Source organism: Lissotriton vulgaris, chromosome 6, assembly GCF_964263255.1.
Source record: "Lissotriton vulgaris chromosome 6, aLisVul1.2, whole genome shotgun sequence".
In the NCBI taxonomy this organism is placed as follows: domain Eukaryota; kingdom Metazoa; phylum Chordata; class Amphibia; order Caudata; family Salamandridae; genus Lissotriton; species Lissotriton vulgaris.
The window spans coordinates 399,664,690-399,736,778 of NC_141694.1; positions in this window are offsets into that span (position 1 = coordinate 399,664,690).

A 72,089-nucleotide genomic window follows, 5' to 3' on the forward strand; every position below is an offset into this window, starting at 1 on the left:
TGTCCACCAAACCCTAAGTCACATTTGAAGTCAATACCTACAGCAAAACAGCCGGTCGGTGTACTTTTGTGATCCCAGAGGTGAAGCAACCTCATCGGCTATTGATTTTCAAATTAAATCTGATACAAAACCTCACATCAATAGTGCTATGAAGTAAGTACACCTGTCTCATGGAATCATCACCAGTCACAGCATCATGGCTTGCCCTGCTGGAGGATCTTGACTTTCACATGTGACACTAGAATTAAAGGTAAACATATTAACTATGCTAAACTGCTAGCTTTATCTTATCTGTACTACATCACCATCTGGCCTGGAAAGGCAGTTACACACCTCATAGACTAACATTACTGTTGGTTCATTCATTTTTCCAGCTTATGACATTTCCTTTGAAATTTCATAAGTCCTGATCCCTTTATCAGGAATTCTTTGTCTCATATTGTTGCTACTTCACTGATTATTGTTGTTGTCATTGTATTAAACTAGTTTTCGAATTGTGCTATTTACATTTGCACCTTCAATGTTGTTTTGATATTACTTAAAAGCTTTCATTTCATTTTACTTGAGCAAATGCTGGCGATTTGAGCCATTTTTAACAGGAACAAGCCTAAATATTGCTCACTGAAACCTGCTGTAGTAAGTTAGAAAATAGATGAGTAAGAATATAGATTAGGTGACTGGTGTTCCATTGTAAGCTATTCAGACTAACCTAGCATTGTATTCATTGCATGTTATTGGTCTCAGTGTTTATCCTGGATGTACATTCTGAATTCTGAGGAATGTTCTTGTGTCAGTTGCACTGCTCCTCTCCTGATGTATGGTTTCTCCAATAAAGCTCTTTCATAATACTACTTGTGAGTTATTTGGACTACCACACCTGCTTTACTCAACAAGGCACTCAACTCAATTTTTGATTGGTTAATATAGCTGCTGAGGGTGGCTGGCCTTAACATGTCATGGGAAAATTGTTTTATATTTGTACTGTATGCTTTTGACAAAGAAAGCTAAATTAAACTGATTTAACAAAATGAAAATTGAATAGCAAAGTACCAGACAAAGTTAGCGTTTAAGGGAAGATTTCTATCTTCAGTCTTAGTCCTCTTTTTGGAAGTCAAAAAGTTCCAGCAGGACGAAGCTGCAAGCTGTAGCTGGCAAGGGCCACACAAAGCCGGATACCTCTTTTGCGAAGAGCAGCTGAACAGGATTTGGCAATGCACCTTAGGTGGATCAGCAAGCTGGAATGTCTTGTTCTCCTCTTGGTCTCAGAGCACTTGTAATCCAAAAGTCCCGTGATTTAGATTTTTGCTGGCTGGTTGTAAAATTAAACAAGTTATTTACATTATAAATTCTATCAACCAAATGTGATTCGGTATGACACGTACCAACTAGAATTTTCCACTTACTACAATTTCACCTTTTTATATTAAAATAATGTTTTCCACATGGAACAAATGCTATCAGAAAATACTAACATAGCGTAACAACTGAAAGCATTAGCTACATGTTGTAATGAAATTAGAGCTGTAAATGTTTAGCCCAACACTTCTGTTGAGAAAATACAACTGTAATCTGTGTGTTAGGAATTATCGATATCTTTGCAAATTTTAGCGAGCATTGATTATTGAATACATATTGAAGCTATGAGGCTCTTCCTGTGACTTATTATGCCTCAGGCGGTGGCAGTATTTGACAAAACTTTAAAAGAGAATTTATAACTGAAGTTTGAAGTGAAAATTGTATTTTATGTAAATTGGTGTTATATTTCACAGTGACAATTTTGTGACGTGTATTTGTCTTGCAGGATTGTGAATCTAATGATCTATTATTATTTGTAGGAAAATCACATAGGTAGCATAACTTTCCCCTATGTCTATGTGTGAAGAATGTGGAGAGTGCTTTTTTCTTTTTGTGTTTTTCATGTATTAAATATTTAGCTTTGAAGAAAATATTAGCCATTCATAATGCATTTGTCTCTTCAAAATTCAAAATTAAAACAACACTCAACCTTCTCTTGTTTTCACAGTAAAACAAACTTTAAAACTACATTTTGAAAACAAATTCTCAATTCAGTAATTTATAAAAAATAAGCTCACCTGTAAATACTAAAAGATATCCTTGAAAACAAAAATACAATTTTCATGATATATGTACTTATGTGGTCATTTTAAATAACTTGGAAAAATCATCCAATTATAGCATTTAAATCATGGCGAAAAACAATGCTAAACTTAATTTACGGTGTTACAGTGAATATTGCAACAACAAATCTTAAAGTTTAAATTACAAGTTTCTCAATGTTTAATAGCACATTGGAACACCGTAAAAATAAAATAAAAATACATTTAACAACTAATCTTAAAATAACTTTGCACATATATATCCTTAAAAATAACCACAAACATGCATTGTTAATATGTGTGTACTGGAGGAACTGGAGTGGTTGGTGTAGCTTTTGCAAAAGTTGGCATATTTTTTAGACTGCAGGAGCTTTCAGGATTATGAGTAGCTGTGTTACTCACATTCTTATCCTTTAAAGTGTGGAGTTCCCCATGTCTAGTCTCTAAGCCCCCACTATTCAAACTGCATGTTCACACCCTTGGTGTAAATTGTACAATCACATGGCCTTTCAATAGTGTCATATGCCGATGACACCCATATCATCCTCTCACTCACCCATGACACAGGTTTAAGCTATATGCAGCTCAACTCCTGCTTGTAGGAAGTAGTAGAAGCTGTTTAAAGCTCAGTGGAGAAGGAACTGAGGTGTTAGAGGTCAGCAATGACTCCAAAAGTTTATCCACAACCTGTTAGACACAACCTTTAGGCAGTTACCCTATGCCTAAAACAACAGTAAAAATCCTGTCTGTATGGCTAGACAACAGGTCTACCTTGGAAGCACAAGCACCAAAATTAGCAGGCAGCTGTTTTAGCATTCTAAGCCTGCTCAGGAAAATCTTAGAACTCTTACCCTAAACTTTTTGCTGTCTTTAGGTTCAAACGTTATTCATGTATTGTTTGGACTATGGCAACTCTCTTCATCTTGAAAGCCCTCAATATGTAGTGTAAAGAATTCAAGTTGTTCGAAATTCAGCTGCATGCATTTTTTTTAAAGATCCACAACCATAGTTCAGTGACAGGTGCATTGGCCCCTTTACACTGGCTCCCTATCAAAGCAAGAATACAGTTTAAGGCCTTCTGTTTGGCCCACAGAGCTGTGTACAATAAGGGGCCTAGGTTCCTACAGCACTTGATGCTACTTTATACCCCTAAGAGGACCTGGCAATCTACTGCCTCCTGTCAACTCACAGTTCCTAAGATCCAGAGGTCAAGGTATGGTGGACAATCATTTACTTATCTGGCTTCCAAGCTATTAGAATCTTTGTCCATCGACAGAACAGATGATGAATTGAGCTTCCAAAAACAATCAAAAGCATTGCTGTTTATCTGGTCTCTGTATGAGATAAAGCCTGCGTTTTCTACTTAGTGCTGGGAAACCCATTCTGGGTAGCCAGACCAGCAACGCCAGCTAGTCTCTACAACTTAGACTAAATTCAAACAGTTATGAGCATCTGAGTCCAATTGAATTTGCGGGTATATAATTATGACCATCATCTAAATGTTTTAGGTTCATCACAGCACAATTTCCCTATGGGATACTGCCCTGTCAGATGTAAATATTGGTGCTATAGCCCACTTAATGTAATTCTGTGTCAGCGTTTCCAATACCTCAGAATATGAACTTTTCTAGTGGCACTAAATCGAAGAAGAACAAAATGACTTTCTTAACAAAAGAAGGCTTTATAATACAATTGAAAATAATTTTCATTCATGTCAATAAATCAAACAACAGGCATTCAAAGATTTTCACTTGATTAAATACCCTGAACGCGATAGAGCCTTGTAATTAGAGGCAATTTTCTGCACATTCACAGGTGTGATCTTATTGCCAAATTTCAGCAGTTGTGTGACACAATTGAGAGAAATTAGTGTTTATGCTAATATAGATATTTTGATACAAAGAAAAATGTACTTGTATCCCAAGCCTTAGTCAAATCAAAACAGACACATTTCAGCATAAAATATTTCAGCTCATCCGTGTGAGTGTGTTTGTGTGTCAGTCTCTGTGTTTGTATATGTGTTTCATCATGAGGGACCAACCAGAGCAAATAATAGTTATATACTCATGTTTATCCCAGATTTGTGAGTTTTGATCATCCAAGGACTTCCATTAATGTATACTTTGAAATATATAGCTGGTATCTTATGGCAGTAGCCATAAAAGTAAGTTTATTTGTGGGGATCTCTACACATGCAGCTTGGTTGGCATCTCCTCATTGATGGAGCGCACCCTTTCAGTGATGAGATATCTTGCCAGATTTAGACCTATGACTCTCCATCCCATGTATAAGAGGGTGAATACTCTTAAAATAAAATGTGCATTGGAAAATCTACTTTTATTAACTTTCACGCTGCGTGTGGAGATCTCCGACTTGGGGGCATAGTTCTCCAATATAAATTAAACAAAATGTTATAAAATCTATTTGAGGGTGAAACCGGGCTTGGGTTGCCGGTATTGCGGTTCAGGCAAAACCTGGTCCAGCAGTTCGGGCTGGACTATTTCTATTGGACCAGGGTTAAGGCTGATATGAATTTGGCCGGGTCCAAACTGAGATGGCATGATGGGCAAAATAATGATGGGTTGGGATGCTACCTTGAGCAATAGCTAGTCGTTAGACAAATTGCAAGCATTCCTCATGTTAACTTATGTAGGTTTAATGTAATTCCCCAATTGGTAAAGGTATGCCCAGATGTGGGTTCCTTTCTCACCGTGCCACTGGAACCAATCATTGCCAGACTTAATCATTGTGAAAACTGTCCTGGTTTCTCTAGAGTTTCAGTTCGAGAGGACCTTGCCTGGAAGTTCGGGCTAGACTATTCCCATTGGAGCAGGGTCAAAGTCTATTTTCATATAGATGGGTCCTAACTGAGGTGGCATGGTGAGCATAAGAACAATGAGTTGGAATGCTACCCCGAGCAATCGCCAGTGGTTAGACAAATTGGAAGCATGCCTCATATAATCTTTTGTGTGGTTATTGTTATTCTTCATATTATAATTATTATTTTTTTCACAACCAATTTTATTGAGCAAAAAGAGTATCAATAATGTGGCATCTTTACACACCAAGAACACCACAACAGTATCAATGCAGTGGTGATATACATAGTATTCACAAAGCAAGTGTCAATGAAGCTCAGCTTTAAAAATGCCCTAACAACCCATCCCAACCCCAACTACACCCCCCATAATTATTATTTTAATTACAAAATATTTTTTATTAAACTAAATATTATTTTTCCCTATCCTACTCCCCACTGTATAATTTTTTTTTAATGTGTGATCATATTGGATGAAACTGTTTTATTTAAGAATTTACTAATAAGACAGAATTTACAATGCATTTTATTGAAATTAAAAATTAACCTTTAAATTTTACTATACATATATTAATACAAGTAGAAATAATTTAAATAAGGTATATTTTTATTGTTATTTAATGTAATTTATTTTTATGATTTTCTAAGTGTAATTGTATTTTCTACCTCCACTGATGTTGAAGTACCAGTAGTTGGCCATGTGTGGTGCTTGTCTTATTCCAAGGCTGAGATGGAGTACATGTTTAACCTGTGTTGTCAGATTTAAGAAATAAATAAATGTAGGTGTGTATTTTATGAATGAGATTTTTCTAAATTATTTGTTGGTGTGTTTTTTGAACGGCATATCCCATCTTAAACCCTTCCTTTAACTTTTCTACACTTCACCTGCTTTACAGTTAATATTCCCCATGTATCCACCACTTTCCCTTGTCTCACCCACATTTACTAATACAACCTATACCTACAGGTGTGCAGATCTCTGACACCAGGTCTGAGGTCTCCATAGATCTCAGACCTGGTCTCCATAAATAAAAGACAAGGAAGGTGGACGTTAATATCGCTGGTCAGAGGTTTGATATTGGACTTATGCGAAAAGGGCCCAATGACTTATACCTTACTTTGTATAAAGAATGAAAACATCAGTTTGGAATCATGACTGAACCAGGTCAATTGCTTAGCTCCAGCTTATAATTCAAATGTCTTTCTGTGTTTGTAACTTATGTGAAATGAAAATGTCTGCTTTCTTTCTTTGGGAAGGACCACCATTTCATTGGAGTTGGAATTGCACTTTAGCAGAGGATGCATGCCATACCACATTAAGAAGTAATGACAGAAACATATGAAGACACACATAACTGCCATCAAAACAGCAAATGTGCTGAATGGAGGTGTAATGAACGTGTCAGAATCTGATGCTGCTCATCTGCTCTTTTTGTTTTCAGACATTGTGAGCTCTGCTACCTGTAACAAGGCAGGCAGGCAAAGTGAGTGATTGGTACTGCTAGCACAGACATAACATTTTAGGAAGCATGAATCTGTCAATTGTAGAGCAACAACTGAAAGTGTCAAAGAACTCTACCTGAACATAATAGATTTGGAAATGCTATCCATCAATTTACAGCCTAGTGAAAGAACACCTGGGGAGAAAATGCAGTTCCATGACAGTGTATTTCACCAGATGGAATCCACCGAACTTTCAGTATTTATAAAACCTGGCATTGAACTGCATACCTTGTAAAATAGAATTCTTGTGTTTATGTTGCCATTACATGGTAGTAAACTAAGGTGGTGTATTAAGGGCATTAAATATACCAACCTTGCAGTTAAACCAAAAGTGGAAGTTTCAAAGTGAAACTTTGCATTAACAGAACATTTACATGCACCTAGAATAGGAGTCTGTTTTAGGGTTTGGCAGAACTGTAGGCCTATCACAAATCAGAGAGGCAGCAGCCATAGTAAAGCTGTGGTTCTCCTACCTCATTTAGAACAAAAGTAACTACATATTGAGCTCTGGTCTATGTTGGTGTCCTGTCCGCTACAGGGCTGCTGCATTTATAGCTTCAGGAGTTCATCATGTGTGGGTCCACCATGCACATCATGTCAGGCCTGGACAGGGAAAATCAACAGAGTCCTATATACACTGGTACAATGATCACACTACTGGTGCAAAAGTTCAGAGCAACGCATAATCCTATCAATTGGCGATATATCTGTTGAATCTTGCTGAGGTATTATTTGACTCCTTGGAATTCTGTGGAGTAAAACTTTGTGAGTTCCGCAGACCCCTACTCAGGAGACCACGGCAGCTTGTACCAGTCATTGTGCCTGCCAGCGCTGCTAATGATAGTAGCAACACAATGAGTAACCATCACACTCCTATAAGTGTGTTAATTCAGACTATTCCAGACCACTTAATGCAATAGGAATGGTGTAGGCCATATTGATTTTGTATATTAAAATATTAAACACTGTATTTTGTGCATATATCAAAATTAGACAAACAGTGACACCATTGGTGGGCTGTCATAAGTACCAGTGCAGAGCACCAGAAACTACTGGCTCAAAGTAAACACTGTGGTCACCCACATTTTGTATTGAACTGGTGATGCTGTTTATTTAATTATTGACATTGGGGCACCACTGTCTATTTCCCAATATCCTGACCCCTAAAATATGGTAAACTTGACTTAGTCCTAATTGGCATATGCAACTTCCCAGTAAGGTCATAATATCTGGTGCAGGAAATATGCCAATGACATGCAAAAGTTAAATGTCACCTGTGGACTGAAGGATATATTTTGACAGCCTCTAGGCTACAAAGGAAGCCTAGCACTGGTCTACCTATGTAGGTTATCTCCTGCAACTTTTAAACCTAGAGAAGAATCTGTCAAAATAACCTTTTTGACTAAAAAATATTAAACAGGATACCCCTAAGTAGGTTATGTAGCCTGAAATGAAGGGTGAATACTATTCAAAGAGGTATGTACTATAATGTAATATTGGTATGTAGCTACAGTATTATCCCACAAAAGTTTTTTTCCACTGATAAATGCTGTATCTGTGCTATAGGATCGTAAACATGCTAATGTTTTTTTTAAGAAACTTTTTTATTTATTCAGGAAAGTAACACTAAACAGTGCTGGTTACACTTAGAAAAGTCCAATATCATGACACATGCAATATACGCTATTTACAAAGGTAATACCTTGTAAAGAGTCGCCTTAAATTACATCTCAGATCCCCTGATCTTGGGCGTGCATCTGTCCCTTTAATAGTACTTTTGGGCTAGTTGCTTAAGTCTGGGTCTAATTCTTCTGCCCGGGTGTCACAAATATTGCCCCGGAACGAATTCCACTTACCCCACACCTGCTACCACTTTTTGGGACACCCTCTGTATATGAAGACTGCTTTTTTGGCCACCATTTATCCATCCATATCTTGGCATCAGTGTCGGTATAAGGGGGCCGTGGGCGCGCCCCAATGTTGCGCGATATTTCGTTTAGCCAATGTGATCCCAAGGGTCGCCCATCCTGTGCCGCATGATTATGGTCGGTTGGTTCCCATATATTGAGGAAGCACCTTTTCAGCTCAGGGAGAACTTCAAAGCCACATACCCGTGTAATTATCTCCATGCCTGCCTGCCAGTAGAGTGTTATGTGAGGACAGTCCCAAAGTGTGTGGTAAATTGTGCCCTGTGACCCACATCCTCGCAGACAGAGAGGTGTCTCAGCTCGGCCTATTTTGTGGAGCATGGTTCTTGTGTATTATGTCCTATGTAGGATCTTCAGTTGCACCATCTGTAATTGAGATGGGATTGCCACCTATCGTGGGGATGCCAATGCTTCCTGCCAATCCTGGTCGTCCATGTCTCCAAGGTCAGCCCACTATTTGTCTTGTAAAGCTTGTGTAGGATCTTATAGATTATTAATTAGTTTGCGATAGGTGAGAGAAATGGCTTTCTTAGTTAAGTGGTCTGTAAGGAGACGGTCCTCGAGTGACAATGATTCAGGGAGATCAGAGCCTCTAGGTATGGCCCATGTATGTCAGTGCTTAATTTGTGTGTATCAAAACAATTCTGTGTCAGCCATTTGATATGTTGTTTGCAGGTGAGCGAACGCCACTACTTCTCCCTTTTTCTAGAGGTCCCCATTTCTCGAGATACCAATAAGGTCCCATTGTGCATAACCTTTACTGTGGCGGAGCGTACCTAGATTTGGCGTAGCCCACAGTAGTGTAAGCTGGGTGAGTACTCCTTCCCAACCTAGCGCTTGCTGCGCTATGAACCATATGTGTATTGTATGTGCAGTGGGACCTATTCATGTACCCTTATTGTTTTTGTGGTAAAGCGCCAATAGGGGTCCTTCGGCCCCGAGAGTGTGCGGGTCGAGCCGGAGAGCCGGTTCCTCCGGCGAGGCATGAAGCCATTGATTAACTCTGATAAGTTGCAAGGCCCAGTAATACAATTGTACACTGGGCAAGGCGATTCCACCATTATACCAGCTTCTAGTGAGCTTGGATAGGACAATGCGGGGGGGGGGGGGGTTCCATCCCAGAGGAGCAGTCCCACTTCAGCCTCAATAGCTTTGAAGTAGGAGTTATGCTAATGTGTTTTAATAACTATTTAGGTAAAGTATATTTAAAAAATGTAGACTTTGCCTGCCAGAGGCCACAAAAATCTAATTGGTATTAGCCTGCTGGCAAATGGCCCTGTCAGTGCTTCCTGCTAATGAGGTGTTATAACTGCTGCCAGAGCAGAAACAATGGCTTAGGCCTCTTCACAGGAAGACTTGTGTTTGAGCTAAGTGACACATAACAGCTCAGGAGGGGTAGCTGTAGAAGGTTCAGGAGTTTCATTAACTTGAGTGGAGCCAGTTTGAGGTCTGCCATTCATAGTTGACTATTAAGGGAGACCTGGGGAAGAGAAGCTTTTTGTTTAATAGGCCCTCTGTTTTCAGTTTGCCTCCAACCCAGTGAAAGGTAGAGCTGGTCCCAGGACATTTTGATATAGCAGAGGAGCAGAGGACTGCTCATTTAAGCCCGGTCTGGTGGCTTAGTAGGCTAATGTGGCCAATGTAGGGGCTGGTGTTTGACCTCATGGTCACAGGTCATGGGTCCACTCAACCTTTCATCCTTCTGAGACTGATACAATGAGTACCAATGCGTTGGGAAACATTAAACATCTGTTGCTCAGAGCCAAGATGCCTTCTGGTGAACATGAGCTTTACAAATACACATGTTATGTTATTTCCCTTTACACATACCTGATTAGCAAACAAGTACCCTTCAGGGACTGAAATATTTACCATAGTGGATTTGCCTAAGAGTAGTCCACTGAAGAATTGTTTGCAGTAACCCAAAAAACATTTACTGCTGCAGTGGGAAGGGTTGTGCTTGGCAAATGTTTTTCTCATTATCAGGAAATTTCAAGGAATCACCCCCACCCACTTGCTGTAACATTCACTGGACATATGTATGAACATAAGAAGACTGAACTTACTGATGGAGACCAGTGTGGAGACCTGAAGAGCTGGACTTGCTTTAACTTGTACCCAAGACAAAGAAGCATACTCCAAGTGTTAATTGACTAGCCTCTCGTGAGCTATTGTGACTCACAAGCTACAAAAGGCATTTTCCTGAACTGCTCCAAGTAAATGTCAAATAGATCCTGCTGGTGACCTTGGCTGGAGTGAGTCATGTCTCTTATGTGTTGTACCTGAGGTCCTGGGAGCCATAGAAGGAACTAAAAGGAGCTTCTCCAGAAACTCTGAAACATTGGGAAATTGTCAGGATAGTCTGAAGGACGTTGCAGCAAAGACTAAGTTACAAGGTAGAAATCTTGACCAAGAGAAGGTCAAAAATTATTGGAGCAACACAAGGACTTAGACACCTGCAAAATATGAATTTCTGCTATGCTGAGATTTTCTTGTCAAAGTCGATGACTTCAATGGGACTTGTGCAGCGGCTCTTCAGCTTCCAGAGGACTATGGGGAAATACCCTGAAGTCTTGCTACACTGGAAGTTTTTGACTTACATTTCATAGAATAAGTCAGAATGTAAAATATTGACAACCCAGCTTGGCGTGTCTGACCTCCGCTCCATCATGGTCAGCCTGAAATCGTGTCTAGGTCTTTTCAACCACGAATAGTGACCATTGATTCAGGGTTTATTTTTTCCTGATGCTTTTTGCAGTAAATATCTTACAAAATATATATCAAGGGTTTCTCTTCCTTTAGTTTGGGCTTTTTAATGTCATTTTTCTCATTAAATTCTTTGCTAATTTTATAATTATTTGCTGAATTTTATTGGTGTCTTTTTTAAGTGTTTTGCTACTGCTAAATACTTCAAAAATTGTTTTCATTTAAGCCTGTAAACTCTATGACACAGCTATTGGTGCGTTTAGCCCTGATTTAAATGATTGAAACTGTGTTTTATCTTAACAGATTTATGGCCATATTTCTTGTGGTGGGTTCTCATCCATTAAAATTATTAATCCACTTTCCTACCAAACCCCAAATGGCTTTTACTCCAAGGTGTTTCTAATGCTAGCCATGTTTGCAGGAACAGACATGTTAGTTGGGAATGATTTTAATGAAGGCTTGTATCCACCACTGTTGAACTCCAAACCCACTGCATAGTTCAAAGAATTCTCTCTCTCATTTACATGAGTTACAGTATGGAGGTTAAAATCCAAGGAGAGAGAGGTTTTTTTTCATGTACATAAAACCGCACTCTCATAGAGTACACATTGTGTTAGCAGATCATTGGCAGACTCTGTCCCTGCCATAATATAAATGTCAATCTGGGAGCATGAACTGACCATGCTTATTTTAACTATCTTCCCAGCATCCTTTTTAAGGCTATTTTAACGGTCGATAACTGATGTGTAATTTTGAGATCCTGTTTTTAGAAAAAATACTAGAGAGGCATTAACTAACTACTTTGTAAACAAGCGATAAAGGTGACGGCTTGGAGCATCATATGGGATGAAGCAAGTCAATACTGAAATGAAAGCTTTTATATGTAGAAACATTTCCCTGGCTAATAAACTAGAATTTGAGAAACAAACAACGTGCCTACTTTCTCTACAATCAAAAAAATATCCTGCGTATTATGGATCTGATTGGTCTGTATCCTCGTTGAGCACTGACATTAAAATCTTCAAACTTATCCTCCTGTCCTGTATAAAGTACACATGACCTAGTCTCAAAAACCCATGTCAACAGGTTTTGTTAAATAATCTACAGACTCAAGGTAATGTGACATTTTTCCACAATGTGATGACTAAAGGAGTACTTGTAGAATTCAAGTGGCCCTCTCCCGGAATGCAGAACAGGCAGAATAGCTTAAACAAAAAAAGGAAAGATGAGGCTGACTCCCATAACACCTATTTACATAAAAGCTGGATTTATATGGCCATCGGCCAGAATTCCAATTTACTAATGATTGAAGACTTGTATAATCTTTCCTATGGCGACTAAATAGGGTTTTTCTCCGCAACAAATGTAATTTCCCATTTCCATTGAAGTCTTTGCACAGGAACTGATGTTCAGAAGCAATATTAAGGGGCTAGGTCGTAGGAGTGACCCTTTCAAAGCAGCTATATTTGCAAATGGCACTGTATTTATCAATACAAATCCAGTTAATTATGTTTCAACTATTGCAGTGATTATTTTAAAGATGTTGCTGTGATCAAAAGTAATTTTCTGAAATTCAGCATATATAACCATTTGTTAACCAAACCGAAAACACATTTGGAATACTCAACAATAGATGAGTAAGTAAGGAAGTGCCTGGAAGTAATTGGAAATAGGGGAATACTCCTAAATGGTAGAGGTTTAGTGAGGGGTAAAAAAAAGTTACAAAGAGGTCCATGTAACACCAACCTACAAAAAAAGGAAGCCCATTGCTACTCACAAACCACACTTCTAAAGCCACTATAGCCTTATAGGTGTTTAAACAGGCATTACTGTTCTCTAGCCTAGGCTTCGAATAAATCTACCATCAAAGATAGATTACATTAAAACATAATTATGTCATCATTTTCAAAAATTTCATTAAAAATTAAAGTAATAATTTCAACAAATAAATTCAACATTTGAATTTATAAAATAAATTGAAATGCTAAAACACATCACTAATAATGGCATTTACTAAATATTGGTTAAATGTTCAAATGCTTGAGAGCGTGATATTTATTTCTTATTAAAATAATATTTATAAATGAAATCAATTTACTTTACATATGCATTTAAAAAGCACTTAGATTGATGAGTTAATAAGCTGTAAGATGTTATTTTATTAATTATAGCTTAAAAAGAATTATCAGAAATCAGTTTACATTTTTGCATTAAAATATGTATAATACTTTTAAAAGAATCAATTGAATGTATTATTTTTCTCTATGCATTGCCACAGAGAGATCTCTGCCCCGGTGGTGGAGATCTCCATCTCCATGTGAAAAGTTACTATAAGCAACTTTGCACTTCGTAAATTCTTTCTTAGATGTCTCTACCCCTTGAACTGAAGGGACAGAGACATGTAGGTCTGCACTTAGGTGTATTTCTACTCTTAGAAATAGTGAATGGCATAAAAGTGTTGTCCCTTTCTCATATACTCGTTAATCTATTCCTGGAACCACTAGCGAACCTTTAATCTTCTTTGAACATGCTCTTCCATATGTATGCAGAAGACAAACAAGTCTACCTGAAAATAAATTCATCTGAAGACCTCTTTTCACTCAACTCATCCTTGACAATTATCCAAAACTGGCTAACTGAAAATCATCTATTGCTGAACGGCTCTAAAACTTAATTCCTTCTCATCTCCCCACCTCAGCACACCCTCAAGATTGACACTAGGAAGAAACACCTCACCACCTTCAACTGCTCCCGCAGCAAAATTTCTTGGAATCACCCTGGACTCACACCTGAACATGAAGAAAAATATTAGTCTGATGTGTAAGGGTGGAATCACCAAATAAAGACTCTTAGGAACTTAAAACCATTCCTCCCTCAAGAAGACTTAAAGCAGGTGGTACGAGCACTTGTCCTACCTAAGCTAGACAATGGAAGTGCAATGCTCAGTGGCCTCACCAAATATTCCTTAGCCCCACTTAGGGCCTCCCTGAATGACGCAGCCAGACTGATTACCGACACTAAAAGAAATGAGCACTTCTCCCCAGCCTTAAGATCTCTAAAGTGGCTACCCTGAAGCTACAATACAATTTAAGATTTCTGTTCTAACACATAAAGCCCAAAAGTGCTACCTCATTGCTACTCAAACCACAGACATTTCATAAAAAGAAAACAAGGCTCAGAGGGTTCTCGGGCATAGCGCCCAAGATCTGGAACTCTCTCCCACCTGAAATTCGCAGAATCCCTACACGGTGGCATTCAAAAAGGAAGTAAAAAATCCTAATGAACAAGTTCCTGCCTTAACTTGGCCATGGCTCATCTGTTTTCGAATGTCTTTGATGTATTGCTTTACATATTATGTAACGTTGTGCCTTACAGTTTTGTATTTAATTTGTATTTATATTTTTGCTCACATTTATGTACAATCATACTAGCTTAACATGTTATGCTCCCTTACCTCAACGTTCCTCTCATTTGTTTCCCCTTCCTATTAATGTGAAGCACTATGATTCCCTTCAGGTCTTGTTTGGGCTATACAAAACTTTTTTACATAAAAAAGAAAAACATGCAAGAATAAATGTATATGTGAGTAAGTCTACATGTATGAGTTTAGCTTTGTGAATAGTGCCGCCCAAGTTATAAGAGCCAGTACACACTTTTACTGTATTGGTATATATTTTAATTGGCTATGATTTCTTGATATTCAATGCGCACTTTCCAACACTCTGAGAAAAAGGTTTATGTGAGTAAGACTTAGCACATGATGTTATAAACATGTATCCAATTCACATATATAAACAAAGATTCACGCTTTCCACTCTAATTTTTTCACTTGGGGTTAGATCCAGTGTCTATTTTAACTTCCAAAAACACTGAAATTAAAGAAATGGATGGAGTCAAATAAGACTAAAGCTAAAATTGTAGACCATACTCTTACAGCACTTAATCAATTCTTGCAACGTAACACTGAACTTGTAATTGCGGTTTATTCCCGGATGTAGAATTACCAGGAATGAAATAACACAAATGTTGTTAACTGTGATCATTTCAAAGGGGTCTCATGGCATAAGCAAATGGGAACCCTAGATGGGGTAATTTCACATATCAATGAGATAAAAATGACTACACAACCTAAATGTCAGTAATTCTTACAAATCCTGTCAAATAAATCTTTGAAAGAGATGGATGAGAATATTCTATTAACACATCACTGCCTTTTGATTGGCAAAGAGGAGCAGCATTTGCTGCCACTGAAAAGACGCATGGTAACACTCAATAGCAGTTGCTTTAGTTAGGTAAATAGCAAGAAGAATCATTAAGGTGACAAAAATCTATAATTGCAAAGAACATCTTTTTTCAAAAGTGCGACTAAACTCAACAGCATCCTTTACACATTTTTATCCCAAGTTGCCTAGCATGAGCTAAACCCACGTGAGCAACGCAGTTTATGTTACTATTTCATACTTCAGAAAGAGAAAAACATATATTTTGAAATCATATCAAAATCTCACTTCTCAGTTATAACAGATTGTGGAGCTCCATAGCCCCACTACTGCATGTCAAAATACGTTGACATTTAAATAAATTTCAACAAGTGATTTGAGCATGCAACTGTACCGTTGGTAGATGTAAGAAGCACAAGCAGAACTGGGATGAAAAGATCTTCATAACAGCATATGCATTTTCAAGCATGGGGATGCTCTCCTTCATTTATGCTGTCTATGTGCCACGTTTATCAATTGAAGTGAAGATTTTGAAGATTAACTTGGGTAGAGAATTTGCGAGCATCAGTTGTCTCATCTGGTGTAGCAAGTTTAAGCCTCTCTATCAGCTTTCCCAAATATAAACTATTTCTGGGCATGATGTGTGCATGTGTTGTCTTGGACATCTGAATCTGTTCAGTTATTGGAAGAGATATCTCAGAGGTTGTGGTGCACATGCGAAAAAAGATGGCTGCTACTCTGTAATCACTCCCACTCACCTGCAGAGCGCCGATTGCTTGACACATATATAGGGAAGTTTAGCATTTTTCATGCAAGTGGACCCTCAATACATTCTACAAGGTGCGTTTTGGTTTCCGTTTTATGATTTTGTGCAATGTAGCAATGATTTCCTAGATTCGCTTCTTGTCTACTCATGGGATGCTGCTCCTTAGACCCAAGTGCTTCACTTGCACCGCCTACAGTGACATTTCCTCATTCCATGCCCTCCTTCTTCAAGAGATTTGTACCTGCTTTGCTCTCTTTGCTTTCATGGCAGACTACACACTGTGATATTTCAACAGCTTTAGTGACTAGCAGTATATAGATACCAGACAGACACATCTTCTATTGCTCGATATTATTGGTTAAGTCATTCATGCCTAAATAATTTAAGCATTTGGTGCTCACTCATGCTGCAGATAGGAAGGGATTTCTGTTCCCCACTGTCTTCATGCAAATTGGGAAATCGTAGAACTTGGTCTTCTACGTTCTACTGAACTATATCAGTATTGAAGAGAAATATTAATCTGCATTCTCAAACAAATATAAACAAACAACTTCTCCACAAGTGGGAGACGCACAGGAACTCACCCTATCAAAGATTTTGGAGGAAAAACAAGCTATAAATACTAACACTGGTTATATTTGCTTGGATATCAAGCCTATTCAAAGGGATATTGCTTCCCTTTCAATTAAGACAATGAGATTAAAATGTATGACAATACTAGAGCTACTGCTGACATCACTCCATTGACCTACACATTTTGCCAATGCATAAAACTAGAGTGGACCTAGAAAACAGAAACCTACAATATAATGTATGCCTACTTAATGTTCCTGAAAGAGTTGAAGGCTCAAATGGTCAATTGTACTTGGAATCTATCCTTCCTAAACTCCTGAAGCTCAATTTTCTGGAACATTTTAAAATTGATACGCCTGATCGTATCCCTTCTCACGATCCCTTCTCATGGTCACCTCATCAGCTCAAAAACCGTCAGATCATTTTTTAAGTTCTTCAATATCTTCATCTCATCCCATTCGAAAAGCTGCTTGTGAAATTCCCTCCCTTTTAACAGAAGCCAACAAAGTAATTATTCACCAAGACTTTGCTAAAGAGACAGCGACAACTGGTTATCTTTTTTCAGAATTGTGACCAGGATTGACAGATGCTGGGTATTAATATGACCTATTTGACCCCTCCGCAACATCTCCAAATTGTTTCCATCCCCTTCTGACTCAATTATCCACCATGACCAAAATTATTCTGTTAAAATGGTCTTGAAAACTCACAGTTCCACTTGATTGTTTTTTTCAATTGCATTTTTTTCTCTTGATATTTTTAGAATGCAATTCTGCACACTATAGCTTCACATATCTTGTTTTGCACCTCTGTCTCCATCACATATTCGTGTGTGGTCCTGCAAATGAACCATTATGTGCTGGTTTTATTTTGTCATGTTTGTCAAATTGTCCTGGGCTACTATCTCCTTATCTGGTATACATTTAACCTTCCTTTTGTAATATTTTTCACTCTCCTTTGTCTATTCCACACAAGCAACTATTTCCTCTTTGAATGTTAAAGGTATACGTCATCCTGTTAACCGTTGAATAATTTGTGAATAACTAAAGAAAGTTCAAAACAGGTATGTTTCCTTCAAGAAACTCATGTTGATGAATGTACCTTATACATGTTTAGAGGTAGCATTAGAAATATTGTTGTGTCTCCTGCTTTGGGTTGCAAACTGGTTTTGCGATTCTTTGTTCCAAATGAGCAGAAGCACATCTTTTAAATCACCATCATGATGCCTATGGAAGATTTGTATATGCCCAAGTTTAGTTTGATAGGCACATTCTTCAATTTATAAATGTATACTCACCTACTTAAGATGAGAAACTTCCTTTAAGATGAATCCCAATCACGTTGTCCCTTGACAGCACAAGCAACAGAATGAATGCATCTTAAGCATGCATTTGTTCTGCATGCAAGTCATTAAAATGTCTTGCTTTAGGGGGACACATTTGCGGAATGGCGTTGGAAAACTCTACCCAAATGATTAAATTAGGTAATATCTCCCCTTATTGCAGGACGTGAGTTTAACCTTATTTTTGACACCCTACTTGCAAATTTCCACCCACTAAATCCACAAAATTGACTGATATTTAGAGGCTTGCTAATCCAATACCGAAAGATTGCACTTTTTTCTCTCATACTTTTTCCAGACTTCATTATCTACTTATTTCCCAACACCTTTCTCACATGATAGCTAATCCTACCACGCCACCCCAGCTCAGTCATAGCCATATGCAAATCAGTCTTGACCCTGTGCCTCATGGGAACAGTCCGGACTGAACTGTCAGGTCATGTCTTCCCTGGACCGGAATCAAGCATTCTAGGACCGGTTTCAGGCTTTCAGCCCTCATCAGCCAGGATAACTTGATTCCAGTGGTGTTGTGAGCACTGGATCCAAATCTGGGCATACCCTTCCCACTTAGGGTGAAAATGCAACACAAAAATCTGATGGACGGAATGTTGAACATTGTCAAACATTCATCCCTAGTCACAGATCTGAGTTTAATCCATCTTAATTCTGCTCACCACGCCACCCCAGTTCAGACATAGCCATATGCAAATCAGTCTTGACCCTGTGCCTCATGGGAACAGGCCAGACTGAACTGCAAGGCCATGTCTTCCCTGGACCAGAATCAAGCATCCTAGGACCGATTTCGGGCTTTCAGCCCTCCTCAGCTTGACTCCAGTGGCGTAGTTAGCACGGGACCCACATCTGGGCATACCCTTCCCAACTAGTTATGTTATGTTATGTTAAATTTGATTTATAAAGCGCGCGTACGCCCGTAGGCTTTATGGCGCTGTAGGAAGTTTTCTAGAAACCCAACACAACGACAGAAGGACAGACTGAAACAACTAAGGATAGGCTTCTCTAAAAAGCCAGGTCTTAAAGGCTTGTCTGAAGGCCAGAATATCCTCGTGTGACCTTAAGGAAGCTGGCAGGGAATTCCAGAGGGAGGCAGCAAGAAAGTGAAAGGAGCTGCCGCCCTGGCGTTGTTTCCTAACAACAGGCACCGTGAGCAGGCTTTTGTAACTGGACCGAAGGTTGCGAGAGGGGACATATTTAGCAAGCAAGTTGATGATAAATTTGGGGCCCTTTCCTTGTAGCGCCCTGAAGATGATGCAGCCGGTTTTAAAGGCAGCCCTCTGGGCTATCGGCAGCCAATGCAGATCTGCCAGGCCTGGTCTGATGGACTGCCATTTAGGAAGCCCACAGACCAGCCTGGCCGCCTGGTTTTGAACTAGCTGCAGCCTCTTGAGCTGCCCGGCTGGAAGACCCAAATATAAACTATTTGAGTAGTCCAGCCTAGACAGCACAAGGGCGATGGTCACCTGTATCAGGGCTGAGTGGGTTAGGAGATGGGCAATCTTTCTAATCTTGCGCAGCTGAAAGAAGCAGGCGGAGACAACTGTCCCTACCTGACTTTTCAAAGAGAGGTCTTCACTAAAGGTGACTCCAAGGCTCTTGACCGTGCGGGATTTGGAAGGGGGATTCCCCATCTCCGGAGGCCAAAATTGAGGTCCCCAGCTGAGTTCACTCTTCCCAGGCAAGATTAGTTCAGTCTTGCCTGGGTTGAGTTTTAGGTGGTTAAGGCCCATCCACCTCTGGATGTGAGCCATGACCTCCCTAAACTCAGTAACAGCGTCAGGCGAGCCTAAGGGGAAAATCAATTGCAGATCATCTGCATAGTTAAAGATCCACACTTTGAATTTCCTCAAGGAGTACAAGAGGGGACGCAGGTATATATTAAATAAGAGGGGGGACAGGGAAGAGCCCTGAGGGATACCGCAGTTGTTCTTAATTCTAGGGGCTGTGAAGGTGCCCAGTCTCACTGCTTGAGTCCGGTCAGACAAAAATGATTCCACCCAGCTCAGGGCAGCACCTCTGAGGCCTGCCTGCCCGACACGGCCGACCAAAATGGTGTGGTCGACCGTGTCGAATGCAGCAGACAGGTCAAGGAGTACCAGTGCCTGGTGGACGTTCCTGTCTGCATTGCACCGAAGTGTGTTCTGGACTGCCAGGGTTACCGTCTCGGTCGAGTGGCCTGGACGGAACCCAGCTTGGTTGGGCTCCAAAAACCCCGTGGTTTCCACAAAGTTGGAAAGACAGTTGGAGACATGAGCCTCCAATATCTTAGATAGGAACGGCAACAAGGAAATGGGACGGTAATTTGATGAGTCCCGTGGGTCCAGACCCGGTTTTTTTATCAGAGGGATTAACAGGGCGTGTTTGAAACCAGTAGGTACCCTGCCCTGGGCCAATGATTTGTTTAGTAGAGGCAGGATACCCTGAGGAATAGTCTGACCGATTTCAGAGAAAATGTGGGGGGGGCAGATGTCATTTGGGGATCCGGACTTAACCCTCGCCAACAATGAAGAAAAAGTTTTACCATCGATGGCCGGGAAGGCATCTAGTACAGAGGGATTATAAAAAACGTCATCCAAAGGAAGTAACGTTGGGGAGCTAGCAATGCTCGACTTAATAATGACAATTTTTTCTCTGAAAAAGTTATTCAGGGAATCACATAGCTTCTGCGTGGGAGCTATTGAGGGGGCTGTCCTGTCGTTGTCACAGAGTTCATTGACTATATTAAAAATGTCTTTGGACTTGTTAAGTGAAGATAACATTTTTGTAGAAAAGTAGTTAAGTTTGTGTTGGCTTAAAATTTTTTGATATTTTTTCCTAGTAGCGCAGAAAGTTTCCCTATCCTGTGGGGAATAAGTGGCTCTCCACTGTCTTTCTTTCTGTCGAACCCCTAGTTTAAGTGCTCTAAGTTCCTGGGTGAACCATTTGTGGGCATCATTACCTCTAATGTTAGACAGGTGTACGGAGGGGGCGAACAGATCTGCTGCATGGAGGAGCCAGGAGGACAATGCCCTTTCGTCAACCTCCAAGTCTTCGCCTGATAGGGGAAGGGTATTGTTCAACATATCCATGAACCCAGAACGGTCCATGGATTTCCATTTACGGAACTCTTTTCCCAAAGAAGGTTTGGCCTTAAACTGCCCTTGAATTACTAGCGGGAACTGGATGAAATAATGGTCTGACCAAATACAAGGACTGATAGTGGGAGAAAATGGTGGTAGATTATGTGTCCAAATTTGGTCCAGGCTATGGCCCTTCTGGTGAGTGGGTAAGTGGATGTGTTGGACCAAGTTTAGATCTGTAAGCAGGTCCTTCAGTTCTCCAGCTTGAGTGTCTGTGTCTAATCTGTCGAACCAATAATTTAAGTCCCCTACTAGGACAGTTTTGGAGTACTTTATTACGTGAGAGGCCAGTTGTTCTGCCAAGAGTACTGGATAATTGGCCATGTATTGAGGAGGGTACTAGGGTGAAAATACAACACAAAAAGATGTGTTGGAATGAGGCACTGGCCTGTAATGTTGTTAGGCGTATGGGCTGCCTATGACACTATGTCACATTCTATCCTTTTTGCAAAGACTAGAAAAAGCAGGAATTGTTGGCACCGTGTAGGAATGGATTAAGTCCTTCCTTTCCAACTGCAAGCAACCTGTATCTCTCCCTCCTTTCACATCTGGCTATCATAAGTTCATCTGTGGTGTTCCACATGGTTCAGCCTAATGCCCGTGCCTTTCTAATATCTATATGGCTCCTCTTGCTGCTATAGTTGTAGAACGGGGGTTTAACGAGGTGTCCTATGCCGATGATGCGCAGTTAAAGTTTGATTTTAAACACCTTGATGCTTCAGTTTCAGACAACTTCCAAGGTGGCCTATCAGCAGTAGCTGGCTGGATGTTTGTCAGCTGCCTTTGTATCCAATATATCCGAAGTCCTGATCTCCTCCTCTTCTATCCCGGATCTGACCCCCCCTTAGGCCTTCTCCAATGGGACTCTCCTGCCCCCATCCACCACAGCATAAATCTTAGGGGTCAAGTTCGACAATGCCCTCACCTTCAGGCCTTTCATTAATGCTGTCGCAGGAGTCTGTTTCTCTATTTTGAAAGCCTTAAGAAAGACTCTCAAATATTTGACATAGCACAGCAGCAAAGTTATAACTCATGCATTACTAACTTCAAGACTTGATATGCCAATGTGTTTTCCTACTGGGATCTCCACAAACATTGCTAAACAGACTTCAATTAGTGCAGGATGCAACAGCCAGACTTGTGCTGAAGATTCCCAAAAGGCAATCAGTTTGGAACGGCCTATAAAGCCTCTATTGGCTCCATGTCAAGCAAAGAATAGAACTCAAAGCCTTGACATTCACTTTCCGGGCCACCAAACTGAAAGGACCTGTGTACATCTGCAACAAAATCGAAAGATATCTTACTCTCAGAGCCTTATGTTATGCCAAACACAACCTGTTCTGCATTCCCAAGATTAAAAAGTCCAGAGCAGGTGGTGGTTCTTTCTCCTTCTTGGCCCTGAAACTCTGGAAACTCTTACCGGACCATGTTAGCGGTGCCACCTCAGAGAATCTATTTAAGAGCCGCCTAAAGTCTCACATCTTCGAAGAGACCTAATCTTGATTGGCCCTTCTTATCTCTGAGCTTCTATTGCATTTTACATTACAGCCAGCGCCGGGACGCTCCATCATGGAGCTGCTGTTTTGCACTTTACAAATCTATTTAATTAATTCATTCATGTGCGCCAACACTATCAGTATTACTGACATGGCCTCACAAATGTCTGTGACCTTGTCCTTAATACCAACATGCTACAGCGGCCTATTGCACCCCGATGCACATTCTGTAACATGGCCCCTGGAGTGCTCTACAAAAGCATAGAAAATCAATGGAAAAAAATAGCACACAGTTAATCATATTTCTAAATTGAATGATCTGCAGCACCAAGTGTCTTCTTTCCTTTTTTATCACATTCATTCACCCACCTATCTAATCATACGAGTTACCACAATGAAAGGAAATAAAAATGTTATTTATTTATTATAACATCAGAATTACTATAAAAAAGCATAGCCTTTTTGTAGTGTTAAAGCTCAATAAGCCAGCCACACCTCAATTTGTATAACTGGCTAACTAGACTTGATGTAATGCATGATTCACTTTATATATACAATGAGGGAGTCACTAGCCACACAACACTGGCATATCTTACTAAAAATGTCCCATTTAAATTCAATTTCATTTGTTAGCTCACAATTAGATTTCGTTTGTGACTATTCACTACACTTTGGCTGATATCTTTTTTCTGTTTCTTGTTTATCTATTTATAAAACTTAAATTAAATATTTTGACCTGGACAAGTTAAGTCAAGGGCATCAAAAAGGAAAATCCCATTTATTTTAAGTGTTTCAAACCATGTTAGCATGAGCTACTTCATTGTCATCCTAAAATGTAAATGAAAATACCTGCTCATAATAAAGTTCAACATGTGATGCTCTTTGTCAGATTTAACTCGATTATGTCAAATAGGCTTAAGTCCGAAAATTGTGCCTTTACCTTTTAAATCTTCTTCCAAACCTCCTAAATTGTATTTATTCCCGACACTATGAAAATGCCTTTTGCTCACACATTTCCAAGTACACCCCTTACAACCAGCTCATCACATTGGTTCTAGCGGATCTCCATTGACTCCACAGTCTGCGGACCGAAGGACACCATGTCTTACCCCCCAGTCCATTGAAGACCGTAAAGGGATTGCACGACCTGCACCGCTACAGGTATAGGAACTCACAGAGACGTTGCAGTTGAGGAAACCGGTACTATGGGGTTCCCAACAAATTTCATTGTCTGGTTTTCCTCATGTGAGAGGGCAGATAGCGTAGCAACTACATATTTTAATACTTGTGAACGTCCTGATGCTAAAAATTGACTGCTATGGGATCTTAGTGTGAGACTCTACCACCTGTCTCTTATTTCTATATGCCTTTCTCTCAAATTACAACTGTCATATAATCCTACTTATGTTCTTATGCTATGGTAAACATCAGGCACAACCCAGGCACCATCAAATGCATAGCATGTCGCACAGACATACTGAGGGTTAAGCATTTGCCACCTCAGCACTAGATCCACTTCACGTTATACTCATACTCTGCACTACAGCAACAGTCCACATTAGACGCAACTCCTGTCTCTATGAAACAAGCAACAATGATTCGAACCATATAGTTGGCCAAGCATTGGCCCTGTTGTGGCAGTTTCATAAATAGTTGTACCTATAGTTTGCACTAAAACAGTGCACATTACAGCATCATTCACACAACATGGCTTCCATGTAGATGGCTAAGCGTTCTCCATCACATAAAATGATAGCTAAACCTAGATCTATATCCCTAGTACACGATACACAACTTATGTCTCACCCGAATTTACAACATGAGCTCAAATAGTTATCTCAGCAATTGCTGCCCTATAAAAACATGTAGTTGGAAAAGAGTTTGCCACCTCTATGACAGATCTCTATACAATTATGCTAATACTCCACACTATGCAAGTGTATATATTAGACATAGCCCCTAGCACCTTCATACACACAGCTGGCTAAGGGCTTCTCATCGAAAAGTCACGTTCACATACTCTCAACAATCTAAACCCTAAAGGGCACGATAAATGACTTTAAAATCTCTTTCTAGGGCTTGTTTTTATGACACGTGTCTGTTGTTGCAGGATTTTTGAGCACTTTTTTTCTAAAGACTGACGTAAAAAAATATTGTCATAGCCTATGTATCATTTTGGGAGAAGGGACAACATGCAAATGCTATTTTTCCATAAAGTAGCATTGGTAAAAGTACATTGCGAGGCTATTTCATGATTTTCAGTTGTTTAACAGTATTCAGTGAAATACACTCCTGAAGAGAGAGATGAGAGGGCTAGACACATCAGGGCCAAAGCTATCAGTCTTTGTCTCATGTCATGGGTACAATTTGTTTGCCTTGAAGCAGTAGTATCATCAAAGGAATGGCACTGAAAAAAGATTTATAATAGCTCTAGTATGGTTAAAATAATTGCTACTAGACATGTTGGTACTTTGTAATAATCTCTGAACTGCCTGTCTGGAGTAGTGTATGTAATAAATACATAAGTGCTTTTGACCCTGTTCTGTGAAAGCCCCTTTGTCTCTCTTATCAGTGTTATCAGAGGGCCTTGGTTGAATGTACACAGAAAACATATATTAAGAAGTGAGGCAAGAAACGACTGTGAACAAAAGGCAAAAAAGTGGAGCATTTTCCATATCAAACAAATAACATATTTGAGCATAATCGCGGTCATTCAATTTAACATTTTGGAAGACAAGATAAAGACACTGTTCTAGTTAACCATATGAATACTGGCTGTCAGTGCAATATTTCCTAAATGGCTCCTTTGGGAACCGAAACTTGTTTCAAATGTTGGTATATTCATGTGCTTCCACATAATTTATGCTTTATCTTTTTTCCTTTTTCTCACATTCTGTTTCTTCCTAGGATGCACTATTGTAAAACCCGGCAGCAACAAAGACATGAAGAATTAGCTCAAAGATAGCTAGCGGATGAACAGAAGCTGGTGACCAAATAACATTCATCAAAGAAAATGTGCCTGGTTTAAACTCCATATACAATCTATTGATTTCGATATTATTTGGTTAGAAGAATGATGGTCAGGTTATAGTTTATTAACTGTACACCCGAAGAGAATGTTTCAGGTGAGTGAGCAGAAAAATGGGACAGATACCTGTTAAACAGGCATTTAGCAAAAAGATAAAATATCAGGGTTGTTAACTGGCATTTGCCTTACTGCGTGTGTAGGCTGAAGGGCCACCTTTTAATAAACTCGCCTTTATTCCAATACTATTATGAATGAATTGACATTAGTAAAAAAAGACATCAGACAAAGAGGATCTCTAAAGGCATTAACCGTTAGGCCCTATGTATGTCCTTGTGAAGATCACATTAATATTCCTACAGTCTGAAATATTCCTACAGTCTGAACAATATATTGTACTGTATATTAAGTAGGGGAGTAGGAATATAGAGTGTCAGAACCTGAAGGCCTGGGGGCAACCAAGAGCTATTTGGCCAACCATAGGGATTGTGGCCTTTGTTTTTCATGATGTCTCAAGCCCTGACCTACTATGGGACCCGAGTAACTGGGCCAAGTACTGTCCATTTAGCTTCAGCACTGGTTGCATGATGGAACCACACATGCAATTACTACACGTGCCTTTACTACACCGTCAATATAATGCATGTGTCATTACCACGCAGGTATTTACAACAAACTTGTAACAACTCATATCCTTTTATCACGCATGCCTTTACCACAAAATTTTCATTGTTACGGCATGGTTTGTAAAGGCATAGATCTCCTCCACATTTGGCTTGTGTGGTAACAGCCGGGTATGCTGCAGATTGAATTAGGCAAAGCACAAACTGTAGCAAAGTGTAGGTGGTGGCCCACTACTTAGTCATTAGCGCCATATACAGCTTCTTTGAACTTCCCACTCAACCATCGTCCTTTGTGCCCAGTGTCAGGAGCAATAGGCTAGCACCAGCACCTTTCTACTCTCCATTTTAGCCCACTTGTCTCTCCCTTTCTGTCTGAAACTATGTCAGGAACTCCATAGATTACTCTTCTCTACTGCCCATACAGGGCTTACCTTTTTTAGTTCTCCCACTTGGCGGTGCTTGTCAGTTCAGCTCTCCTTGGCCCCACAGGCTGGTGTACTGGCGTGCAATTAATCACAGCATCTGAGAGTGGGGCACATCACACGTGTAACGTGGTAAGCCACACCATCATGTTCCTAACAGCAACAGCATCCTGATTTTCACTATGACGAACCAGTTGCTAGGGAACTTGTCATACAGAATGCAGACTTCCGGCAGACATCTTAGCAAGGAGCCCTTCTGGCCTTTATCATTCATGTCTTTAGAAGGAAATGTATTACAAAGACATGCATGGTAAAGGCGTATTCATAGGTAAAGGCATTTGTGGTAATGGTTTTGTGGTACCGGTCATGTGTGGTAATAACCATGTTGTAATGGCTGTTCCCCTTCAGCACCTGACTCTCAGTGCCACAGTCTCAGTTGCATGGAGGATGGGCCCACCAATCTCAGTGGCAAAAGGAGATGGTCCCAGCTGTGTTAGTGGCCTCCTCCTAGCACATGAGTGTCAGGGACAGAGGTACCGGCCCCCAATGAGATCAGCGACACCGGGTTACAGTTCGCAACTTTATGGCAGCACTGATGGGGGTGACTGACCTCCACACAGGATGCACTCACAAGTATCTGTACTTGGGCATTGCTCTATATATTCCTCCTCAGAGGGTACACTGGTCTTGGCAGGCAAGCAGAAGGCTGGTGCTACAGGTGCATGGCAAGTCGTGTTAGCTCCTCGTTGATAGTCCCCCATAGACATGGAAAACTGGCAGATCTTTCTTCCACTGCCTGGTTCTAGCAGCAAGAATTCTTGGTAAACTTGCTTCTCCTCATGTGACCATGCTTTTCAACAGAGCATGGGCCTCATGCTCTCACTTCATAGTTAAAATACAGACTCATATGCCATTTTGTGTCTGTGCTTTAAAATTTGAGCCGGGTGTGTCAACTCCTTTGTAGTGCTATCTTCTGTGCACTACCCTTTTTTTAAAAATCTTTTTATTGACAATTTTTCAATATATACACATCCTCCTCCCTCCCACCCCCCCTGCCCAAGACCAATACATAAGAAAAAGACGTATTACAAACATAAATCTGAAGTTAATACATTAGAGTTCCTTAAGACATAAACAGAGACAAGAGTAGAATCACATTGCAACTTATGTATATCTCTGAATCCACTGCAAAAGCGGTGCCCAGATCTGCATACCCTTTCTTCTTTTGTTACATCCTTCATTTTCATAGATTGCGACCTAAAGCCTGCAAGTCGCAAGCAACCTAGCCCTCCATTGCTGGAAGGTAGGTGGATTAGGATCAAGCCAAGTTGTGGCTATACAGAGTCGGAGGATTGCCATGGCCACAAAGATCAACCCCTGCATGTTTTTCTGTTGCTCACAGTTTGCTACCCCCAAAATAATTTCCTCGGTTGTAACATCCACTCTTATTTGGCACACTTCGGATAAGAATTCCGATATATCTTTAACCAGAATATTAAGCGTTTTACTTGTTGCAAACATATGTATAATATCAGCCCCAAATGAAGCACAGCGTGGGCATGTAGTTCCCTTCCCTATTTTCTCAGGCGTGTAATATAAGCAAAAAATGTTTTATAACATTGTGCCTGTCATTTAATCGACATTAGCAATGTTTGGGCTAATTCATAGGTGCAGTGGGAGATAGTAGGCTGAAATCCCAACTTAGGGTCTCATTATGATGGAGGATTTTCCGCCTCCTCCGGGCTTTTGGAAGCCATCTCCGGCCCGGAGGAGGCGGAAAATCCTCTGCGGACTCACCAAAGACCCACCGCCGCATTACGATGGCTGGTGGGTCTTGGTTACTGTCCTCTGCTTTTCCGCCGCGGTCAGATTACAACAGCGGCGGAAAAGCTCTCATTTGGCTGGCAGTGTCTATCAGACACCGCCAGCCAAATTAGGAAGCATTTGTAAACATGCTTTTCCGCGGCGGTTTTTCCGCCGTGGAAAAGCATGTGTACTTTTGATTTTGGGGGCCTGTTGCGGGCCCCCAGGGTGTTGGCAGGTGGGGGGTACACATGGGGGGTACCTATGGTACCCCCCAGCATTTACTTGCACAAAGCGGCAGGCACCGCGCGGTGCCTGCCGCTTTGTGCATGTAAATGTTAAACATGCACTTTTAACAATGCGGCGGGTGCTGCTTGAAGCAGCACCCGCCGCAATGTTAAATATCCAGGATGTGACCGCCAGGGTGGCGGTCACATCCTAATCGCACATGAGGGAACACCGCAGCCCATGCGGACGTTCCCTCATCCTCAAGTCCGTCCGCGATCCTAATGAGGCCCTATATCTGCAAAGCAGAGTGCTGTTTGTCCATATCATCTGGGAAAACTGAGTTCTGGGTTTCATATATTTCCCCGATCTTGGGTGTACATTTTTTACAGAGATTATCAATCAGTTGATTATTCTGGAAATTGCACCGCCCGCCATTTCTCTTTAATAAAAAATCTCTAACCTGCAGAAACTTAAAAAAAATCCCTTTGGTTAATATTAAATTCTGCATGTAGATCTCCAAACATCTTGAAACCCCTGATGCATGAAAACAGCCCAACTGTACTACTCCGGCCGAAACCCATCTATCGATACAGCGATCCTGAAAAATTTCCAGTAGATCATTATTACAGCTCACTGGAGTATAGTATGAGTATCGCCCAAACCCCAAGAGCCTACGAACATTGCTCCACACTTTATACACCCCGGCAATAGTTTTAAACGTAACTTTCTTAAAATAGCTATCATTTACATGCCGCCAAAAGCAACCAGTACATTCTTCTCCTAGTATAATTTCTTGTGGGGTCGGAATTACTTGCCTGGTGCAGTGGTGAGAGATCATTTTGGCACAATATTTTAAGATGGTGGCCCAGTAGTAAAGTTTAAGATTAGGAAGAGATAATCCTCCTCTTTCCTTTGGTAGCATAATCCATTTTAGTTCCCATCTGGGTTTCTTATATCCCCAAATAAAACTTGAAAACATAGAATCTATAGTTTTAAATATTTGGGGAGAAAACTCAAGACAAATAGTTTGGAAAAAATATTAAAAACGGGGCAAAAAAATCATCTTAATCACATTACAACGACCGCCAATAGTCAGGTGTACATTATTCAATCGGATCAACTCCTTCTTAGTACGTAATATCAGTGGGGTCATGTTATTATCAACAATATTTTCAATGTTGGCATTTATTTTTACGCCTAGATATACGGCCTCCACGGTCACTCTTGAATCTCTCATCGTAATTTTGTTATTCAGAACAATCTCGGTTTTGTTAGAGTTCAATTTATAGCCAGAGACTAACCCCAAACCGATACGCCTCTTCCTCTATCACCGGCATGGCCAAATTGGGATCTTTAGTGACCAGCGCAATATCATCGGCATATGCTAAGATTTTAGTATTATGAGTACTTATTTGAATCGGTGGTAGGTTCTCCAGCCATCGGATGAATGGGTCAATATATATCACAAAAAGAAGAGGGGAGCAAGGGCAACCCTGCCTAGTCCCCCTCGAAATCGCAAAATTCTCTGATAAAATACTTTGAGTATTGATGATTATAATGTGAGATGAATGGGTCTCAGTCCATTGTGACGCTTCATAGAGATGCTGAAGCATCATTCCTCCATTTGTTTCTAAAGAGCTACAACTATCATGATAGGTCAGATATAATTATACTGAGCTTCGGGACTTCAATAGGCGAGCAAAGAAATTAATGGAGACACAGCCTGAGGTAAGAAACTTTGCTTTTTCTTTGTTGCTATGTCTAAGATGATGGCTTATCCTGGGTGTCTGGCATAATAAACTCATCCTATTTCCCTAATCTAACAGATCATCACATGCAACATTAGCCCCTTGACCGGAGAAATTGTTCATTAAAACAAGCAAATATTGATTACTCCTTAATGGAAAGCATCTGTAAAACCCTTGCAGGTGAGCAGGATAGCGAGAATGAGCCATTCAGTACAATAATACTCTCTACCCTATCACCATCGAACAATCTGAGAACTTGCTAACTAACATTTCACACAAAGTATTGCAGCATCCAATTTTTTTGCGCTTCTTGTCTATAGGCAAATAAGAAAGCAGAGCCATGTCTACGAAGCCTAGACTGCAGCATGTGCCTTCCATGGTTGTAGCAAGCTGCCTTGTATGGCAAAAAGGCAGGTCAGGAAATTCAGAGAAAGACCCCCCAAAAATGTAGGAATAACCCTATAAAAAGGTCATTTCAAACAATTTGCAGTTGGTGTTTTGATCTTTTTACTCACAGGTTGATTAGTGACATTTTGCGGTTCACCCTGCAAGAGATTGTGGCAGTTGCATGCACAGGGCTCATACTCCAGTCAGACTACATCCCAATTGCTCACATTGAGTTTGAAAGATTTGATGTTGCAAGATTGAGGAGCCTGAAAAGTTGACAACAGGTTTTAGTTTATAGTTTTGATAGGGTTTTTTTTTAGTTATAGGAGTGAACGAAACCAACAAACAACTTTAATGTGTAGATGCTTTAGGGTGTTCATATGATGGGGTAGGGAAAGATATCAGACCCATCAAGGCTCTTCCTGAAGATCTCACCTGTTGCATCTCTACAATGAAATCCACGGTAGCTCCTTTAAAATAAATTGTTGCTTTTTACCTTTAAATTACTTTTCCCTTTATACGCCCCCATGCATCAGGCTCGATGTGCCGTCTTTTGGCAAAGGAGTGCATTCTCTTCCACTCTCAATCCGTAGTCTAAACAATTATCTGGCATTCCGCCGGGCAACTAAAACCCATCTTTTCCCCTCACTCTAGGCTGTTATTGTTCTTTGGTGGTCCTCTCCCTCTGACTGTTATTAGTGGGGCAGCTGTGCGCCCTACAAGCCATATAACACTATATAACTAACATTATGAAACACTAATGGAAATGAATAAATATATGCTAAAAAAAAAAATATTCTAATAATGTGTGCTACATTTATTCCATGTTTGTAAATCGAGCTGCCTACCCACAACAATGTATGCAATTTTTCGGGCCTTTAGAACCCTAGAGTGTTTTTTCAAATGTATTCTAATAAGTACGTAATGCATAATTTACAATTTAACAACTGTCCAAATGACAGATTTTCATTTAATATTTACATTTCCGACCAAATAGAAAAATAAGCTGAGGTGCATTAGCATTCAAACCCTACTCAAGCCTTCAATGTTGAGCAATGATTAAAAAAACACGCGTGTGAGTGTTTAAGTCTTTACATACTTTTATGAGATCTGCTCCACTTCCTTCTTGAGAAAGAATTAAGGTTAAAACTCCCACGTGAATTTCGGTCCCACTAACGTATCTTAATTAATTTACTTACTATCTTGAAAGTAGACCCAAGACCTACTTAAATGCTGCTGTTCCCATCCTGGAAAGGTGTGGCGTGATTAACAGCTGTGCTGCAGGCTTCTGCATAGCGACGCTGATGATGGGCCAGGCCATTCAATAATAACAGATCTCTATAATATCATCATTAGTAAATTATTACACGTATCCAATACAAAAGTAACTTCTAATAATATAAAAGTATCTATTTATGTGTATTGTTCTGCAAAACCATCTTTAAATGCAGAGAACAACCACTTGCCACATCTTGAAGTACAACGCATGAGGGAAGAATAGTGAGATGGTTTAAGTGTATGAGAATTTCGTATGCGACATATCTTGCGACTATGTGTCAGTTAGAATAAAAATCCCTTTTTTCTCCCGGTTTTTCATTGCACTCGTGCACTTTTCTTGAGCGGCTCTTCTTTTAAAACTCTTCTACTTATGTCTGTCAGGCTTTTAAGCGATTGTGACGTATGAACCAGCTTCCAAGTATTGCAGTCATTAAGGAATAAAAAGTTATGCGTAATGGTTCAGGTTACAAAGCATATCTTGGTATTAAAAAATTATGCAAATAGTGTTTAATTACTAGCTTGAAACATAAGGGCATTGTGAACTGACTTATTCTCCAATACCGAACCCTTATACACACTCACACACACACCTTTTATTTTGTTTCAAAACGTTTTTTATTAATTTTCAGAAGACAGAGGAAAAAACGCAAGTAGACCGTGATAGTCAGTGCAGTATTGTGCAGACATTTCAAGGCATCACAAAGAGGGAGATAACGGCAAGAGCTCCTGGGCCCCTTACTATCCCAATCAATGCTAGTATGGCAGTCCTAGGCTGTCCGGCGTTCCCGCCTTGCATATTCCTGACTTATCTTACCAGTGGTATAAAACTGCAACAGCTGCACTCACGCCTACGACTGGTACCGTAGAGCTTCAATTTTTGAGTAGTGGTGGCATGATGCTACAGGGCAAAAACACCATCTAGCAAGTTAGCATTCTTTTTCTAGTATCCAATCCTAGATGGAGGCACGATGCAGTAGTGTATTCATACGCTAAAAATTCTGGATAAAAGCTGTAAGAAGAACAAAAAGGGAAAGGAAAAAAGGACATAACCAGAATGCGTAGACAAAGAGAGGGACCTGGGAAATGGGAAACATGAGACAGTGGGTGGCAGGGGGGATAAGGAGCGCCTTGATGTATCTTTCGAGTCCATTGACACCTCTGGGGACCACCACTCTAGCCACAGCCAACGGTATCTCTGGAAACATGTGGGGATGGGGCCAAGGAAGACAGCATCAACCAGTGTGCCAAGAATGGAGGTGTCTGAATTTGAGGCATGCCTTGGGACATTGCGGTACATTGCATGTCTAGTCAGCGGGGTTCCAATAATCCTCCGGGTCAGTGGGGAGTACTGCATCGTCAAAGAGCTGTAGGGCTCGAAGTCTTGGCGGTTGCAATCTAGCATTTTCCAGGCGTCCCAGGTAATCTATCAGCGGCTTCTACAGCTTTGTGAATTTGGTTTCCCACAGCTGGAGGCGCACCGTGAGTAGTTCCATTGTCACCGTGTGCCACAACCGAGTGATCCATACATTAATGGAAGGCATTTCTCGTTTTTTCCAATACAGTGCGACAGTCTGCTTCGCAGCTCCCAGTGTGTGGAGACTGAGGTGCCGATCTCAGCGGGTCATTGCTCTCAGGTTCACTGGCTTAAGGCCCAGGATGAGAACAAGCTGACTCTCAGGTAACGGGTATCCTAACACCCACTTAAAATGGCTAAGGACCACTTTCCATTATGTAGTAAGGAGAAGGCATGCCCACCAAATGTGAAAGAAATCCCCGACCGCTTGCTTACAGCGCCAACACAGAGAAGAGGCATTGGGGAACATCCTATGGAGTGGAGATGAAGTTTAGTACCACTGGGTCATCGTCTTGTAAGCTGATTCCTGCTGGGGAATGCTATGGAAAGTTTTTTGGGATGTCTCGCCAAAGGCGTGCCCACTGAGAGGGAGTGATTTCACCATCCGAAACGGATTGCCACTGCTGTTGGTATGAATGGAGGTCCAAACGGTGCGAATGTTGGAGATTCTGGTATATGCGGGATATTAACCCTTTGGAGGAGCTAAAGGTGCGCGCTAGTCATTCAAGCGGTGTAAAAGGTCGCGTGACCGCATGCGATAGGGAAGACCCCTGTAACCAATGCCGACAATGAATATATTGGAACCTATCCTTCTCATTTAGCCGAAATTCTTGTTTACACTGGGCGAACATTTTGAGGTATTCCCCAATGAATAAGTTGCGAATCGTTCTGCAGTCCTTATCCCTTAAGTTCCCAAAGTAAGGCGGGCGATATGCGGGGGGAACAGCGGGTTGCAAGCGATTGGGGTATGCAGGGACGGAAAAGTAGTGAGTACTCTATGGACCGCCACTTTATGCCAAACCTCAAGGTCAGTTTTGATAGGAACCGCCATATATGCGCTACGATGTCGCGCTTCATGGGGCAACCATGTATGGTCCCAGAGAGGGCGACAAGTGACCGCTCTATCCATGTAAAACCACACTTTCTCGCTTTCCCACGCCGTCCATTCCAGTATAAAGTGAAGGTGGGGCGCCCAATAGTACGCCAGCAGATAAGAGCAGGCAAGTCCCCACTTATCCAATGGAAGCGTTAGGATTTTACTAGAGAATCGTGGTTTCTTTCCCCCATACAAAGGCGGTGAGCTCGCGTTGCAGCCCCTGGATCTGATGTTCTGGGATAGGCATCGGCAGCGTTTGGAAAAAATAAAGGATTTTGGGCAAGATAGACATTTTGATCATATTGTGGCGTCCCAACCAAGAGAGTGGCAGGGCTTTCCATGCTCGCAAATCAGTAATAACTGAGCTTTATATTCTTGTCAATTGGCTTGGGTCTGTGTTGGTTGTTTTCCAAGGCACTGGACGAGTGCATCTCTGGAGACCGAGTACAGTGCAGAGGTATGTGTTTATGCTACACAGACTACATCAGCATATCCGCAGTCACAGAACCCCAGAGCGGTGCGCCACGGTCTGCACAGAACATTTACTCTGAAGAGCAGCAGTCAACGTATGGGAAAGCGCAAGGAAAGGAGACATCAAACTTGTGATTCTTTGGCTCATGATGAAAGTATGCCATGCTCTTGAACAGGTGAGCATGTCTTCCCTTTTATATGACCTTTTACAAGAATGTAGCTTTTAAGCAGATTGTTGCCAGAAGTTCCCAAACAAAGATGAAGTTAAGTTTTTTTACTGCAATCTCATTCCCCATTCAAAACATATGTAAGGAGGAATTGATATCAGATGGACATGACATGGTGTTTTTCCCTTATCTTTCATCATATTCATCACCATTTGTTACCATTTGTGTCTGTGACTTTTGCTCCACTATTTGTGCAGCTAGATTTCATTCAGATTATTCGTATTCAGCAGATATTTGCTTATCTGTTGCCTCTACCTGATTCAGAGAGGATTTGATACCCTGATTATTTACACTTATCATTTTGATTGCCAATGAGTTTTTTCTGCCCTTATGATTTATTTTCTTCTCTTCGTGACCCTCTTAATAAGATCTAGACATCTAAATGCAGGGTGGTACAGTGGCTACCGGAAGGAACTGCCATTTCCTTGGGCAATCATGAAAGAAACTTTAAAGACCTTCACAGCTTTTAGTGCTTGATACAAGTATATCACTTTACTTTACTCCATCTCCTACACAGATACTCACTCCAATTCCGCTTGTATTTTCTGGCATAGCTCATCTGTGTGCATATGTGCAGAGATGCACACTGCGTAAGAGCAACATAAAGCTGAGGCGTAGCCTACCTTCATACGGGCACACTTTATGAGTCATATTGCCCTCAGAAGCAGCCCTGTCAAGTTTAAAACAACCAGAGTTGCAATGATAGGCTTTCCTTCTGGAGGTGCAGCGAGAGGGTCAGTTTGAAACTAAAAAGAACTTCTTTTGTCTCACTGCCACCAATAACTGACAGCCAAAGAATTACATTATTGATATATAGGGTTGTACTTCCTACTAAATAGATGGGGTAGATGGTAGGGGGAATATTAAGGAGGGATTTGGAAAGGGGTATGCACCCACCCACAAATAGGAAGCCCATCACTATTCAACTTTACTTCAAAAGTAACTACAGGCAAAAACGAGTAAAACTAACACCACACATGGCCAACCACTTGTAAACACCCCATAAAAATAAATGGCAGTAGACATAAGCCTGTAGGAAATAATATTAAATCAATTTAAATTATAAACTCTTTACATATAAATGTAATTTAATGTTAATAAAATATCTTAAATGAAGCCATATTTATTACAATTTTAGACACACTAATAGTCGTTTACTATACAAAATTGATTACTTTTAAATAATTCTATATATCACACTTAATATTTCTTAACACCATCGCTGCTGATGGTATTCCCCTCCTGTGCTGAGGGTCAATGATTATGGGTGTGTTCATGACGAGCTCAGCTCGTCATCAGCACAGCTCAACCGTGCCTCATGATGAGCTCAGCTCGTCATGAGCATCGAAGGGGTTAATACATTAAATAAATATATATATATAATGTATTAGGAAATAATATATATAATGTATTAAGAACCATTTAGTGTGATATATAGAACTAATTAAAAGTAATCAATTTATATATATATATATATATATATGCATTGCACAAAGATTTCTGTACTAATATGGAGCTAGTGTAACAAGGCATTTAAGCCTATTATGAGAGTCTATGTTTACATATTTATATTAATGTATGATGGGTGAACAACAACAATTTGATTCACTGCACTGAGAAAACAAGAGGCAAATTGCACCAGTATGTCTTTTATGTCTATGCTTAAATACATCACATTATCATGTGCACTGTGGGCGGGCAGTTTGTAAGAATTTAAAAATACCACATTGCTGCAAAAAACTTTGTGTGAGCAAGAGCACAGCTGTGCTCCAAACGCGTTGCAGCAGAGCGGGGATATATTAAAATACCTTCCTGCCTCGTTCCTTGTGGTCTGCCTCCTTCTGGAATGGTTGTTTGGAGGATTGTTGCTATAATATATATGTATATATGCTACCTACTGGCGGTGACCAGTAGGTAGTTATAGTTAGGACCTAGTTTCCAAAGGAAATCCACAACATTCTATTTGGAATAACTTTGGCACCGGTTGACGAATACACGCAAAAGTCTCCAAGAAAATGGTCTGCTCCGCTCTGCTCCTTCCCTGAAAGTTTCGGGGTGGTTTGTGAAGCGGGGGGTCAAGAAAAAAGGGGGTCCCAAAACGTGTTTTCTCTATGCAATTTTCCATATGGACCTTTAAGACGGGCTACAGCCCGAACTGCTGAACGGAATTATACCAAATTTGGCAAAAAGGTAGAGTTTGGTTCGCAGATTACACTTGACGTAAATCCGTTCAGTAGTTTTTGAGAAAATCTAAAGTAAAATCATAGATATATCTATCGAAGTAGTACCGTACGAGTACTGTCCGAGGATATTGTGCGTACCATTAGGAGCACGAGCTGCATGCTATTTGGCTGTTGACTGTCTGTGAACACTCCAAACCAGGAAGTGTTGACAGCCATCTTGTGTCTCGGTAGAAATGAGACACAAGAAAGCAGCAAAAGAAATGTGAAAAACACACAAAGGGGGCAGGGTAGAAACACCCTGACCCATAGGCCTGCTTAGGGGGTCCCACAAGGACCACCTAGGCAAAAAAAAATATATATATTTTTTTTAAAGTCACGGTATACGCGTAAGGTACGCGTATGCTGTGAAAAAGGAGAAAAAAATGAAGCCCTCTTTATTGTTAATCAGCCCCCAGGTGGCCAAATCCCGGGGGGGGGGGGAATGTTTTTATTTAAAATGGGTGGCCCAGAGGGGGGCCACTCCTCTGACCAGGCCTTGGCCGAAATCCTCTGTAATGAGATAACCAGACAAGAGGCACACCATTCTCGTACATCATGGCCAAGACCTGGAAAAAACTCCCCCTCAGCATCAGACGAACCCCCACACTGAAAGCATTCAGGAAGAGCCATAACACCTGCCTTTTTGAATGACGAAAGCTGCACAAATCCCCCCACATACTCCCCCAGTGCTTGGAAATTCTCCCAAGTGAATAGTGAGGTCTATACATCCCTAATTGATTAATCCATCCACCACAGTTTGTGTTTGAGTGTTATGAACAGGCCCTGCCATTGCTTTGGCTGTCTGTAACTCCTAAGGGTAGTGAAATGAGCAGTACTACATTTTTTAATATACACAGAATCTCTGAGATTGGTTTGGTATGGCTTCACGTCTGAGAGCTACTTTTAAGGTGCTGGTGAGCTACCAGTAGTTCCCGAGCTAGTAGTTGGTGACCCCCGGTGTATATATAGTGAGTGGGGAATTGTAGTCCTGAAGCATAAATGCAAATGTTATTACACCACAAAATGCATAATACACAGCACTTTGAATCAGTGCATTCCCTAAAGCCTGCCTCGCTTCATGAGTACATGCTTACTGTTGAATGATAACATTAATACACGGTAATAAAGAGAATTAAAAAAAAGTTTTAAAAAAAGGGAAGTTACTAGAATAATAAGTCAAAAAAAGGGGAATGAATGGTAATACTCCTATTAAAAAATAGTAACCTATAGAAATGCTTTAATAATAAAAACAAGTTTATATAAAGCATTTTAGAAATTATCCGAAAGTTAACAAGTATGGAAAGAGGCATATTTACATCAACACGTGATACGCTAAAACAGTGGAAATGAGGACACCTGTCAACTGAAAAACGTGACTTAATAGTGGGAGGAGCAATAAATTGATCCCATAGACTGTTAAGTAACCAAAAAGTATATAAACCACACCCGTGGGATGATTAGTTTTGTTTCAGAGAATCAATACGGGTGAAGAAACTACGAGCAAAGGAATGATTCGGAACTGCGGAAAGATCTTCACATTATCTTTCATTTCCTCAGAGAGGACATATTGTTAATGTATATTTAAAAATACATAAAACCATATGTACTTTCCTGAGGAGTTGGATGAATTTCTAGGGAGGATGGAAACAATATCGAAGAAAGGTAAATTATATGAATGGAAATATGGGTTATTTAATGAATTAGTATGTGCAAAGTATTGATTAGGAGTGATGTCATAACCTTCAATTTATCTTTAATTTCCAGAGAGGGATCGTATTGTTAATGTATATTTTAATTTATATTAAACTGTAAGATCCGTCAACTGGAGTTGATTGACTTACAACAATTTAGTATGCAAGTATTTCTTTGTGATCGAAAAATATACTAAAACCAAAACTCTTTATCTTCTAGAGTGAAATTCGGCTAAAAGTATTTATATTAAATTGTGCTTTTTGCAAATTTCACTTGTGAAGAATAGGAGGATTATCTTCAGAAGCACTTTTTTTTTAAAAAGTAATATAATTGTGGTTTAAAATGTCATGATTGTTAAATGTAAAAATGACATGAAATGTACATAAAAAAAGAAAGATGAAGTAGTGAAGGAGTGTTTGTCGTAGCACTTCAATTCTACTGTATCTGAAAGTAAAAGAATGCATGATACTAATGAATGTAAAAGAATTTTAGCATTTCACCCATATGATGAATATAAAAGACTCAATGCAAATATTTTGAAAACATGAGCATTTTTCTTTCAAGGATGGTTTGAAAGTTATACATTTTATAAAAGAACATAGTACTGCACGCTAAAGGAGAAAAGTCAGCACAATTATGATAGAATAGAAAATAGAATAATGTTTTAAATACTTTTACAGACAACAAACTCGTAAGCAGAGTACACAGTTTAAGTTAAAAGCACCCTACCACAACTAGTTTTTGAGACACATAGTAAAATAAAGTGCGTCACAAAATGGGCTACATACATGGTGACTGTATCGTAACGTCACATAGAAAAAAGAAAGCCAATCAAAATTAGCATGAGGAAGGTAGACGTAAGTACACAACAGCCAATCAAATTGTTTTCAAAAACATGCGCAAGGAAAGGGATTGGTCACTAATACGTTTTCTTACAATGCTTTACAGTCAATCAAAAAGAGGTGTTGAAAGTTTCTGTTTTTAACATATGAGTAAATGAGATATCTTTTTATGTACATGCAGCGAGAGGGAATTATTAAAGATGACTTGCTTTCGCAAGACCCCGAAAGGCTTCTTCCTGAATAAGTACGCACTTCACTGCCAGACCCCATTTAATGATTATCCAGGCTCTCAAGCCTAAACACATCAGAAATCATCTCTCATCACTTTCTCTTCTTTTTAGTGTATTGTGTGTGGCCGACTGCATGACCCTATGCCCAGAGCCCTCGAAGGCCCTGGAGACTGCCACGCCGAAGACCAGCTCCTGCAGTGTCTCGTAGCTGGGCGGCCCCCCTCCCAACATTTAAAACCCCCGGGGGAGGTGTAAATTAATCAAGACTGAATGTCTTAGTTCAGCCCACTCCGCTACATGGCCCAGATTTCCATTGTAGTGATTTGTTTGTTCCAGGTCTAGTTGTTAGATCAGAACACACACACTCCCTTATGGCTGGTATACACCCACACCACACCCATCCAGCGCATCTGTCACTACACACGTGACCCTATCTAAAAAAAAGACGGAGCACACGTGTTGTACGCCATTTTAGAGTTGTTCCCAAAGTACCGAACATGGGGGCCCACTACCACATGCGTGGCCTCTTAGGTCACTGAGTAAGTGGTAGCCGAAGCACTGAGCGGGTGAAAAAAACGGCGATGATGATGATGAGAGCACGAGTATGTCGTTAGCCATAGAGATAGCAAGCCTCGCACCATATATGAGACCCCTTTGTTGCAGATCGGGACTACATGATGAGGAAGGTGTCTTTTCCCAAAAAAAGTGAGCAGTGAGGCCTGGGTACGCATCGGAGGGAGTCAAAGGGTTGTAGCAGACTAGATACAAAAAGGCGACGCAGCGATTTAGACAAACGCACTCCTATGTAGTGTATCAATTTACATGTGTACATTTTTTTCCCAATAGCAGGAACGTTTTTATAATCGCTGCAACGTCAAAATATTACCTATACAAATAGTTTGTATAAATGTGGGAAGGAACGTGTATGAAAGCCCAATGTTATCTAAGTGCACATTAAGATGGTAACAATTACCAATTATAACATCTTTCTATTATTATCTTTTAGATGTAGAGCATTATGTCCGGCACGTGGTGAAAAACACCGGTGACAGAAAGGTGAGCTGCGAATATTGTTTTAGTCACTCTCTTATTTCCTCTCTCCTTTCATAACAAAATTACACACAATGTTAACTACCTTTTTACGTTACAAGTTGTGTTTTACAAATTGACGGAACCCCCACAAAAGAAACCTACAAAACTCTACGTTCGTGAATTTTGCGATGATGCATGGTCACTGTAACAACGACTGAGAAGCCTACTTCGACACGTAGTGCAACTTCCTTGAATGACGCCAATGGCTCAAGGTGAGCAAAGAAGCTTGTTTCGATACAACGACAAGTTATCTGTGAAAGAAGAGAATATGTAGTATGCAGCCGGCGTGCAATACCCATTAGGCTAACAGTGCTTCAGCCCTCCACCCATGGTGTGTGTCTCTTCCACGTTTTAATGTCCTTTTTTTTCTCTCTTTTTTACTATCTCCCACGTCGTTTTTTTTTGTCTTCTTTACAGTTATTGACGCTGCTGTGTCCACTGTGCCATATAGAACCTTACCTGAGTTTAAGTGGTGAACTCTGTTGGCTACAGTGAAGCCTGCTTCGAGACGTAGAGCACCCTCTTTTAATCATGCCTATGGCACTAGGTGAGCAAAGAATTTTGTTTCTGAAACAACAACAAATTATCTGTGAAAGGAGAGAGTGGGTAGTGTGAGCAGCCTGACTGTGTAGAAATGTATAATTTCCTCCAAGCAGTGACAACAGATAGGTTACAACAGTCAGAGGAACAGATCTACAAGCTTATTGCGCCACTTTTGTGTCACTTTTAACATGGGAAAAGTGGCGCAAGGAGCTTGTAAGTTCGCGTCTGATTTTTCAAGAAAAACTCTCAACTCCAGACCGTCACCACAAAGCCATTAGCACGCATATGGCTTTACCACGCATGCTTTTACGACTAGTAAGCATTTACCGCGCATGATAAAGGCATAGGCGTGGTAACGACTTTGTGGTGACGGTCATGCGTTGTAACGGCTGTGGCTTACGTGCTTCAAATGAGTTTTTAGGTATTCGTGTGACCAAGTCTGATAAGATCGGAGGCCAAGGACAAACACCGTGGTGTCTGTGGTAGGAAATCTCATGGCTCACAGAGAAGGTAGACGGGGGGTAAAATAAAAATGAAAGTGGCAGGTATAATAAAAGTAACGGAGGAAAACTACTAAAATGGCGGAGGACGGAGTATGTCATCAAGGTTTGGCGCCCCAGGCAATACGTTTCAAATAAATATAGATAGAATATGATTTTTAATATATTAGAAAAGTGTAGCAGTTGATGAGGCACACTGTCCGGAGAAGAAAGCGGCAATGTAATGCCTGAAATGAGGAGAGGTTTGGTTGGCGAACTTGAAGAAAAAGAAAGAAGCGTGGTCTTGGAAACGAGGCTGCACATGCGTACAGACTACAACTGGTGCAGAAAAAAACGTAAAGTTTTACATACTATCATAGAAATATAGCTCTTTTTTTGACCAGTGAAGTTAGTTCTGAAAATAACAGTTTTTTTGTCTTTTTTTAAACTGTTGGTTAAGGTGAATGGGTGGATCTTCAACTTTGGTAAGAAGAATTTTCTTTTAGCCCCCTTTGTACTTTTTAACTTTCAACTTAGCTAGGAGTACAGCTATTGTGACTTGGGGATGGGAATTTGGGCCTTTCCTAAAGACACTGGCTGTAGATTGCGAAAATTGGTTTATCAAGACATTTGAAGATCTCCTGAAGTCGGTGCCCCACTACATTGTACATCACGAGGCCATCCACTATATCTGGTGCATAAAGTAGAGTTTTTCAGCATGGCCTTTTCACAGTCTCAGTATAATAACTGATCTTCTACCAAACTCGAACAAAGGTGGGCATGTAGAAAATGTGCAAAGTACTGATGCTATCCAGTTTCTTCAGCCCATTATAGGGATTGCCACACACTTGGGTTGCCAGGAGGTCATTTTCTAGAAAATTGGTCCCAAAAGATGAATTTAGGATACCTGTCTTGACCACAGGTTACAATAAATGTAACATTATGACCTTTCATTTCCAAACTGTTCACCCCTTAATGCTGGATATAATTTAGCTTCCTCATTGCCATAAGGATGGCCTATATAGTTCTGAAATGTACCTTCTAAGCTAGAATTGTGATGTCTCTATGATGCTTATGTGATGAATGCCTTAATATACTACAGAACTGTCTGATTAGCAGGTATGCTTTCTGGAGCATAGGGTCCCAGCAGAAAGTTTAAGTTGCCTCCGTGACCAAGGATCAACTTAGATAGACTTGTAAGGATATTTTTTTATTCTTTATGCACTATAAAGGAAAATATGTATTTGTCCATTAGTGGCCGGTGTCTGACACCTGCAGATGATGGGGAGCGGGGAATACTCCCCTCAGTCTGCCTTTACCCTGCTCTGACACACATCCTCACCACTTCACCTTTCCTGATCCCCACTGGGCCTCCTGCTGACACTTTCCACCTGCTAGGAGCAGAAGGAAAATGTATTGCTTTCTCCATTAAATTCCGGCCCAACTCCCTGCTCCCGTTCAAGGCAAAGGTCATCGAGAAAATCGTCAACAGGCAATTGACCCGCCACCTGGAAGACAACAACATCTTAGACCAATCCCAGTCCGGATTCAGACACAACCACAGCACTGAGACAGCTCTCATCGCCGCCACAGACAACATCAAGCACCAACTAGACAACGGCAAAACATCAGCCCTCATCCTCCTGGACCTGTCAGCCGCCTTCGACACGGTCTGCCATCGCACTCTAAAGACACGCTGTCGAGAAGCCGTAATCCAGGAGAAGGCCCTTGACTGGACCACGTCCTTCCTTTCCAGCAGAACCCAGAGCTTCAGCCTCCCACCCTTCCGATCCGAATCCACCGACATCATCTGCGGCGTCCCCCTGGGCTCATCCCTCAGCCCGACGCTGTTCCACATCTACATGGCCCGTTCGCACAAGTGGCCCGCCATCACGAACTCAACATCATCTCCTACGCCGATGACACCCAGCTCATCCTCTCCCACACCAAGGACCCACACACAGACAAAACCAACCTCCACGAGGGAATGTGGGCCGTCGCCGACTGGATGAGGAGCAACCGTCTGCAGCTGAACTCGGACAAGATGGAGGTACTCATCCTCGGACCCACCCCCTCAGCCTGGAACGACTCCTGGTGGCCGACCACACTGGGAACAGCACCAACACCCACCGCCAATGCACGTAACCTAGGATTCATCCTCGACACTCCCTCTCCATGGCTAAGAAGGTCAACTCCGTCTCCTCCTCCTGATACAACACATTCCGCATGCTCTGCAGGATCTACAAGTGGATCCCGACCGAAACAAGAAGAACGGTGACACTTGTCAGCAGCAGACTGCACTACGGTAACACACTCTATGCAGGAATATCAGCCAAACACCTATGACGACTACAACGCATCCAAAAGGCCTCCGCCTGACCGATTGTCAACCCCCCGTCGCAGCCACATCACCCCCCCACCTGAGAGCCCTACACTTGCTCCCCGTCAATAAGAGGATCACCTTCAAGCTCCTCACCCATGCACACAAAGCACTCCACAAAGACGGACCAGCCTACCTTAATAGCAGACTCAGCTTCTACACCCCTACCCGCCAGCTCCGCTCCGCCAGCCTCACCCTTGCCGCTGTCCCCCGCATCCAACGAATGACCTCCAGCGGCAGATCCTTCTCCTACCTCGCGGCCAAGACCTGGAACACCCTCCCTACCCACATACAGCAGACCCAAGACCTACTCGCCTTCAGAAGACTCCTCAAGACCTGGCTCTTCTAGCAGTAGCAGCACCCCCCCCCCTCTCCTCAGCACCTTGAGACCCTCACGGGTAGGTAGCGTGCTGTACAAGTACTCTGACTGATTGATTGATTGATTTAAAGCAGCACCAGTAACTCAGGATCAATGGAGATATTCCCAATTTTGATGAGAGAACTCATAATCATCGAATTATGGTGCAGAGATAGACACCAGACCTGGGGATTCCTGTTCTTCAATAATCATTGCATTAAAATCCAGCAACGTTTCTAATAGGGTCCTCGATGGGTTTATAGATTATTAAAACATATCTTCTTCTAAGATTAAGTATTTTGCTGAACAACCCTTAAGTAAAAAAGAATTAGGTCTAGTTACCCTTGTGGTGTTATAGGTTTAACTCTTTAGCTGTAGTTGCTAAAAAATGCAGCACCACAACTTAGATTTTTGATGTGAGGGGCATTTGTTCAGGGATAAAATCAAAGGCATCATGACAAACAAGATGTACATTGGTGCATGTTCTCCCACCACCCCCACCATCCTAAAATCAAATATTATGGTGAAGGCAGCAGTAGGCTAATAGCTTCTCTGACCTGCAATAAACAGTTTTGGAACAAGCAGGAACAGTGCAAGGTATGGCTCATTGTAGAGGAATAGCAGAGATAGCAACAGTGAAAGCTTTGTTCTCATAAAAAATAGTTACAGTAAGGACAATAGCAATACATGATTATTTCATAGCTAAAACAGGGATAACAGGAGTAGAAAATAATCAAGCCTAGAGCCAGGGTCTATTATTAGACCACCTGATCTCACTTTGTTTTATGATCAGGTGCGGAGAGCTAGTCAGGGATTCAGTGACTGGATTCTTCTGTCCCTGAGATAATATGCTTAAAAATATTTAGAGTAATGTAACTTTAAGAAAGTTGCATTTTCCATTGCCTGAAGTTCATGAAGGCTAATTTGCATTAACTCTTCTGCAACTCTCAGCCTGTACTTAACCCGGGAATAGGTGTGTAAGATGTGTGAACAATAAGCTGAACTGAATGGGCAGAGTTGACTCATCTGAACTCCATACAACATTTGGAGTGGGTGCTGTGGGTGTCCTGTGACAATACACTGTCAGTTACTGCTTGACAGGTTTGTTGAGCCACATGTTACATCTAGGGTGTCAATTTAAAGGGGGAGAACAGGATTACCGGACATGCTTTATGTGTCTCCTATCTAGTTGCTGAAGGACCCTGCTTTTGTCCTACAAGACTTATGTCTTTGGGTTTGTTGTACGTTCAGTGACTGTTTCAAACCTGATTTTAGTGGATGTAAGAGGACACTAGGATTACCATAGTGCACCCCCCACCTAAACCCCCAGGCCTCAGAGCCCAATTTAGTGTGGCTGAAGTTTTTTGCCATCTTGAATATGCCCTCATAGAGGGCATTTTGGGCCTGATAGCAGTAAGGCAAACAGGAACTATTGAACAATTGGGTGGGGTTGGCACCAGGAAAGTTTACCCCATTGGGCAGTAAGTGCCTAGAATCACCCCTGACCCACTAGCTGGTATCAGGCATTAATGTGGTGCCTCAAAGTACTTTCTAACGGACTCTTTCGGGACCTGTGGAAAAACAGAAAGGGACTGGAACTGCTGTCTGTGACTGAACCCTGAAGAACTAGACATGCTCCCACTTGTACACAGGACAAAGGAATTCCCCAAGGGCCAGATGGCTGGGCTTCAGTGTGGCTGGAGGGGGAGAGCAAGCTGCACATTATATTTTCCTGGAAGTATTCAGCTGATAAGTGGCAATTGGATCTGGACTCGACCATGCTGTGGCCTCTGCCTTACACACTGAGTCTAAGTGTCTCCCACCCCCGGTCGTGGGGGCTTTAGAAGTGTACTCCTGTCATTATTTGGGTGCCAGAAAAAAGTTTGTAAACTTTTGAAAACTTTTTCTCCAGACCAGTTGGTATTAGAAAGTTTTTCAAACTCTCTGTCCTCAAAATTTTCACTGGGACCAACCAGTTGGGGTACCTAAACCGGACTCCATTGCTGTCGGCTTAACATTGCAGTTTGGTCCTGATTTAGCATGTACATTGACTGCCATTGGGGGTGTACTTTGTTTGACAATATTTCTACTTAACACTTTCAAAATTGCTATGAGAGGACTTGCCTGCGGCTTAAAGTTGTAGTTTGGTCCTATTTTACCATGGCTCTTGACTACCATTGGCGCTTTCATCTTCTTTAGCAATATTTCTATTTAACGCTTAAAACATTTCAATGAGAGGAGGCAAATAGATGTATTTCCTCCCAAATTTAGGATAGCAGCAGAAACAGTTATTTTGGGCCAACTGACAAAGCTTCTATATAGACACTTAATAATATCTGGAATACAATTAGGGTATTTGTCTGAGTTTTGTTACTTAAAGAAGGCATTTCCAAAAGATTAAAAAAGGCTGTTCCACCCTATGGAGTAGTCAACATTTTATTTAATCCCGACGCTGTAGTGACATGTCATCCTTGCATTTCGCATGTCTTACTTCTACATATTATAGCCTGAGATATGTGAGCATTAAATCACTATTTACATCTGAGGTAGCTAAGGTTAGAAATGGACTTTCAAATATATCCAAGGTGAGTATTGACATTTGGTTGCTGCACCTCTGCCTTCGGCTAATCAAGTTTGCAGTAGCAGTGCTGATGCAGCGCATGGTTTTAGATGCATAAATCCACACTGACGCCACGTGTGACATATTGCTGTTATGATGCTAGTGCAACTTCTGCACTACTGTGCCAAAGGCTTATCTGAAATTCAGATATGGCAATCATACTATGGTCAGGGCTGGATAACTGGCATGGTTTCATGTTGAATACTAACAAGTAATGGGCTGTGGCTGTATTGTGCAATAATATGGACAGGATTACTGCACATTAAACCTGGAATGTGAGTATTTCCTGTTCGCAGTGCAGAAAGACTCAACACTCTGGGTATTGCATTTGGCCCTGGCCGATATGGATATAAGGGTTTTCAGCCGTACCCTGTGGGCAATGGTTAAAAGAGTAGTATGTACCACCTAGAGCATTTTTGGTGGCTGTTATCCATAATTAACCATAGAGATCTCAAATTCCTGATCACTAAAACTGAAATATATGCCTTATGGGGTAAGTGTTTAATTTTTAATGGCAGACTCTGCATGGTTAAATAAAATATATTTTTGTCAGTTAAAGTAAATAAATTAACACGATGTTAGTCCATTTTTAATTTTTAAATGCTTCAACACTGAGAACGAACGTAGTGTATAATTTTCCAAATCATCCAATTTAAATTGTTTATGAATATAGGAAAACTTACAAAGTGCCTTCCTGCCCTTTATGAACTTTTATTGGCAACAACAGCTACACACATTAACTCACTTCAATGCTTGGCTGAATGCCTGTTTAGTGAAATATTTCCAAACAGGCAAACATTTGCATATTTGAAGCATTTACATAGGATGCGTACAAAGGCCCACTCATTTCTGCAGAGAAACGTGTTATGTGGCTGCAACAGAAGCGGTATTCTTGTGCAAACAATAGTCATCAAAACGCCAAATTGAATTGATGGTAAAGAAATTTGCGCATACTTTAACAAGAATCCTTCAGAAATGTAGCCTGTATCTTTTACTCATAGCAATATTAATTTAAGCCCCCCCAAATAGATTTTCCTTAAGCTTGCTTAATACCAAAGTAAGTGGCTTGTCGTGTTTCTTGTTTGAGGTCGAGACAGGAACTTCTGAATTCTTCTGTACCTGTCAGCTACCCCGTGGTTAAACTTCCCAAGGAACAGCCCCTGCATTTGTTTATTTATTAAAATTAGTGTTTTGTAGTGTGGACAAATATAGTTAGTACAACTAACTTATAGGAGCAATTTCAATGGTTTTTTAAACGCTAATTCCTAACTATATAAGGCCTGAAACCTATATTTTATATATATATATTATTGCTCCAAAAGACACCAGTAACACAAGTCACTCCAGCAGCTGGTGCTGTTTCCGCGGTGGTGTCCCGCGATTACAATATTCGCTCCAAATTCTCCAAATAATACCCAGCCGGGTTTAGAAGAAATACGCACTCTCGGGGTTCCAGTTGTCAGCAAAGGTTTATTACCAAAACAAACGCGTTTCGGTAGAAACTCCCTTCGTCAGTGTTACAAACCAACGCGCTGCACGGCGCCATTATGTACGTTCATTTTAGGTGACAGAAACAAACATAGGACTGCTTCAAACATTCGTGTTTGCGCGACATCTTTGAGTGCACATATTGTTATTTCAAACAACTGTATCACTTATTCAGTCATATATCTCACCCAAACATAATCACGCCGTGTATCGGCAAAATACAATTAATAATAAAATTGTGACATACACAGTGTCTTGTGTGTATTGGTCAACGGGACATATAAATCCTGGAAAAACAATGTCAAAGAGTCCTCAAAACATCGCTTCACGCACACATTACATCAATATCCATATTGTAGTTACTATCTTGCCGTGTATCGGCAATTGCAGCCTTTTAGGCCGCCAACAAAAAAAACAGGTTAATGGAATATGTCCAGATGGACCCATAATATTACATATTCTCAACACTATGTTAACACTGTGTATAAATTTCACATAATACCCTTAAAAACAATTTCAACCTTCATACCGAATACATCAATCTTCAAATAATCCCTTCAGCATTTCATTGTTCAAAAATAGATCACTGTTGCAAAAGGATTATCACACATATATCATCATATTCCAGAATTCACGTTTCAGTAACTGATGTTCAAAATTATCCCAAGTGAGATGACATTTCTTCACCCATATTCAGACCTCCCGGTGCCTTTGTCTCTAAATCGATTCTATATCGAGACTCTAGTCTCCTGAGTATCTGTAACTTATTGCCACCACGCGGTCTTTCAGGGACACAGTCCAAACAGAAAAATCTCGGGAGATCCCTATTGCTGTTATGCTTTACTGCAAAATGTCGGGTGACAGGATAAGAGAAGTCTTTATTTGCAATCGCCCGCATGTGTTCAAGCACTCTCAGTTTTACTGGGTTGATGGTGCTGCCAATATATTTTAACTGGCAGGGACACATCAAACTGCATGGTCTGTATGGCAGGACATGAATTTGTTTATTCTTTTTCCACCCTTACAGCCCCTCACATCAAATGTTAACGTTCGTTTGCTCGATGCACAGGCTTTGCACCTTCCACAAGGGAAGAAGCCCTTAGCATCTTTCAATGTTCCCTGGGTCTTTCGTGTAGAATTTAAGTGGCTCTGAACCACATAATCTCGTAACAATGTTATTAGAAGTACATTTCATGTATGTCAGTCAAGGAAAACTACTTTATAACAATTGTGAGCGCTTTTCTACCTATTTACAATTGATTTACTGATTGGATAGAAAAAGTGTGTGTCACACGCTTTTTCTATCCAATCAGTAAATCATTGTTATAGATTGTTATACATTGTTATCTATTTTGTTCCCTTTTAATTTAATTTGAAGTATTAAATACACATTTTTCATATACACCCTGTTTTGCTCTCATTCTCATTTAGATCACCTATGGTGGCTTATTGATATTGATCAAATATTTGTTGTTGCAGTTTTGCACTAATGGTACCAAGTGTGTAAGGCCGCTAATTGTTGTTTGAAATTTTGCTAAAAATCCAATAGTATTAAAATCCCTTGAAGGTATTTTCACCCTACCATGTGATCATATTCAGCACATTATGCCGAGATTTAGGCGAGGTTTGGACCTCTATGTCCTATGTTTCTATTCTTAATTCTAATTGTATGGCTTTATGTTATATGATGTTTTATTCTGAAACTTCTACTGAAGTTTCATTCTGACACCATTCCCTTTAATTTATGGTTCTAATCAAACCTTTTTTAGCATCCATAGGGTAGTTTACTATACACTTAGAGCTCTTTATACATAACAGACAAGAAGGTTGAAATGTTCAATCTTCTAACCTGTTGTGGTTTTATTGTTCTATACCATTTTCTCCGAAGTTCTAATTTGTTATTTGTTATTGAGAATTAACTTTGTACACAGAGCTGCAAGTCTATTGATAATTGTAGATAGCTCTGAAATGTTTTTCTGATTGATTTATATTTTGTTGACTACCAGTTTGTAATAAAAAGTTTTAAGTTGAAACATGAGTTGCAGCTTTATTGTGTAACCAAATGGGTTGCAATGTATTTAAATTTGAACTGTAAATTAACTCCATGATTCTTCAAGCTCCCTAAAAGATTAAGACCAGAAGGAACAAAGTGGCCCAAATCCCCTCTGCTGGATCAGATGGTAGCAGACTTAGGATGGTAAAAGACTTGAAATAAGAAGTAGTTATTGCCCCAGGCTAAGTTGTTCCAGTTCTGAAGTGCCTGCTTCTATTTGGAAGATAGCTGCAGTTCCAGCATTCAGCGGTGGTGTAAAAGCAGCTGAAGGAGTGATTATTAATAGGATTGTGTACATATGGTTACGTCTAGATTACCCTGTTGTAATGATTGTGTGATGTCTATCGGAGGTGTTGTATATGTCATGTGAATTAGTTGTTTAATGTGGTAAAGTTGTTAATGGTTCTGATGCGGCCTAAGATCCCAGGATAGCATTAAAAGGTGTAGAAGACAAACTATTGTATTGTCGGGTAGAGGTTGTGGGACATGTCATGAGATGTTGTTGAAGGTCTAATTAAGATAGGGGCTTTTCTTGTGTGAGTGAGAAGTGTGATTAGTAAGGTGGACCCTTGGCACAGTGAATAATGTAATGATCAAGATGATTCTTCGCAGGTCGAGGATTCACTTGAATGTGTATTTGATGAGAATTCTTTTGTGACAGAATATATTGTTCTCTTTAGTAAAGCGGACAATTGTGTGTTTCTGTATTTGTGACGTTGTAAGAATATATTCCTAGAATTTATAAAGGAGGATGTATGCTGCGAGGTGTGAGATCAACATTATGCTGTGCCACACTGGAATTGGTCGGTTGATGTAAAGCCAGGCTGTTTTTGGCTGATTGCATCGCACTATGCTGTGCTGCTCTGGTATTAGTTGTTGAATTTGAAAACAAATTGTGCAAAATGAGTCGTTTTTCTGTTGGATTGGATAATATTGATTTTGTCTTTGATATATTTCACAAAAAAATAATTGTTTTAGAGTGACACAAGATTTAATTAGAAGAGACGTGTCTAATCCTGTAGGAGAGAGAGAAGAAGCACCACTGGAGGATTCAGCAGGTCAGTATATGGTGATAAATATAGGACTTCACACTTGTGTTTGGCTCAAACAATAGCACAAAATTATAGAAAAGGAGGGTGCATTAGAGTTTCCTTGCTATGGTACATTACATTTTTGAATCATCGAACATTTAAGATGAATTTTGTATGAAATTAGGCCACAGCCTAGAACAGCACAGTTTAATGCACTTAATGCATATGAACTTGCTGCACATGGTAGAGAAAAAGAGAGGTTGCAAGCAAAGCCTAGAAGGACAATGCGTACGTATGCAAAAGCAAGATGGGATGCAAAACAAAAAAGGTGGTAGAAGGAGCTAAATTATATCAATCATTAAGGGGTGAACAGTTTGGAAATTAATGCAAACAGAAAGTTAGATGGGATAGGTTGGAGTAAGTAGATGAGGGAACTGGAAGTGACTCTAGTTATGATCTTTTAAATGTTTTAAAGTCTGAGCGTCCACCTCCATATAATGAGACACAAGTGAGGGAAGGACATTTTTATGAAAATTCTGAGGTTGCCTCTGCCCCGATAAATAAAAGCATTAATGTTGTGGGAGACACATTTGTATGAACGTTGTTCTTGAGCACAGATGTAAACAGAAAAGCGATACAGGCGCATGAGAAGTTGTTTGAATCGGCACAAAAGTACAGGGTAGGTTTAGAACAAAATAAGGCTCTACAGAAAAGTCATCAACTTATTTCTCTAATCAGGACTTAGAAAATATGATGGTGATAGGTTTAGAAATGCAAATTAGCGAACTCATTCAAAGCATTCGAATTTGGGTAACATTGGAAGAATGGGATACTAAATGGCCAAGGAAGAATAATGCAAAAGGATTGTTAGGAGAATCACATTCTGTGGAAGTTTGAGGACCACATGTTAAGATTTCACCTTTATGAGAAGTGCCCTGTAGAGGTTATGTACATGTACCATGGAGCCATGAATGACTTTCCTAAATTGAGAGCTAGGCCTACAGATTGGTCTAATCAAGTTGAGCAGTTTCTGAAGATTTCAAAGCTTTTGTGAACAAACTTAACACATTGTTTGATATTAAGGATTTGAGTGATTTTTAGTTGAGATGTAAAATAGCAAATGAATGGCCTGAAAGTGAACCTGAAAGAGACCCAGAGACGAATGGTCCATCGGAGATTGTTATGAAGAAGTATAATTGGTGATGATATGCTTGAAGTCTAAAGTGTCACATAAGGATGTTGATTTGGTCAAAATTGATTATACGACTCAGGAACTCAAGGAAATGATGCATGCTTATTATGAAAGGTTGTTGCAGACGCTCAAGCAGTATAGTGGAATGGATCCATTGGAACCCAAGGATATGGGACATTTTATGTCTAGGTTTGTGACAGGATTGAGACCTTAGATTAGCATGATGATACAGCAACATTTGATATGTTGGTAGATTAAATCTAATGGTTGAAAGTTTGCGTTATGCTAAATATTGCAGTGATGAGATTGAGATGAAGCAGAAAAAGTTGAACGAAAAGTTCATAGTAGCGCAATTGAAAGCAGGACAAAGAGCAACCTTTAGTTGATAATGTACTTCCTATGCAGGCAGTGTGTCAGCAAGGAATCCCTACCACTCAGAATGGAAGTGGATTTCCATCTCAAAAAAGAGGTAGAGGAGTTCCTATAGATTCTAACAATCTAATTGATGTAGCCACATTGAAAAAGTCTAATCCATGCCATGCTTGTAACAGGTTGGGGCATTGGAAGCAAAAATGGCAATTTAGTCCCGCAAATCAAGGGCAGAATACAGGGTTTGAGATTCAATAAAGTAATATTCATACGCAAGTGCAGAACATGCCTAGAACAAGAACTCAAAATTTCAATGTACCTCATTGCCGATGATTCAGATTCCACAACCTCTGATGCCACAGCAAAATGCAGCTGTCTCCAGATTTGTTTTGAATCAGGTTCCAGACATGTTTCAAAACTTAAGTTAGGGAACTGGTTTGTGTTAGAGTTGGCTGAGGTAGGTACCTTAGTCCAAATATGGACCCTTGCTTCTAGTTAGGGAAAGGAGGCACACACTCTTAGATAACCCCTGCTCACCCCCCGGTAACTTGGCATGAGCAGCCCGGCTTAAATCCAAGGCAATATGTAAAGTATTTGCAACCACACTCCCAGTAACACAGTGATAACACCACAAATGGACACCACACTGATTTAGGAAAATAGCAGAATCTTTATCAAGAATAAAGATGATGAGACCAAACTATAAAATATCCACCATATACGTATTTGTAATATTTCACTGGACCGTTTATTAGGCCAACAATCACTTGTAGGTTCTTGTGGTATTAATGAGCAGCTCTCGATGATCTAATGCAGTCCTAATGCAATTCTATGCAGCTTGTAATGCAGTTCGTAATGTAGAAATAAGACAGTCCTTAATGCAAGTACTAATGCGGTTCCTAAAGCAAGTAATAATGCATTTAGTAGTGCAAGTACTAATACGGATTGTAAAAGCAAGTAATAATGCAGTTCGTAATGCAAGTTCTAATGTGGATCGTAAAAGCAAGTCAACATCAATCGCGTTGCTAGTGAAGGTCCCTATGCCACTCTAGGCTGACTCGCGGTCAGCGACTGCCAAAATATGCCACTGATACTTTTATGAAGGAAACAAAGTGCAGCTCCACAATCCGACCCCGTACTGCCATTCCTTGCTGAGTATGGGCCGCGATGCTGACTTGAGCGGAGGCTCACGCTGCAAAGATGGGAAAGGCTGAGAGTGGTCTCTCAAAGCACGCACGCTCGCTGAGCGTTACCTGGGGGGTGCAGTCTCTCTCTCTTCTCCTCTCCTTGTGGCTTGGGTATCACACTGTGTGGCTTTGGGTTGACGGTGGCTGCTCCTCGCAGTGAGAGAAGTGAGAGAAGATGGCCTTGCAGCTGATCGGCTCCTGGCACGACTCCATTGATCTTGGTCAAAGGACCTCCGACCCACGATGGCGAAGGTTCACAGGTCTCTCATTGGCAAAGGCAGGCTCGAGCCGATAGCAGTGATTTCTCACGGCTCCCCCTTGGGATGACGGTCCGGGCCGATGGAGATAATAATCACAGCACTTCTGGTCACGCTGTTGATAAAAGCAATTCGCAAGACTGTTCCGGGGCACATGGTCATGGGACAATTGTTACAAAGGTCTTAGGCTGCAAAAAGCACACACACACAGAGTTGCTTAGACACACTTGGAAACTTTGATGTTCCTGAGTTTTCACAACAAGGAACCAGCTCCTCTTGGTCCCTTGGAGACAAGTTACTTCAGGACACAGCGCACAGCAAAGTCCGTTCAACCAGGGGGACACAGCACTAAGCAACATCCCTTGTCCTCTCCTTAGTTAAATCAGCAAACTGCAGGTCAGCCCCAGAACATACAGCAAGGGCAGTCCTTCTCTTCAGTCTCTTCAGTTGTTCATCTTTGGCAGAGGTTCTTCTTGATCATGAAGTATTTTCAATCCTTTTTCAGGCTTGAGTTCAGTCTTGAGGGGTTTCAGCTCTCACGTTTATACCCCTAAATGCCTTTGTGTTCAGGGGGCTCGGAGCCGAGTTCAAACCAGACCTGGGTGTCTTCCTTCCAGTGCACACCTTCTTTATTTGATAGTCAGGGCCTTGGTCCTAGACACTCCACAGGAGGTGGAGCCATTCTTTTGTGCCAGCATCACAGCCTTTGTATCAAAGGGGCTACTCCTCACACAACACTAAATGCAGGCCAACCTGTTGATGTCCGACCTACTCCTCCCCGGTGTCAGGACACTCCCCAGACCCTGTCACATCCAAACTCAGACAGTCAATACACAACCAGGCAGAGGCACTCAGGATGGTTAGGACAAGAAACCAGCCACTTCCAAAAGTGTGGTTTCTAAAAACGCAATTTAAGAACCATTTTCACAGAAAGTTGTGTTATTAAATTCTGAGTTCAGGCACACAAAACTCCATCTCTCCATATTATGCCTATGGGAAGAAATCTGGAAACATGTGACACAGCATTCCCTATTCAGTCCAATGGGCAAGATGGCCTTGCAACGATGAAAAACTAATTTGGCAGTATTTCACTGTCAGGACATGGCACACACCTCAGTCCATGTCCTACGTTTCACATATAGTGCACCCAGCCCAGGGGGTACCTTGGGCCTACTATAGGGGTGTCTGATGTGCATAAAATGGGAAGGGTAAGGCCTGGAAAGTGGGGGCACTTGTCAGGACAACAAGGCAGTTACCAAACTGTGCGCAGACACTGCAGTGGCAGGCATGAGATCTCTTTTTAGGGCTACCTGTATGGGTGGCACAATTAGTACTGCAGGCCCACGAGTAGCATTTTTATTACCAGCCCTGGCAGACATAGTGCACTTTATTAGTAAGACAAACATACTAATTAAGGACAACTAATTACCATAACACTTTATACAGAGAGCATATGCACTTTAGCACTGATCAGCAGTAGTAAAGTGTCCTGAGTCATAAAACCGACAAGAACAGGTCAGAAACAATACAAGAGGAAGGCTAAAATTTCAGGGGTGACCCTGCAAAAAGGGCCAAGTCCAACAGTTCGTATCAACAATATCCCATGTTTGAGATAGTTGACAACTTTTGTTGTTGGTCAGTCTGCCGGATGTTGACTGAGGGGGAGTTGGATTGCATACTAGAAGTAGACCAGAATAGCCCTTATCTATAATGGCCACAATGTGTCATATTTGGTAAACACGTGTGCTATCCATTCTTTGTAAAATCAGTGGAAGTTCTGAACCTACCCACAAACAATATTAAATGAAACAAAACAAAGGAAATACTTGCACTTCCTTGCTTTGTACCTCATTTCTCCAAAGTGTCACAGATTGTGACCACCTTATTGAAAGATGTCTAATAGTCCAGTATAATTCTGTGCATTTACTTTGTTTTGTGATTGTCTTTCCAAACCATGCTGTGTCTGAAGCAACATGGCTGATTTACCGAAACAAGGCGAGAAAAAAATATATTTTCCTACCTTGTACTTCAGTGCAGAATATTTGTAAGAAACTCATAGTCTGAGATACAAACAGACATTCAGCCTGATTCATGAAGTTAAATTAAATGTTTGAGTAAGTTTACATTTTTTGGTATTTACAAACTACCAGTTTAATGTTTCCAATAGTAATTTTACAATTGCACTTGTAGCAAACACTCCACACATAAAAAGATAGGCCTGTTCTCCGCCGTGCCCATTGACCAATTGGTACTAAATCAGGAAGTGTGGTGACCCTCAGTATTCCCTCTCACTCCCTCAGTAAAATAAATAGGTACCTTTTACCTTTTTGGATTGAGGTGTTCATGTTTTATTTTCACCATTGCCCCTAACGTGTTTTCTTTTCTATAGATGTGCTTTCCCAGCATTCACGGACTCACAATACTATATACAGGAATCATTTAAGTTACATGATAATACTATTATTGACTGTGTTTTGTAAATGTACATACTTCAGTACAATTCTTTTCATCTTCATACCCCAGATTAATTATGTTTATATTTGATACATGTTAGATACATGTTAACCCTAAAATTCAATGGTCAGTCTGTAATATAGCTTATCATTTCCATCCTCCTGGTTTTATCTTCTTTATTTTACTTCTCCAACTTGTGTTCTCACTCTGCTGTAGTTCACAATCTAGGACATTTGAATCACTGGTTGCCCTATGGTTTGTAGGCTCACAAGATATGATATCCCAACAATCGCATATATTATTGGCATATTCCTCATTTACTGACCCACTTTTACAACTTGTTTGTCAGATGTGCTTGCATCATCCAAAAAACTCTGCACAGTCATTTTGTATTAAGAAGTTCCTCAACTTAACAGAAATAAATCAGCATACAAAAAGTAATTGCCCTGATGTGCTATGCACATCAGAGTCGTTGTGTGCTTTTCCTTCTTTAACTGACATATCTTGTATGGCAGCCTTGAGCAGGGAGCATGAGTGACACTCCACTTAGTGTAGCGCAACTGTCACTGTGACCTTGCAGTCTGTGGTGAATGAGATATTGTGTCAAGGGCTCAGCCGGGAAAAACCCCTGCAGTGCACGTAATGTTAAACAGTGCTGTACAACCACAAGCTTGGTGGAGATGGAGCACTGCCAGTTGTTACTGGTGTTCACATCAATCCAGTGATGTGACACAATTATTCTTAAAAGAATAAGAATCCATTGGTCCTGGGCCCTAAATCCTGTCCTTCTTAAAAAAAACTACACCGAACCACCCACCCTGAGCATTAAAACCAACCCCGCCCCTAAAAATGCCCCCCAACCTGACCCCAGCCCTTAAAACTACCCTGACTGCCACCCCCTGCCCTAAGCCCTAAAACCATGCCTTTCTTTAAAAAAACTGCCCCACCCATTCCATCCAGGGCCCTAAAACAGATCCCCACCCCTAAAACTACCCCAACCCATCCCCACTTACCTGTCTGTGTCAGGAGAATCCTGTTCCAACTCTTCCTCTCCCTGACTATTCGGACAGTAGATTGCTACTTGCCTTAACCATGCATATGTGTGGTTAAGTCAGATGTGTGGCTCAGGTAATTACTGCTTCATTTGCAGGGAAATGGAATGTATGGCTCAGCTTGTGTTGCAAAGGTTGTTACCCCTAGATAGCCGTATGGGCAGGGGTCATTGTAAGTATGAGGTAGGACGTTTCATTTTCTGAAAGAAGAATACTCACTGAAGGACCCAAGGATGCCAGGATTCCTGAATCCTGCTAGTGCCATGGGACTAGAACTGTTTTCCAGGGGTTATGTGTTCGGCTTTTTATTTGCCTTCTTCAGGGACACAAAAAGCAGCAGGACTCCTCAATCCAAAAGGATCTAGCCGACCACAGAGGAGTGGATCCTTTGGAGAATAGGATGGAGAGAAAACTGTTTCAAGAATCCTGCCCTGAAGAGTTAGCCACTGTAGACGGATCAGAAAGAACCTTCCCATTATTTGGAAAAAAAGGGGACTCAGCCATGTTTTCTGTTCTTTAAGGATGGGGACAAGGTGCTGAGGCTTATTAGGAATGTCAGACCCAAGCCCGGAAAGAACACCAGGTTCAGTAGGGTTTTTGTTGAAGACAGATTTAGCAGACTATGTGGCAACACTATCTGGCCTTAGAGAGTTCTACCTCATCCAGTTTCTAGGCGTGTCACAGTGAAGGATTCTGTTTTATATTGAAGCATGCTTTGTCCTTCTGCTTTTTACTTCTTGGAAAGGGGGTTTTATGTATCATTGGTCAGGTCACAAATGGGTGTAAATTGTGCCCAGACTTTTGAAATGTCTATTGGTGGGGCAGGTACAATTTTGTGACACTCAATAAACAGCGTCCAAAACAGGCAAGAACGTCTGTGAAATGATATCTGATCTCAGTCACTAAGTTCAATTCCAAGCAAGTCAACATTAAAAAACCACGTCTATTATAGGGATAGGTGCTGTTTTGAAAAGTGCTGACATGCTGTAAACGATTTACAAAAGGGGGTGGTGATGAACAGAGTGTCTGAGTTAAACAGACCACTCTTACCCAGTCCAAAGATCAGGGCTTGATCCATCACCGTTATTTATCTCACTGCCCCATCCCAGCTCAGAACCTGGCTATATGCAAATCAGTCTGTCCCTGGCCCAGTGCATCATGGGAACAGGGCAGACTAAACTACCTAGCCAATTCTTCACCAGAAAGGAGACAAGCTACAAGCTCCCTCACCACCCCTTGTTGTAAATATTTTTGTCCACCCTAAGCGTGGAAGGGTATTCTCAGATGTGAGACCCTTGCTCATTGCACCATCAGGATTCAAGCAAACCGGGCCGAAGACGGCTGTAATGCCAGAAACCGGTCCCCGGGAGCTTGTTTCCTTCCCAGTGTAAGAATTGGCTTTTGTAGTTTGGTTTGCCCTGTTCCCATCATGCACTGGGACAGGAACAGACTAATTTGCATACAGCCGGGTTCTGAAACTGGGATGGTGCAGTGAGCTAAAAAACGGTGTTGGATCTAGCCCTGATCTCTTGACTGGGTGAGAGCTTTCTGCTTAATTCAGAGACTCTGTCCCTCACCACCCCTTGTTGTAAATATTTTTGTCCACCCTAAGCGTGGAAGGGTATTCTCAGATGTGAGACCCTTGCTCATTGCACCATCAGGATTCAAGCAAACCGGGCCGAAGACGGCTGTAATGCCAGAAACCGGTCCCCGGGAGCTTGTTTCCTTCCCAGTGTAAGAATTGGCTTTTGTAGTTTGGTTTGCCCTGTTCCCATCATGCACTGGGACAGGAACAGACTAATTTGCATACAGCCGGGTTCTGAAACTGGGATGGTGCAGTGAGCTAAAAAACGGTGTTGGATCTAGCCCTGATCTCTTGACTGGGTGAGAGCTTTCTGCTTAATTCAGAGACTCTGTCCCTCACCACCCCTTGTTGTAAATATTTTTGTCCACCCTAAGCGTTGAAGGGTATTCTCAGATGTGAGACCCTTGCTCATTGCACCATCAGGATTCAAGCAAACCGGGCCGAAGACGGCTGTAATGCCAGAAACCGGTCCCCGGCAGCTTGTTTCCTTCCCAGTGTAAGAATTGGCTTTTGTAGTTTGGTTTGCCCTGTTCCCATCATGCACTGGGACAGGAACAGACTAATTTGCATACAGCCGGGTTCTGAAACTGGGATGGTGCAGTGAGCTAAAAAACGGTGTTGGATCTAGCCCTGATCTCTTGACTGGGTGAGAGCTTTCTGCTTAATTCAGAGACTCTGTCCCTCACCACCCCTTGTTGTAAATATTTTTGTCCACCCTAAGCGTGGAAGGGTATTCTCAGATGTGAGACCCTTGCTCATTGCACCATCAGGATTCAAGCAAACCGGGCCGAAGACGGCTGTAATGCCAGAAACCGGTCCCCGGGAGCTTGTTTCCTTCCCAGTGTAAGAATTGGCTTTTGTAGTTTGGTTTGCCCTGTTCCCATCATGCACTGGGACAGGAACAGACTAATTTGCATACAGCCGGGTTCTGAAACTGGGATGGTGCAGTGAGCTAAAAAACGGTGTTGGATCTAGCCCTGATCTCTTGACTGGGTGAGAGCTTTCTGCTTAATTCAGAGACTCTGTCCCTCACCACCCCTTGTTGTAAATATTTTTGTCCACCCTAAGCGTGGAAGGGTATTCTCAGATGTGAGACCCTTGCTCATTGCACCATCAGGATTCAAGCAAACCGGGCCGAAGACGGCTGTAATGCCAGAAACCGGTCCTCGGGAGCTTGTTTCCTTCCCAGTGTAAGAATTGGCTTTTGTAGTTTGGTTTGCCCTGTTCCCATCATGCACTGGGACAGGAACAGACTAATTTGCATACAGCCGGGTTCTGAAACTGGGATGGTGCAGTGAGCTAAAAAACGGTGTTGGATCTAGCCCTGATCTCTTGACTGGGTGAGAGCTTTCTGCTTAATTCAGAGACTCTGTCCCTCACCACCCCTTGTTGTAAATATTTTTGTCCACCCTAAGCGTGGAAGGGTATTCTCAGATGTGAGACCCTTGCTCATTGCACCATCAGGATTCAAGCAAACCGGGCCGAAGACGGCTGTAATGCCAGAAACCGGTCCCCGGGAGCTTGTTTCCTTCCCAGTGTAAGAATTGGCTTTTGTAGTTTGGTTTGCCCTGTTCCCATCATGCACTGGGACAGGAACAGACTAATTTGCATACAGCCGGGTTCTGAAACTGGGATGGTGCAGTGAGCTAAAAAACGGTGTTGGATCTAGCCCTGATCTCTTGACTGGGTGAGAGCTTTCTGCTTAATTCAGAGACTCTGTCCCTCACCACCCCTTGTTGTAAATATTTTTGTCCACCCTAAGCGTGGAAGGGTATTCTCAGATGTGAGACCCTTGCTCATTGCACCATCAGGATTCAAGCAAACCGGGCCGAAGACGGCTGTAATGCCAGAAACCGGTCCCCGGGAGCTTGTTTCCTTCCCAGTGTAAGAATTGGCTTTTGTAGTTTGGTTTGCCCTGTTCCCATCATGCACTGGGACAGGAACAGACTAATTTGCATACAGCCGGGTTCTGAAACTGGGATGGTGCAGTGAGCTAAAAAACGGTGTTGGATCTAGCCCTGATCTCTTGACTGGGTGAGAGCTTTCTGCTTAATTCAGAGACTCTGTCCCTCACCACCCCTTGTTGTAAATATGACATGCTGTAAAAACATCAGGGAAATATAAATGCAGTGGTACCAAAGTCCACTGTGTACTCCTCCAAACGCCGCCCAGCATGGTTTTCAAACGGGAAGCAGTCCAAGGGAAAAGCTTCTGTTTGGCAAAGCAGGTAGCATCCCAACTTAGGTGTTAGATAATGATCAATGGTTTGCTGCCACAATTGTGGTGTCAAACCACTGATACATACCTTGATGACTTGCAAGTAGAATTTGAACACCCCTTACATGCCTCCTCCTATTTGTGAGTCAGAGAGGTTTTCAAAAGTCCTTTTATTTTTTCGAAGACTTTGAAATGGCACAATACCAATATAAATCAGGCCTTGGGATTCTGAATGATTGAAGGAGCTCATTCCTTGCTTTCACACTGAGTCACCAGTCCAGATTCTCACAATCGATCAGACAAAAACTAGCATTAATCTAATTAAAACGTTTCTTTGTTGTGTACATATTATGTCTCTTTATTCTTCTACTCAATAATGTAAATCCTGCCAAACATATATCTATATTTGTGAAATAGTTTCCCCTATTTATACTTAGTATTTTTTACTGGTTTCTCGTGAATATTTTGAATATTTTTTATGGACATTTATTTTCAAGACATTAATGTTTATTTCTCCAAATGTATTTTTTCTTTTGTCATTTTATTAAGTGTATGCTTCACAGTCCATCAGAATTTATCTTTGAACTTGCTAAAAACATTCAATAGGAGCTGAAGACACAAAAAGAATGTAGTACATCTGCACTCCGAGAGCCTTCTTCAGACTTTTGTTTAAGTTTACCCTTATTTTGGTATTTGCAGCTATGAGTTACGAGTAAGTTTATGACTGAGGAGACTCTGTAACTGGGGTTCGAGAACTCTGCATATCAAAAAATAGGACAGGCCCACCTTTTTCTGTTCTGGAACTCACAAACATTCACAGAAGTATCTATACAAAGCTGAACCAGGCGCAACCATTTATATTTCTGAAAAGGGCATTTGAACTTACAGAAGAAAACACCACACAAGGTGAATAGGATCCCCTGTGTAAATTACTCATTTTATTTGTATTTTCTTCATTGGGGGAATATTTTACCCTGCATAGAAACTACTTCCCCTACACCACAAATTGGGAGTGATCCATTTCCCTTCCCAACTTGAAAACAAATTGAATACAGCCTTTGGCGAGAGTACAATTCTGCCTTTCCAAGTTGGTAAGGGGAAGGGGCAGAGAAGGGTGGTAAGGGGAAAGTGAAGGGAATATAGAGGATTTTGCAAATACTGATAACACATATTTGGAGGTGTCCACAAACTTACAAAGGTAACCATGCCCACTCTTCCACCCCTTGAGTGGGATGTATGGGTGCTAAGAATTGTGCTTTCATTGTAGAGCTTTCCAAACATGTAAATTATGCTTACACATGCTAGGAATCAGTTTATCGATTCCGACAGGGTAAGTGAGGTTAATTTGATCATAAATACAATACAATACAATCCATTTGTAGAGCGCACAGTTACCTCAAGAGAGGCATCCTACTCTAATATGTTTATAACATAATTTACCTTTGTGCACAGTCCCTCAAAGCTTTAAACTCCCTTTGACTATATTGTAATAATAATGTGTACACAACTGGATTTTGTGACAAATAGTAACATTTCTTAAAACCTTTAGACGGTTCTGTAGTAGAATACATTATTATATTTAATAAAATGTGCATGGACAGTATGACTATATGACTATTGATATAAGCAACACTTGGACGTGGAAAATTGCAGAATCTGCTGATTCTGCACTTAGCAAATTGCAGTATGTTACTTCTACATGCAACGCTTTTGTCCCAAAGGCTATTAAGTGTAAGGAAGAAAAATGTTTTAGAGAACATTTCATCATTTATCTGCACATGTACACAATATGTTGGTTGGGATATGATTAACACTAATTGTACTTACCATCATTTACTCTCTGCTTAGTTGTTCCACATGTACACTGCCCTCTGTCATTCAGATTCCCTTGCTTCAGCCTTGATTTAATTAGTTAGAAGCTCCCTAACCACATCCTTAGTTAAGGTAATTCATTTTTTGAGTTGACTGCTGCTCTGATGCTCAAGAGAGCATTCTCTGGTGTTCACTGCATGATTAATGTTCCCTTTTGTTCACTGTGTACAGTTTTATTCACAAACCACCAAGGAATATATGAAGGTGTAAAGATGAAATATACCCCAAAGTGATGTTTTTTCTAGGACTAAAAAATCATTGCAAACATGAGAAGTTATTCAGGGACCTCTCATGACTATTTCAGTTTTTTATTTACAATTGATGGGAATGTACAAACTCCATATGTGAAAAATGTGTTAAGTCTGCTTGCAATTTCTCTATTGAGGTCCAAAGTTGGCTATTTTTTAAGTAAATAAATCTGAATTTAGCTGATCTAATTCGTGGCACATTGAGGCTTTGCATATAATTTATTTACCTGAAGAGTAAATATTTTGTTCATAAAGAATACCATTAGATTCGTGTTTGGAATACATGAGTGACATGTGGGCACATTTTCATACTTTTCAATATTGTATGCAATGTTTTACACTCAACCTACACAAATTAAAGGCTGTGAACACTGTGGAACAATGTCTAGATTGTGGTGGTATCGCATCAATGGTCATTAATATGTAGCCATTATTGCAAATGCACTGCAACTACTACGACTACTGCATCTACTACTACTACTACTACAACTACCACTACTACTAATAATAATAGAAAACAATGATGATAAATAAAATATTATTAATATTATTATTTATATTATTTTGATGTAGTTGTGTGTTGTTGATTGCACACATCAGTGAAGGGCAGTGAATGTTGCCTTTATGTGTATCTGCCAACAGCTGAGGTGGACCAGGGAAACCTTGCTTAGACTGCATCAGAATATGTAAGCTCACAATGGGAGCTACAGTAAAACACAGAGTTCTCTGTCGATTAGTTCAAATTGTTGTCAAATATTTTGTTCAATAGGAGATACAATACAGAAGGAGCATTTTTAAAACATGGCCATACAATATCAAAAATGATGCTTTTTTTGGTTTTGGCAATAATTTTACTATAATTTTTCTATAAACCTAGCAAGACCATGTATGTTTGGGGCACATTGTGGTAGGCCAAAATGATCCTGCATTAGATAAACTATTTTAAAAGAAAATTATATAATATACAGCTAGATTAATCATTTTGCCGTTTTGCGAGTCCTTAATAGCGATTATTAAGGAATCGCTATTAAGGACTTGCAAAACGGGATTCATGTAGGAATCGCTAAATAAAGGCCCATAGGAATGAATGGGGAGTATTCCTTATTTGCGATTAGCAATTTGCTAATCGCAAATAAGATAGCGATTTCAAGGGTGCCAAGGGTGTCCAAAGCACACCCTGTAGCACCCCTGAAATGCAAATTTACACAGGTGTTGCGCACACACATGTCCAAAGGACATGTGTGTGTGTAACATGCAACAGAGAAAAATGCACTAAAGTGCATTTTTCTAATATTTAGCTATTTAACACGAAGTCAGACTTCGTGGTAAATAGCGGCCAAATATTGCGAATTCACAATTTAAAATTAGTTAATGAATTGCGTTTAAGGAATCTCTAATAGAGATTCCTTAAATGCAATTCCTCGCAAATATGCGATTTCGCAAATAGCGATTTTTGCATTTGGGATGATGAATCCCAAATGCAAAAATTGCGCTCGCAAAGATTATCAGAATCTGGCCCTTTGCGAGCGAAATTTCCTTTCATGAATCTAGCTGATTGTTTCTCATTTTGCGAATTTATTACTAAAGGATTAGATCATTGGAATTCTGTGCACTCCATTCAAGACAATAGAGCGGCTTTTGATAACTAATGACTGGCATAGACTAATTCTAACATTTCAAGATTTGTCTTTCTCTTTCTCACAGCTTAGAACATTTCACCCTATGTGGATAAAATGTCCTAATACCAATATAGTTCTTCTTCTTTCAGCTATATCAGACATTAAAGTTGAGTAGAAAGCCTTTAGTGGCGGGTATGGCCCTCTGCAGTGGGCTATACTGCTATATTATTTGGAAATGCCATCGACTAGCTATCAATTTCTATTTTGGAAGGTTGTTTTGGAATACAAAGTTAAAAATGCCATCATAATTAGGATATTTTGCATATTCAAACTCTGTGATTTGCAAATTCACAGGGTTTGTGAATGCAAAAAGGCGTTCTTTTTACTATCTACCAATCTCTTTTTGTAATTCTGTGAAACATTTAAAAAATAGCAAATTTGGTTTCCTGCTTTGTTCCTAATTGCAATTAGAAAGCAGGTGTGAAGCTACTTGTTTGACCTGGCTTTTACAGTGGGTTTATCCCCATTTTATTTGCTTTGTGACCTTCTGTTTCTGACATGTTTTTGTTTGCTTTATGACTCTGGTCACTTTACCGCTGCTGATCAGTGCTAAAGTGCATATAATCTTCCTGCACATTGTTGTTATGGATTGATGATTCCATGATTGGTTATTTGATTTACTAGTCAGTCCCTAGTACAGTGCACTGTGTGGGTCCAGGGCCTGTGAATCAAATGATGCTAGTGGGCTTTCAGCCCTGATTGTGCCACCCACACAAGCAGCCTTTCAAAAGTAACTCAGACCTGCCACTGCAGTGTCAGTGTACAGTCTAGTACTGCCATGCCGATTTAACAAGTGAATCCACTTGCCGGGCCCAAACCTTCCTGTTTCTGACATGTGAGTCACCCTTTAAGTAGGAAACAGGTACGGCAGCGTCATGCTCCTCAAAGTTGCGTTACTTTCCCAGCTCCCAGTAGCAAACAGCCTCCAGAGGTCCAAAATATCCTCAGGCACCTCTTAGCAGGTCAGAACTCCCAGCAAGGAAGTTCAGGGAAGCTGATGGTGAAGTCTTTGTGTCCCTGAGATTTCGAGACCAGGAGACACGCTGTGTTTCAAGTCCTTGGAGATCTTCCTGATGCAGGGGACACAGCAAACAGCAATGTCCTTGCTTCTTTCCTTGGCAGCAAGTAGCTACTGCAGGCCAGCCCCAGACAGCAAACAGCACAGGGGCAGTATTCCTCCTCAGCTTCTCCGGCTCTTCTCCTTGGCAATGGTTCCTCTTGATTCCCAGAAGTGATCTAAAAGTCTGGGGTCTGGGCCCCTCTTTTTATACAGTACATCTCTTTGTTCTCATCTGGCCCAGGGCTTTGAGCCCTTTACAAACTAGTTCTGAGGGCACTTTGCAAGTGCACAACAACCTCCATTGTCAGTGTGAGCCCTGGCTCCAGACACACCACAGGGGTGGAGCCATCATTGTGGAAGGCAGGAACAGCCCTATTCAAGTGCAGGTGCTACTACTCCCACCACTCTAAATGCAGACCAGGCCTACTCAGCATAGCTCTGACTCGTCCAGACTCCATGGATCTACTGCACATCCCCAGCCCCTGTCACTACAAAACCAGACAGTCAATCCACAAACAGGCAGAGGCAAACAGAATGGTTAAACAAGAAAATGCCTACTTTCTAGATCAGTTGACTGGGGGTGAGTGTTTGATTTGCTCAAACGCTCCGTCCATCATCCCCTTTTGTTTCGCTTTGTTCGCCCTAAGTTGGCAGGGTATGCTCAGACGCGAGTCCCTTGCTCACTTGGCCACTGGATTCAAGATAGGCTGGCTGATGAGGATTATGAATCCAAAACGGGTCCCAGGATGCTTGTTTCCGGTCCAGGGAAGACATGGCTTGGCAGTTTGGGCTGGACTGTTCCTATGAGGCACAGGGTCAGACTGATTTGCATATGGCCATGTCTGAACTGGGGTGGCTGAGTGAGCTAAAGAATGGTGATGGATTAAACCCAGATCAGTTGACTGGAGGTGAGTGTTTGTTTTGCTCAAACGCTCCGTCCATCATCCCCTCTTGTTTCGCTTTGTTCGCCCTAAGTTGGCAGGGTATGCTCAGACGTGAGTCCCTTGCTCACTTGGCCACTGGATTCAAGATAGCCTGGCTGATGAGGATTATGAATCCAAAATCGGTCCCAGGATGCTTGTTTCCGGTCCAGGGAAGACATGGCTTGGCAGTTCGGGCTGGACTCTTCCAATGAGGCACAGGGTCAGACTGGTTTGCATATGGTCATGTCTGAACTGGGGTGGCTGAGTGAGCTAAAGAATGGTGATGGATTACACCCAGATCAGTTGACTGGGGGTGAGTGTTTGATATGCTCAAACGCTCCGTCCATCATCCCCTTTTGTTTCGCTACTTTCTAAAAAGGGCATTTTCAAACACTCAATTTAAAAACAATCTTCACTAAAATTCTGAGTTCTGAAAGTCTAAACATTATTCCTCTATCTTGTCCCAATGGAAGTTATACTTGCAAGATATTTAAACGTATCTTCCATGCTATCCTGTGGGACAGATAGCCTTTCAATACTGAATAAACAAAATGGGCAGTATTTCACTATCAGGACATGTAACACATATCAGTACATGTTCTATCTTTCACAAAAACTGCACCCTGCCCATGGGGGTACCTTGGGCCTACCTGAAGGGTGTCTTATATATAAGAAGAAAAAAAGGTTAGAGCTTGGCAAGTGAGTGCACTTGCCCGGTTGATATGGCAGTTACAAACTTCAAGCGCTGACACTATATTGGTAGGTCTTAGACCCATTACTGGGCTACTCGGGTGGGTGACACAATCAATGTTGGGATTTACCAGTAAATCAAATATGCCAATCATTGATAGCCAATTATAATTATAATTTACACAGAGTGCACTTTAGCAATGATCATCAGTGGTAAAGTGCCAAGAGCCCTATATTCAACAAACAGGGGTCAGGAAAAATAGGAGGAAGAAGCAAAAAGCTTGTGGATAACTCTGCAAAAGGGCAATTTACAACAATGCACACCTAGTCTACATATTTAAATAGAACAACGTGTAAGTGTACAAAGTTATGACATGTGTTTTCCTCAGGGGTTTCTTTTACACTATTGGGTAAATCATATAACGTTTAAATGCACCCAGACTGACACACTGTGCCTCTATCTGTTCTGTTTAACAGGAAAACCAGAACGTTGAAGAATGCTAAAAGTCACGTGCTATAAAGGATACATATCAAAAAGCTTTTCAGTTCATTCTGATTCATTCACTAGCAAAAAATGTCGTCCTCATTGGAGGCTTCCTTCTCAGCTGGAAGGGTGTGATGGATGATAAGAGTTCACACTTTCCATTTTATGATGTTCACAGCAACCAAAATGTGTGGAGCTGAGATAAACGCAGCTGTCTCTTCACAGTCTTGGCTACATCCTTAAATGAGATAAACACCTAATACAACCCTGTACGATGCAGATGCGCTCGTGAATTTACTAAATCGTCGTCTTATGCATTCGTAGTGCTCGTAATAAATCTCCCAATAACAATTGTGAAAAACATGATAAATTCCCCGTGCATTAAGCCACCCACACTCTGGCATTCATGAACACGTGCGCGTACAGAAAATAACGTACCTTACTTTCACACACACACATACAACACAACTGTATCTGACAATGTTAACATACCGCTAGAGGACAAATAATGCTGGTTAATAACAGTTTGTAAAGTTAAAATAGAGCTACCTGATTAACATTTTTAAGGTGATGCTCTACAAACATTTTCATGGAACGTTTCTTCAAGTGTTTTTTTGCAGAATGAAACGTTTATCTAATGAATGTTGTTGCGTTTTATAATCATAACACTTCAAAATGAGACTCACTTCTTTATAATATGAAATATTTTTAATATACTTAAACTGTATGCTATATTTAATTTGTGCGATATACACACTGAACGTTTGTGGAAAGCAGCCTCGATTTTTCAGAGTTAATGTCCTTTGCCCGTTGGTGTGAAGTTTCATTCATTAAAGTCATCACAAACCCCATTGAGAGTGTAAAGTAAGATATTAGTGCCGGGGCAGCATGAACATTTTAATATATCAGACATTAATAATGGACTGGTAAAGGGCAATGCTATGAAGAACTTTGATCCAAAAAGAATAACGACCGTCGGTGATTACGTCAATATTTAGTAATCGAATACATTATTGCTACAGGAAGGTTATTTACAGAAGGGTATCCTAGCGCACTTCATTGTTCTGCTACATACCATTAAAATCAATAAAGTGGACTCCATCATATAGGATAGAGCTGGATTCCTGTAATTTTCTTGTTGCACTCTGTGGCGTCCATCTGTTTGGACATGAGCCTGTGGAACCTTACACCTTAAGAACCCATTTCTTTCTGGTGCTCGAGTCTTTGAGGGTTGGGTAACCTGGGCCTTTGGCTTATAGCAGGAACATAACTGAGACCAATACATGGCACCATGCAGCAGCGCATTGGTCATGGGCTGCTTGGCCTGCATAGTGTGGCTTTAGCACTGAATTAATGATTTCTGCATGAGCACGTGCGATGCACCAATGACTAAAGTGACTGGAATAAGGAAACTACCCTGGAACTTTTTCACAATCTATTTTTTTTATATATATAATAACCTTTTATTGAATTTGCATCATACAGCTTGTACAGGTAATGGATAAATTGTTCAGTTTCTTACATTGCAAAATGACAAAATAGCAAAAAATGTTGCTGCAATAGTACCAATTCTTTCCAGCCACGCAATCTGAATTCAAAGTAGCTACTGGGCCCTGTGAGCTAGCTATCCCTCTGCATGCTATCTAGAGCCTTCAGATCGATAAGCATAGCCCCATGGGATTATTCTCACATGTCCACTAACTGATTCAAAGATTGACGGATGAAGTGTAGTCTCTGTTTCCGGACCTCAACTTTCTTTAGATCTTGTCCCGCTTCGATGAGCAGGTCGCAATCCCTCCACCCAATCCCAAGCCTCCTCACGCTATCCTATCGCTGATGACCCGTAGCTTGGCCGGGTATTGCATCATACATTTGATTTCTTCCAAACACTTCATCGTGGACTGGAGACCGTTGATTCGAGATTCTGCTGCCTTCACCTTGTCCACAATGTTCCTGACATCTGCTCTGAGTAGGTTCACATTTGTAGTGACTGTATCTAGCTTGAGTAACAATGTCCTTCTCATGTCCCTTATTGCTGCCATTATTTCATGTAGCGTGGGTTCTTCGTTGACCTGAGTAGAGGGACCAGCATCATTCCCTGCATGCAGAGATGAATCTCTCAGAGTGGACATCAGAATAGCGTACCTCTCAAGCTTATTGAATTCTATGGATTTGGCCCCACGATTTCTGACCATTGCCCTAACAAATTAGAAGACAGGCAGGGTGTCCTGCTGCTTTATCTGGACTTTCCACTGATGTATCATCTACTCTTCTACTGCTCAGAAACCTGTCTCAGTTCAGAGGGAGCCTAAGAAATCTACGATGCTGTTCGACTGTGGGATTCGCTCACCCCCAAGGGTACCTGACCGACCCAGCCAACTACAAGTCCCAAGAACACTCAGCCTGGCTAGTCAATCTTCACCCTGTCTGGCTCATCAGCAGGGTAGGGTGAGTGCTGAGAATCGTACCTGAGTTACATGGCCTTCAGGGCCCAGTTAGATCTGTTTTACCATCCATGTTAATGG